Raw genomic sequence first — 72089 nt, forward strand, 5'->3', positions numbered from 1 at the left:
CTGCCATTCCCTACCTTGTTTCTGCCTCTTCTCCTGGTCACAGAAGTATGAAAATAATGATCAGAAACCAATGACAAAATCTGGGTGGAACATTCCTTTTAGGGTTGCCAATGGTGGGATTTGCAAACCTGCCTGGCTTGTTCTACAATTGATTGATTGATCTAAGGGACTGCTGGTGCAAGGTCAATCCATGTCTTACTGAGTTTCTGCCTGTAGGCAGTTCTCATTGCTTCATTCAGTTCTTATGTCTATATATTCTCCTGTCATACTAAATAGGAACGGGTTTTGCTTCATCCCAAGGGTTTATCTCCCTTTGTCTAGTACTCTCTTTCTCCTATGCTTTGTATTTCAATTTAAATTACTCACTGTTTATTTGCACTCTCAACTTCGTGTTGTCGAAGGATTTCATGGCCAGAATCACTGGGTTGTTGTGAGTTTTCAAGACTTTATGGTCATGTTCTAGAAGCATGATTCTGAAACATGGCCATATAGCCCGGAAACTCACAACAATCCACTCTCAACTTTGTTTAATCTTAACTATGATTGGTTCAAAACAAATGTGCTACATGAACTACAATTGGTTTGGGTTGCTGTGAGTTTTCTGGGCTGTTCCAGAAGCAGTCTCTCTTGACATCTATGGGAAGCATCCTCAGAGGTTGTGAGGTCTGTTGGAAACAATATCTGTGGAATGTCTAGGGTGGGAGAAAGCACTCTTGTCTGCTTGAGGCAAGTGTCAATGTTGCAACTGGCCACCTTGATTAGCACTGAATGGTCTTGCAGTTTCAAAGCTTGGCTGGTTGCCATCTAGGGGAATCCTTTGTTGGGAGGTGTTAGCTGGCCCTGATTGATTCTTGTCCTGATTTTAGAGGGTTTTTGTAAAAAAAACTGGTAGCCAGATATTGTTCATTTTCATGGTTCCCTCCTTTCTGTTGAAATTGGTTTGCGTCAGACAAGCCAAAGTTAAGCTTAATCGTAAGTCTGGTAGGTTTTGAAACCATCACCATGTTAAGCTCCATGAAAAAACAAAAGTAAAACCAATTATTTCTTATAACTATGATGAAGGAAGGCAAGAGAAAATGGACACATTCCCAAACATGGTATATCATGGTGTCTGAAGCAGAACTAGCTCGGCTAGCTGGGGGATGCTGGGAGCTACAATCTAACTTTCCTAACTTCTGGAATGAACATAGCGTGCATATGCCAAGGAATACTTGGAAAAGCAGAAACCACGTGCCTTGCCTGAGGGAATTATATCACAAGGAGGAAGAAGTATTCATAACTGGTGTTAGCGCTGCTAGCCAGGTATGCCACAGATGCATAATCTTATTTAGCAACCTTTGATGACTGAGTCCTTAATTACATATTAAACTTTATTTGTGCAGGCATAAAACTTTGACAGTAATGCTTGAGGAGTAGTGTAAGAACACAGAAAAAGCAAAGCAAGTGGTTTTCTGAATCCAGGAGCCTGTGCTTCTCAGAGCATCTTTAATTTTGCTGAAGGGTAAGTTTTCAGTCCTTTAACTGCAGATATTAGAGTGTTTGCATGTTCCTCATTGGCTTAATCATGCTGATTCAAAAGATAGAGGTGTCTAAGATTTTCAGAAGCAGTGTACTTGGTTTTAATCCTTCCCTCTTAATTAATAATGTATTGACTGGATCAAATAAATGCAACATAATAAAAATATAAATCTATACGCATGCAATAATATGATTGCTTCATGCAGAATTTTATTTTGTTTAGTGCCCAAACATCTATAACATTTCCCCCCATAATAATATCTTTTAGGCAGTCCTTAGAGTTTGGGGAATATGGAGTCAACTGCTTCAGTTTAAGGATTTGCAAAACAATTTCCTTTGAAGGAAAGGAGGCAGCGAGTGAACTGCCTGATAGATTACTTGTAAAATAAGGGTAAAATGTCATTAGTTCTTTGGAGGCTTTCTTTGGAGGCTTTTAAACAGAGGCTGGATGGCCATCTGTCAGGGGTGCTTTGAATGCAATTTTCCTGCTTCTTGGCAGGGGGTTGGACTGGATGGCCCATGAGGTCTCTTTCAACTCTGTGATTCTATGACTCTAGTTCACAAGTAGAATAGTCCTGTGGAATCACTGGAACTTACAGAAGTGGGACTATTGGATTTAATGCAATAATAATATTGTTTTCCAAAAAGCCCTCCAAAACTAGCTTTTGCTAAACTGCATTCCCCAAATGCATAGGACTAAAACTCCTACAGTCATCACCCTGTATGTCAAAGGATGATGGAAGTTCCAGTCCAATACAGCAGCTTCACTACAGGGTGCAAGGAGTGAGAATTGCACAAGGTGACACCGTCAGAAGGATGACGCCAAAACAACTGCCTATGTTATGCAGTGCTCCAGGGGACATATATTAATATTTTAAATAAAAATATTATTGTAGTTAGATATACCGTAGAGTCTCGCTTATCCAACCTTCGCTCAGCCAACATTCTGTATTATCCAACGCAGTCTACTTCCCGCCCGGATCCACAGCTGTTTCAATACATTGCGATGTTTTGGTACTAAATTCATAAATACAGTAATTACTATATAATGTTACCATGTATTGAACTGCTTTTTGTGTCGATTGTGGTGCTTAATTTGTAAAATCATAACATAATTTGACGTTTAATAGGCTTTCCCTTAATCCCTCCTTATTATCCAACATTTTTGCTTATCCAATGTTCTGCCGGCCTGTTTCTATTGGATAAGCGAGACTCTACTGTAGTTGCTTTTTTCACCTATGAGCCCAGGTTGCATGTACTAAATCAATATACCTACAGAGCTAATTTGCTTTTTGAATCTTCTAATGTGCATGCATTTCAATCAGAGGTGTCATTATCACCCAGTTACAATGATATTTTGTATCATGTGCTTTCATCTGAATGCACTATTGTTTTTGTTGCTACTGGGGGTTTTTTTATAGCGCAGATTTTGTCAAATGTTCTGATATTTTAGCTGCAGTTTTGTGGTCTGGTCAGGTATGGGAGGAGTTTCATGGGGTGACACCACGAGTTGCCACACAGGGTGACCCTAACCCTGACAACACCATTAGAGGACAGTTGTAATGTGAAGATTGTTCTCTGAATTGCCGAAAGGAATAGATGGACATAATAATAATAATAATAATAATAATAATAATAATAATTCATGGTGGCTAAATGAGATTTTGTGTGTGAGTAGCTTTTTTTTCTCCATGTCAGAAGCGACTTGAGAAACTGCAAGTCACTTCTGGTGTGAGACAATTGGCCATCTGCAAGGACATTGTCCAGAGGATGGCCAAATGTTTTTCCATTTTGTGGGAAGCTTCTCTCATACCCCTGCATGAGAAGCTGGAGCTGACAGATGGGGGCTCACCCCACTCCCCAGAGTCAAACCACTGACCTTTTGGTCAGCAGTCCTGCCAGCACAAGAGTTTAACCCATTGCGACACCAGGGGCTTCTTGTGTGTAGCTGACTGTAACAGGCATCTTTGCAGTGGAGGTGGTGGAAGAGTTATGGGCGCCCCAAACTGATTGGTGGTGGTGGGGTGACAAGCACCAGTAAGTCATATGATCATTTCCACCAGGATTTTTTTAAAAAAATGATTATTATTGTTAGAAGGAACATGTATGCAGATACTTACAGATCAGTATACTAGTAAATCAGTATTAACACAACTTCATATAACAGGATGGCTAAAAACACCTTAGATCCGTGGTTCTCAACATGGAGATTTAGGCCAAATTTCCCACACAGAAGCCCCATGCTTTGAAGGGACTCGCTGGTGCAAGCCTCCCTCCAGCCTTGCATGCTCTCCCTTGCCAGCACATGTGCACCACTCTGCCATGCACCAAGCACGCCTGCTCTCCCCTCTCCACTTGGAGTCTCAGAAACAGCCCTCCCCTTGGTTAGAGGCCAGCTGAGAGGACAGCCAATCACAGTGGAGGAGGGCTTTTGCTGGGAGGATTTGCTGTCTGTTTCCAAAAAGGAAGAGAAGGGCAGGCGGAGAGATCTTCAGCCTTCTCTGCCAAAGGGGTTCCTAAGGCCATCAAAAACATGTTTTCTGATTGTCTTTGGCGACCCCTCAGGAACCCTCTCGCAACCCCCCTAGGGGTCCCGATTTCCAGGTTGAGAAACACTGCGCTAACAGGTCTAAGTGGATTGGGAAAATACGGTGTGAATCAGGACTTTGTCCTGATGTGTTGTAAAGCCCAGGGTTACATACTGAATATGACACAAAGGAGTCAATCTGTATGCATCCCATTGGTGCTGCATCACTGAATTGACCCTATTTGTTTTATTAGCACAATTGTAGTGATGAAAATCTCTTGTGACATTTCCTTCAAGTCATATTTGCCTTGTGGTTTTGAAAAGTTCTTTTTGACAACAGTTCTTCTATTTCCATTATTACTAGGTAATAACAAACACTATTGGGCTTCCATAGACTTTGGGGTGAGGGAGTGGCTAGTGCCAAGCAAGCATTTGCAAACAGAATAAGAGAAGGAAGTAACAATAATAATATAAGTAGCAGTCCAAAGAAAGGAATATTATTGCCAGTGTAGGAAGGACAGGAGGATTCGACTATACCTGTAAGGTTTGAAGTCCTTTCCCCATCTTTACATTTAGCTATTATTTTCTCACTCTCTTTTTTTCACTATCAAAAGTTAGAATTTTTTTTCCATGTCAGGAGCGACTTTAGAAACTGCAAGTCACTTCTGGTGTGAGAGAATTGGCTGTCTGCAAGGATGTTGCCCAGGGGGTGCCCAGATGTTTTTAATGTTTTACCATGCTTGTGGGAGTCCCAGCATGAGGAGCTGGAGCTGACAGAGGGAGCTCATCCACGCTCTCCCCGGATACAAACCTCCGACCTGTCAGTCTTCAGTCCTGCCGGAAAAAGGGTTTAACCCATTGATCCACCAGGGGCTCCTAAAAAGTTACATGAGTCTGAGTTCTTCGGCAAGATACACTAATTAATATAGGAAAGGAACACTCAATTGTTTTACATAGAAATTGGTGACCATTAGAAAAAAATTACACTTTCAATTATTCATTCGCTGAACAGTCTCAAGCAAGGCAGTTTCAACACACTCTGGGCTGACTGAGCAGAAGGAGAGATGGAAATTATTTGAGCAATCTAGCGAAGAAGGAAATTCCTTTGCATTAATTCTCACATGAGAGCCTGAAAATGAATTTGGATTCCTGTGAGTCGGGCTCATTTGGCTTCTTTCATTGCCGCTTGTTCAGGATTTGAAGCATGAGGTTTTCAGTAGCGTTCTCCTCTTTCCCTTTTCTCTGGTATTTCAAGGAAGTTGCTGAAGGAACGTCGGAGTGGAGATGACCCCCTCGGACAAAGACTCAAATGGACTGGACAACCCGACTTTTGTAGTAAGTTTCTGCCTCTGTTTCTTAAATGTTAAAACAAATAAACTTAAAGAAAAGTAGGTAAGAGGGTGACAGAAATGGGCAGAATGATCAATTTTGAATTATAAGTTCAATCAGGTTAGTTTTAAAAATCCAAATGCAATCTTTTCCTATTCACTTCTTTTAAGTTTGAAAAATAAGAAAGATGATCCTATGGACTACTTGTATGTTTTGCTAGTGATAGCATTGCCTTCAGATAGTCAGATATTATAAAAATTTTGGAGACACATCACCTCACAAAAACAGAGTTCATTTGCTATCATTTTGTTCTACTTGAGAGAGAGAGCAACTGAAAGGACTCTTGCTGCTTTATTCCCAGTTCGGTGTATGAAAGTCTATATAACAGAGACATATTGTTTGCATTTTAAGGAAATTTAAGGCTTTTAGATAGTTTGTTGTAGGTTTTTTGGCCTCTATGGCCATGCACTAGAAGCATTCTCTCCTGACATTTTGCCTGCATCTATGGCAGGCATCCTCGGAGGCTGTGAGGACCTCACAACCTCTGAGGATACCTGCCATAGATGCAGGCGAAACGTCAGGAGAGAATGCTTCTGGAACATGGCCATACAACATGAAAAACCTACAAGAACCCAGTGATTCTGGCTGTGAAAGCCTTCGACAATACTTTTCGATGGTCTTTCAATGTGTATATTGCTCTTTCTTTATTGCAGCTCTCATTTTAGATTAAACTACCAAATTTTTGGAAGCCCCCAGTAGCGCAGTGAGTCAAACCGCTGAGCTGCTGAACTTGCTGACCAAAAGGTCAGCAATTTGAATCCGGGGAGCATTGTGAGCTCCCGCTGTTAGGCTCAGCTTCTGCCAACCTAGCAGTTCTAAAACATGTAAATGTGAGTAGATCAATAGTTACCACTTTGGCGGGAAGGTAATGGTGCTCTATGCTAGCCACATGACCCTGGAGGTATCTATGGACAATGCCGGCTCTTCGGCTTGGAAATTGAGATGAGCACCACCCCCTAGACTCAAACACGACAAGACTTAATGTCAAGGAGAAACTTTATCTTTACTTACCAAATTTTCCTGCACACACCCAAACTGAAACACAGGAAATGTTGATATCTAATTTTCCCTGAACTTTGTAATCAACTTTAGCATTATCCTGCCTAGAGTTCCATCCATTCATTCATTCTCTCATGTCAGATACTGTATTAAAGACTGCTTCCCACAACACATACTCTTTTTTTCTTACCCACAGCAGAAGCTCAGCATCTCATAAACTGTTGGGAATCGCCTCCTTAGATTTTTGTTCCCCAAAGATTCTTTGTACTTGTGTACACATTTTGGTATTCCCCAAAAATTGCTTATATCCAAGGTCAACCAGGAGTGAATCATAGAATCGAGTTGGAAGAGATCTCGCGGGCCATCCAGTCCAACCCCCTTCCAAGAAGTAGGAAAATCACACTCAAAGCACCCCAAACAGATGGTCATCCAGCCTCTGCTTAAAAGCCTCCAAAGAAGGAACCTCCATCACAGTCCAGGGCAGAGAGTTCCACTGCTGAACAGCTCTCACAGTCAGGAAGTTCTTCCTAATGTTCAGGTGGAGTCTCCTTTCCTGTAGTTTGTAGCAATTGTTCTGCATCCCAGTCTCTGGGGCAGCAGAAAACAAGCCTGCTGCCTCCTCCCTATGAGTTCCCCTCACATATTTATACATTGCTATCATGCCTCTTCTCAGCCTTTTTTTCATGCTAAACATGCCCAGCTCTTTAAATTGCTCCTCATAGGGCTTGTTCTCCATACCCTTGAACATTTTAGTCAGCCTTCTCTGGACACATTCCAGCTTGTCAGTGTACGGAGCTAGTAGAAATATTTGGTTTCTTATGCTTGGTTTTGTTTCATTATTTGTGTAGGTATGTATATGTATGTGTGTGTGTGTGTGCATATATCTATGTCTCCATTGCAAAATCAGTGGATTTCAAAGAAAACAGTAATGATGCATAACATTCTGTCAGTTATTGGCCACCCTGGGCTCTAAATCAACCAAAGACCTACTCATTAAATATTACAAAGAGAATTATATTTTAATGTGCAACTGGTTCTCCCACGTTTGTGGGTTTGGCTTTTGCAGATTTAATTATGTATGGATTTGATTGAAATGTTATCTCTAAGAATTTCTCTAGGTCCTCATGTGTGATTCAACTTCCGGTGGAAGTTCTGGTCATGCTGAAGGAACTAAACCAGGCATGGTCCAACTTGGGCCCTCCAGGTGTTTTGGACTTTAACTCCCACAATTCCTGACAGCCTCAGGCCCTTTCCTTTTCCCCCTCAGCTAACCATGCCTGAACTAGACAGTCCCAGAGAGGTGTTCTTTCCACTTAAAGAAATAGTGGGAGTCTTTTACTTGGGGTTTTCTCCAACTTTTTCACGGGACATGCATCCCCACCCCACAAATATAGTAAAGACTTTCGGTATATATTTCAGATTTCAATATTAATGTCAAAAATACGTAGTATGATTTTACATAGGATTTGTGCTACATTAGAACAGTCAAGACAAATATCACTTAAGTAAAATAAACATTAAATATTAAATAACCAGAAAAATAAAATAAGGTGTAAACACTAAACTAATCTGGGAATCTGCTATTGCAACACATCCAATGAAGTGGTTTAAAACCAGTATAAAAAAAAGATTAGGACTAAGTACGTTCCAGTCTACTTGGAATACACGAAGCTTCCTATGGTTCTTAACAAAATATATAATTCGCCTTTCGTGGATATGGAATTCTGAATAGTGAGTTGTGAACCTGTGGGGCATTTCCAAAGAAAGACTTCACTCTGTCCTTGTTAAGGCATATGAAACATTTCTGTACTGCATCCTAAACCTTCTGTCAATGGCCCTTCTGATCTGTCTTTGTAGATATATCAGAAGACTGCCGTTCTGGTTATGTAGCCATTAGTGTTCCGCATGAAAGGGCCTTCCACACAGTCTCAAAATATCAAGGCAGAAAATCCTACATTATCTGAGTGACTCAGATAACCCACTTCAAAGCAGATATTGTGGGATTTTCTGCCTTGATATTCTGGGATATAGAGTTGTGTGGGAAGGGCCCTTGACCTGCTGCCTATTTTAATAGCCGCCCCTTCTTTTCTCAGACTTTCGGGTGCCGGCTTTCAACTTTCTCCTTCCTCCCTCAAGACAGTCCTTGTAACTTGAGAAATGTAAACTGAATTCTTAAGCAATGGAGAAATCAGCTCCAACTGGTTATCCTTTTCCTACTCAGGATGCACATCTAATAATAGCACAATGCATGTGGTGTATCATGCTGAAGAGAGAGGAAAACACAGCGCAAATGGAATTATTCATGGCATGTTACTATCTCTTTCTGAAAAAAAAAAGAACAGCAGTTACTATCACTTTTTTCAAAAAAAAGAGAAAAATAAACAAGACTTAGAAACAAACTTAGAGCCTTTCCACACAGCCATATATCTCAGAATATCAAGGCATAAAATCCCACATTATTTGCTTTGAACTGGGTTATCTGAGTCCACACTCAGATAATGTGGGATTTTTTGCCATGATATCCTGGGATATAGGGCTGTGTGGAAGGACCCTTAGAAACTGTGATGAAGAAGTTTGGAGGTCAAACCAATCCCCCTTTCCCTTCCCAATCCTTCCCTTTGTTTCTCACCCATACCCTTTGCAACAGTTAAAAAAAATTTAATTTTTATTTTTAGACGTTCCTTGTCCTACCATAGGTAAAGGCAAAGGTTTTCCCTGACATTAAGTCTAATCATAACCTATTCTGGGGTGTTTTGCTCATCTCCATTTCTAAGCTGAAGAGTTGGCATTGTCCATAGACACCTCCAAGGTCATGTGGCCAACATGATTGCATGGAGCGCCGTTACATTCCCGCTGGAGCAGTAACTATTGATCTATTCACATTTGTAGAAAGTTGGCAGAAGCTGGGGGTAACAGCAGGATCTCATCCCACTCCCCGGATTCAAACGGTCAACCTTTTGGTCAGCAAATTCAGTAGCTCAGTGGTTTAACCTGCTGCACCACCAGGTGGCCGTGGTAATAGGTTTTTAAATTTATATATACATACATACATACATATATATATAGTTCCTTATCCTACCATATAAACCCTTTCCTACCCCACTTTCGCCCATTTTTTGAATTTGTAATATAACTAATAATAATAATAATAATAATAATAATAATAATAAAGAATAGAAGTGATGGATAAGTTGCCTATCTTTAACTTTATCTAACTGCTGGATCAAATGAACTAAACTGCTTAACGTGAATGTGCTATGAGAGTATGGGTTAAAAGGGGGGCATCAATAACCCCTCTAATGAGTTATTAACGAATGCATGCATTTATTCAGTGAGAGCCCCCCCCCCCCCCCAAAAAAAAAACCTCAGCCTTTCTGGGAAAAGAAGCAAAAAAAAAAGCTTTGTGGAGCATAACATGGCAAACTTTTCCTCATGTCCTCAGAGAGTGGTTAGAGGCCTTTACTGATGAAATGATATATTCTCCCTTTCTTGTTCTGCAGACTGATGAAGGAGACCATTATTGTAGCTTCAATGAAGGTGATGCTACAGTTCCGGATAGTGAAGAAAGGCAAAAAGGCTATGGCAAAGAGAGCAACAGACTTGCTTACATTGTTACAGATATCCCACCATGGTATCTCTGCATCTTCTTGGGAATTCAGGTGAGCCTGGAAAAAAATCATCCTGCCAGAGTTGTTTTGGAAAGTGCGTGTTGTGTTACTGGGCACACAAAAATATGTCTCAGATGAAATAATTCATATTACATTAAAATCAACCAATATGTGAGTCATATACATTGAGTAAAACTACTTTCATTGAATATAAAAGTTACAATGGCATCAATTATTCTGTCAATATTGGATTGGATTTCTTGGGAACCTCAGGGCAGTTATGTCCCATATTCTTTGATAGCATTTCTTAGGACTCATCTAGACTGGGCAGTTCAGCCCAATATACATGTGTCCCTGAGCAGCTCCAGATCCAGTAGTTTGTCCTGAATTGGAGCTGTTGTTCACACAGAGCGCTTTGAGATAGTACTAAATCATGGGTTCTAAACAGGGGCAAAAAATCTTGGGACTTCAGAAGAGGTCCACATACAGACCTGTTGGTCCTGGGATTTCTGCCTCCATTATCCAGACTTGATGCTTTGTTGTGAGATTTAGAGGCTCCCAAGATGACCATTGCAAGACTTATACTGGAAACTTTGGCCAGATAGATAGATAGATAGATAGATAGATAGATAGATAGATATATCACACACACTCAAGATGCGGATATCTGGATATGCAGAGAATCACTGCAGTGAATCACTGCAAAAGTTCCATTTTCATCTTGGCCAGAGAAACTGTGCCCTCCAGACATTTCATGAAGTATCTGCCACACAAACAAAGTCAGTGGGGTAGGACCATTTCTACCCAAGTCGGCACTGCACAATCAAACAGGAGCACACAATTTCAAGCCAGGAAAAGAATTTTGTCAATATTGACATTTTTTAGAACCTGGCTGCCTGTCCAGACAGATTCAGTTGTGAACTTGTGGCATCAAACAACAGGGTGCCATTCCTGGTTTATACATGGCTGTTCCTGATTGCACGTCTTGTGAAAAGATTTACAACATTCATTAGGGGGGCACAACTTTGTCCTGGCCAGAGAATGTGCCCTCCACATATTTCATTAAGTTCTTGGCACACAAACCAAGTTTTCATGTTCTGCTCAACTGTCACTTCCTTTTTAGAAAGCGACCAATCGGGAACAAACATCTAAAACCCGAGAACAAATGCAGATAAAAAATCTCATGATTTTTGATTGCAGGGACATACAGTCATTCGAAGATGCCGATATTCAGCTCAAAACCACAATATTCCCGCACCTGGAAATCTTACATTTTTTGCCTTTTGTAGCGATTGCTTCCGCATTACAGGAAATGGCCCCTGGCCACCCTCCTGTTTGCTGTGGAAGCTCCTGGGATAAAGATACCCACAGCCAGGAAACGCAGCAGCTCAGCTGGGGTGTCACATAGCTTGCTTTCTGTGTGTTGCCATCATTGCTACTCCAAACTGGCCATTGAGTTCACAAACTGGCCATCACAAATGCTTCTACTGACATCAGAATGGGGTACATGTACAACAGGCTCTCCTTCTTTCTTCCTGGCCATGCAGGCACCCTGTTCCAACATCAGCAGAGGCACCCGTATGACCCAGAAGAAGGAGAGGAGATCACCTGGTTGCAAAGTCACCTCTACTGATGTTGGATCAGAAAGAAGGAGGGGAGATTGCTCTGCTTCTTTTTGTTACTTGTGTGGGTGCCCCATTCTGGTGTCATCAGGGGTGCCCACAATGGCCAGGAGCTCAAAAAGAGAACCTATCCTCAGCCACTCACGGAAAGAGTAATGGTGCCATTGTCCCATTTAGTCAGGGCCAAATTGGACTCATAGATGCCCTGGAGTTTCCAGAAAACTCTGAAGTATCTCCCATCTTAAAACTCTGGGAAGTAGTTAAAACACCAGAAGTAGTTGTGTGTTGTGAAGACAGACAACCTTCTATTTGCGGTGAGTCTGGAGTTTGGGGATAATACAGACCAAGTCCCAAATCACCAAGTGAACTTCTTTTTTGAAAAGGACATGTTGTCAACTCCACCTGGGTTGATAAAATGATAAAGTGAATTATCGAACAAAATAGAGAAATGCAGCTCCATTTATTGGTAAGGGCTTTCATGGCCAGAATCACTGGGTTGTTGTACATTTTCCAGGCTGTATGGTTATATTCCAGAAGCATTCTCTCCTGATATTTCACCCACATCTATGGCAGGCATCCTCAGAGGTTGTGAAATCTGTTGGAAACTAGGAAAATGGGGTTTATATATCTGTGGAATGTCCAGGGTTGGAGAACGAACTCTTGTCTGTTTGAGGTAGGTGTGAGTGTTTCAATTGGCTACCTTGATTAGCATTTAATAGCCCAGCCATGGAAATCCACAAACGTGGACAATTTCAACAGAAAAGAAGAAACCATGAACATTAACAAAATCTGTCTACCAGTGTTTTAAAAAAAACCTTCTAAAATCATAACAGTAAATAAAGAACGACACTCAAAAACAGGTGAATTCCAGACAAGAAACAATTAGGGCCAGCTAATCACCTTCCAACAATGGATTCCCCCAGGCAGTAAGAAGCCAGACCTTGAAATGGCTAGGCCATTAAATGCTAATCAAGGTGGCCAATTGAAACATTCATACCTACTTCCAACAGACAAGAGTTCTTTCTCCCACCCTGGATCTTCCACAGATATAAAAACCCAATTTTCCTAGTTTTCAACAGACTTCACAACCTCTGAGGATGCCTGCCATAGATGCGGGTGAAACATCAGGAGAGAATGCTTCTGGAACATGGCCATGAATAAATATTACTGGAAAATAGTTGCACAGATCTCTCTTTCAGTAAGTAGGAAAAATTGAAAGAGCCATGTTCTTATTTCCCTCAACCACCAGAGACTTGTATCTTACCAGTCTCTTCCTGTTTAAATTGGAAACAATACAGAATAAGTCAGGTCATATAGATTTATTTGCTATTTTGTGTTATATGGAACAACTTTGGCAACTGTAAATATAATTTGATATATATATATATATATATATATATATATATATATATATATGTAGTAGCTTTGTTTGGAGGCAATGCGCCACAATTATGTTACCTGTAATGTTGGGGGGAAAGGACACAATGGCATTTTTTAAAATACTGATTATTAATATCTTCATTAGTATGCGTATTGGCGTGTTTGTCTAATGAGTAACATGTACTTGTTACTTTTGTCTCATTATCTTTTGTAGGTTAAAACACTAAATTACTTGGGAGGCATTTTTAGGGGTCCCACTTCCCCAAGTATAGCCATTTTCTTACCATTTAAATGCAGCAAGTTACAGTTTAAAAGACAAAAACCCATCATTGATGTTAATCAATTACCTTTGGGGCAGTTTGCACTGAGTTACAGTAGTTTTATTAAAAAATAACTTTCCAACTCGATGGAGTGTTCAGAGATAGTAGTTATCCAGGAGCTGTTCATATTGACTCAACCCAAAGCCTTTTTCTCTAATTGCCTTTCTCTTTCTCTGGTTTTAGCACTACCTGACTGCCCTTGGAGGTCTTGTGTCCATCCCTCTGATCCTCTCCAGAGCCCTTTGCCTGGAGCATGACGCCATCACCCAGAGTCACCTCATCAGCACCTTCTTTTTCGTCTCAGGGATCTGCACCCTCATTCAAGTTCTTTTTGGAGTCAGGTAGAGATGTTCTTCTGGAAACATGGCACTACATTTACCAATTATTGTGTTTACAAATGACTGAGATAGACATGGTTTTGCATGTTAGTAATGAGATCAGAAGGGATATCTTCAGTTATTTTAAATAAATAGATTGAGTTCATAAGAAATAGAGGCTGAGATGACGTTTCCTTTCTGCCCACGAGTCAAGAAGAGTAGCTCACTATCACTTGTGACAGTTGAGTAGTCTTATTAGATTTCCTTGAAAATCAGCAAACCAATATGAATTTGGAATTCAGATTTTTCCTCTCTAAAGCAAAAGTCATTTGGTATATAAAGGAGTACATGTATTTTGATTCTTCCCCTCATTTTCTTCACACAACTTCAAATCTTATCTGTCTTCCATATACACCTTTCCTCTTCCCATCTAATCCTCATACGTTTCCTAATTTTCAGTGGCTGACTTTTATTTTTTAAAAAGACAGAAATGACAAATGTAGTGTGTCCTATGGGACTGGCACCCAAGTTTCACCTCCCTACATCTGACAAAATATGTCCTATCTAGAGTTGCACTTGCAAATTCCTTTAGGAATTTTCTAGGTGCCCCACCCTGATTGTGGTAACTTCTGGCAGAGGATGTTACCACAATAGGGGTTGCTATTATCCATGATTTCCTGATTTCACTGTGAGTTCAGCAATGCATCCCCCACAGATGTGGTCCACACTCTTGTTACGTCTTGTATAGACTACTGCAACAGGCTCTATGTGGGGTTGCCTTTGAAGACTGTTTGGAGGCTCCCAGTCATCTAAGAACGGCAGCCAGATTGCTCACCAGAGTGGCATATGGGGAGCATACAACCCCCAGTTACGCCAGCTCCACTGGCTGCCAGTCTGCTACTGAGCAAAATTCAAAGTGCTGGCTTTAACCTATAAAGCTATAAATGGTTCCAGCCCAGCTTACCTGTCTGAATGCATCTCCCCCTATGAACCATCTTGGAGGTTAAGATCTTTCGAGGCCCTGCTCTTGGTCCCGCCTCTTTCGCAGGTGCGGTTGGTGAGGATGAGAGACAGGGCCTTCTCAGTGGTGGCGCCTTGGTTATAGAATTCTCTCTCCAGTGAAATCAGATCAGTGCCCTCCCTCTTGACCTTCAGAACAAAAGTGAAGACATGGCTATGGAATCAAGCCTTTGGTCAGTAAAGTTATTACTATTATTATTATTATTATTAAAACCCCGCTATCATCTCCCCAAAGGGGACTCGGGGCAGCTAACATGAGGCCAAGCCCACAATTACAGTACAACAAAATAAAATAAAATACAAACAGCAAATAATAACATCAAAATAAAATACAGAAAATATCAGAAAATGAAATAAACAGATGCAAAATAATGTGATGAAGAAATAAAATAAAGGGATGGTGGGCGGTCCAAATGCACAGAATAAGACTGATAAAACCCTGGGTGAGATAAGTAAATGGAGAAGTATATGTCTGCAGGGGAGCTCAGAAGGGGCAACCAATGGGATTGAGTCTTCATTAAAGACAAGGAAATGTGTGTCATGAGGACAGAACTATAGTTGGGACAGATATAATATGGGGATATGTGTTCACTCGTCAGTAGTAATAATGATACTTTATTTATACCCCGCCCTCTCTCCCCAGGATTAACTTCCTTTTCTGGAAGTTATTACCTGTTATGTCACCAACCTGCGGTAATATTCAGGGCATTTTGTATAATCTTGGCAATGCATATGAAGTAAGAGTTTGTAAGCGGTTTAGTCATATAGTGGAAGGGTTCTGCTCCAGTCCCTTCTCTCAATTGTGGCATGTACATATTCCCACAGAAACAAAAAAGCAGAAAACAGACATTTTGATTAAAATAGGATGCTACAACCTATTTAAAATTTGAATTTTTATTACTCTGCAGACATATATTCTGTGCTCAGTAACGTTAAACAGTAAGTTATGAACTAGGTTTTTCCAAAGTATCTACATCAGCTTTGGAGGTGGAATACAGACTCACTTTGGGAAAGAAGTGAGGGGAGAGTTCTTAAATTTAACTCCTCATAGTTCTATTCAAGGAAGACTCCAGCAAAACATGAAGAGAGAGTTGCCAGATGTACAAGCTGGTTTTAGAAAAGGCAGAGGAACAAGATACCAAATTGCCAATATCTGCTGGATAATGGAGAAAGGCAGGGAGTTTCAGAAAAACATCTATTTTTGTTTTATTGATTATTCTAAAGCTTTTGACTGTGTGAATCATAATAAATTGTGGCAAGTTCTTGGTGGGATGGGCATACCAAATCACCTTGTCTGTTTCCTGAGGAACCTGTATAACGACCAAGTAGCAACAATAAGAACTGACCACGGAACAACAGACTGGATCAAGATTGGGAAAGGCGTATGGCAGGGTTGTATATTCTCACCCTACCTAGTCAGCTTGTATGCAGAACACATCATGAGATATGCAGGACTTGATGAATCCAAGGCTGGAGTTAAAATTGCTGGAAGAAACATTAACAACCTTGGATATGCTGATGATACCACTTTGATGGCTGAAGATGAGGAGGAGTTGAGGAGCCTTCTAATCAAGGTGAAAGAAGAAAGTGCAAAAGCTGGGTTGCAGTTAATCATTAAAAAAACCAAGATTATGGCAACCAGACTGATTGATAACTGGCAAATAGAGGGAGAAAATGTGGAGGCAATGACAGACTTTGTATTTCTAGCAGTGAAGATTACTGCAGATGCAGATTGCAGCCAGGAAATCAGAAGATGCTTCCTCCTTGGGAGGAGAGCAATGACCGATCTCGATAAAATAGTGAAGAGTAGAGACATCACATGGGCACAAAAATCTGCATAATTAAAGCAATGGTATTCCCGTAGTAACCTATGGATGTGAGAGCTGGACCATAAGGAAGGCTGAGCAAAGGAAGATAGATGCTTTTGGACTATGGTGTGGGAGGAAAATTCTGAGAGTGCCTTGGACCGCGAGAAGATCAATCCAGTTCATACTCCAGGAAATAATGCCTGCTGGCTCACTGGAGGGAAGGATATTAGAGGCAAAGATGAAGTACTTTGGCCACATCATGAGAAGATAGGAAAGCTTAGAGAAGACAATGATGCTGGGAAGATGGAAGGAAAAAGGAAGAGGGGCCAACCATGGGCAAGATGGATGGATGGTATCCTTGAAGTGACTGATATGACCTTGAAGGAGTTGGAGGTGGCCACGGCAGACAGGGAACTCTGGCATGGGCTGGTCCATGAGGCCCCAAAGAGTTGGAAGTGATTGAACGAATAAACAACAATAGTTCTCATCCTATCCCATTTGCACCACATCCCTTTTTAAGAAAAAATGTAGAGGGGTATAATCATCACTACCACTGCCATCATCATTATCAAGATCGTATATTTTTTTATGATGTATTTCTGTAGTAGAACCATGCTCAAAGCTACTTACAGCAACATTGGAAAAGCTGCAGCATAAAATACAGCAACATTCATGGATCTCCAATGTCTCATTGACTTTATTCCCTAGAAAGATATGAAAACAACAGCAAAATTATTTAGTTTAATCTAGGGCTGATGCAGAAATCCACTGATTAACATTTCCTGTGCTACGTCATAGGAAAGGAACAATATCAAATCTTAATCTTTTGCTGAATCATTAACTGGAGGAGGGGAGCAATAATGTATTTCTGTTCAAGAAAGTCTTTGTTGTTTTTATGTGCTGTCAAACTGGATTTGCCTTATGAAAGATTATATGAATGAGAGACCTCCAGGAACTTGTCACCAACAGCCACATTAAGTCCTTGAAAACTCTAAGGACCCTTCCACACAACTGAATAAAATCCCACATTTTCTGCTTTAAAGTGGAATATATGGCAGTGTGGACTCAGATAACCCAGTTCAAAGCAAATATTGTGGGATTTTCTGCTTTGATATTCTGGGTTATATGGCTGTGTGGAAGGACCCTACGTTGAGCTTCCTTGTCTCAATCAAACCACGTGTAGTGTGATCTACCTCTTTTCTTATTGATTCTCATTTTCCCCAGTGTTATTATCTTTTCTAATGAGCTACATTGCCTCATGATATGTACAAAGTAGAAGTCCCAGACCTTAGGGCTTAGTTTGGAGACTCAGGGCCAAGACTTTTATTCTGAAGACACACTCTACTGGATCAAACCATTGCTCCACCTAAGCATTTCCAATTCTAGCAAAATTATTTCCAAGGATGGAACCTGGAAATTTCTGCATGCAAAGCATGTACCCCACCTCTCAATTATTGAACATTATTATAAAAACCAATTTATATTCTGGTACTGTTGGGGAAAGCACATATATAATGGGCTAACTGTGAATTATTATTATTATTATTATTATTATTATTATCTTTATTTGTACCCCGCTAGCATCTCCCGTAGGACTCGATGCGGCTCACATAGGCATGACACAGACTACCAGTACCAGTTCAGACTACTTTGGCCAAATGAAAAGTAGTTTCACGGTCCAAATCTGACAACGCGTGGAAAAATTACTTTCTTGGATTACAACGATGGCCTTCATAGAGTGCCATTATATTCTTATGAAGGAAGGAAGCATGAGTTGTGTTGTTTTAGACGTTTTTGTTCTTTCATGGTTGCCTTCTGGAAAGGAAGCAAAACAAACGAATACTAAAAAAGATAGTGTTTGTTTTCTTCCTAACCAAACTCTCAGAAAGAGCACAGATTCTCTTTGTTCAGAGTCAAGGGAGGTCGTTATTTATTAAAAAGTTCATCCTTTCTGGCAGCTTTTCACCTCTACAATGACCCTTTTGATTCTGATGTGGGCTCCTGAACTGCAGCCCAGAACTTCTCAGCTTAATCGCCTCAGATATGCTCAGCTTTAGATGGGTGGAATGTACCTGCATTTTGGGGATCTCAAGGCAATTGTGCAGGAGAGACTACAGTCTTTTGAAAGGTCCTCACAACCTCTGAGGATGCCTGCCATAGATGCAGGCAAAATGTCAGGAGAGAATACTTCTAGAACATGGCCATACAGCCCAAAAAACCTACAACAGCCCACTTCAAACCAGACACTGTGAATTTTCTGCCTTGATATTCTGGGTTATATGGCTGTGTGGAAGGGCCCTTTGAAAACACCCATTCTTAAACATCTGTTTAGTCAGAAGTAAACATGTGCTTTGGGGTTTATGAATTTTTTCATTGGCAGTTCTAATTAGTCTAGACAATGGAAAACTAGATGAGCTAATAAAATGTTGACAGAGAGGAAAACTTAGAATTAGGATTCAGAAATGCTAAGCAACATAGGCAAGATTGGTAAATAGGGTTGCCAAAGAGCAAACTGGAGAGGGCTCATATACCTTTGATGGTGGTGAATAAGAGGGGATTTTATCAGGTGTTGCTTGACTTGTTACCTGGTGGCATGACAAGCAACGTCTGCTAAAATTTTTGCTTTTCCATAACCATTAAAGGGACAGGATTCCTCTCCAGTTTTCTGTCTGGACAACTCTATTGGTAAAAAATGATACTTGAGCTGAGCCATTCCTTTGTATAGTTGTTTTATGGCATTGGTTCCCAAGCTTTGGTCCTCCAGCTGTTTAGGACCTCAGCTTCCACCATTCCTAACAGCTGGAAAGCTGACTGAGATTTCTGGGACTTGAAGTCCAAAATACCTGGAGGACAACAATATTTTTATTTTTATTATTTTTATTGTTGTTAAAGAAAAATCATTAATAAAAATGTATATATATATATATATATATATATATATATATATATATATATATAAATATCTGGAGGACCAAAGGTTGGGAACCACTGTTTTATGGGTTAATTTTTATTTCACATCCAGTTCACACTGGTTCTTTCTTGTCAAATTGTGAAAGGCATAACTCACATCCCTACAACACAAAGGGCAGGGGAAACGGTTCCTTTGGCTAGTATTGTTTTAGTCTGCTGATGTGTGTCAACTGAACAAAACAGCACTATATTTCAGTGCAATGAAAAATGAGAGACAGATATTTTCCTCCACACCCAAAGCACTTTTATGATGTAAAGATTGATTTGTGGAAGATGCTAATAGATGTGAATAAATGCCTAGGGCAAAAATGTGTCTCTTACTGTTTCTAATAAATCTGTGAGTACCAAGTTTACAAAATTACAACGCCTTCTCTGAAGTACATCCAGTGCAAAAACATTTGTTTATATGTGTTGCCAAGGTTTATTGTGGTACTGATCTTGCGAGAAGGTCTGTATGTGTATTTATCTTGTGAAGGTGAACTGAAATTAGTACTGTATTCCTGAATGGCCCTTGCAGTCCTTTTCAGTTCTACGATGCTTTGATTTTTGTGGTGTCTTTTTAAAATGACATTCAGAAATGAAGAAACATAATTGCTAAATAGTTACCTCCGGTTTCCTTTCACCTTAATATGGATTGTTTCAGTAGAGTATTAAGGCAATTCTTATGTCTGGGAATCATAGACCAAAATTAGTGGTGTACAGCAGGTGTGGGAAGAGTGCTGCAAAGTGGGTTGCTGTGAGTTTTCCGTATGGTCATGTTCTAGAAGCAAACAAAAAAGAGAAAACAATGAAAATGAACAAAATCTGACTACCAGTATTTAAAAAACTATAAAATCAGGACCGTGAATAAAGAACAACCCTTAAAATGCAGGGGAATTTGAGAGAAACAATCAGGGACAGCTAACACCTCCCAACAAAGGATCACCCAGGCAGGAAATAGCCAGACTTTGAAGCTGCAAGGCCATTTGATGCTAATCAAGGTGGCCAATTGCAACATTCACATTTGCCTTGAACAGACAAGAGTTCTCTCTCCCACCATGGATCTTCCACAGATATATAAACCCCACTTGCCTAGTTTCCCACAGACCTTACAACCTCTGAGGATGCCTGCCATAGATGTGGGTGAAACATCAGGAGAGAATGGTTCTGGGATATAACCATACAGCCCAGGAAACTCACAGCAACCCAGTGATTCTGGTCATGAAAGCCTTCAGCAACATAGTGCTTTAAAGTTTTTTGCCACCTACAGAATTTATATGGCATATGGAGAGCCTGGAAATATAAATTCAATCATGGTTATTTGCAGGTCTATTTTCCAGCACATGTATGTGTGAAAAAAATGAACACATATATAAGTCTTCAATAAAATGAGCTGCATAACTACACCCCCCCCCCCCACACACACACACATACACTTTTCTCCTGTGCGTGCTTGGTCTTCAGTGTTTCCGTTGGGAAGGTAATGAAATCTAATGCCAATATTTTTCAGAAGGAAGAAACAAGAGCCAAAGGAATGTTTTACAGGGCACGCAAAAATAAAGAGTAACATTGTCTTCTCAGAAGTTCTTGGACGACATATTTTTGTTTGTTGTTGTCAAAGTTGGAGTCCCTCAATCTTCTGAAGCCCACTGTTTCCTTTCTGGTATAATATATCATTCTTGGCCACTGTGAAACCTCTTTTTCTCACCTCCTCTTTCCCCTTTCCTTATTCAGTTAGTTACCATTGGATTACCTTAAGTAAGGTCATAAGAAATTGATTTGTGTGTGTGTGTGTCAGAAGCTTCTGGTGTGAGAGAATTGGCTGTCTGCAAGGACATTGCCCAGAACATGCCCAGATGTTTTACCATCCTGTGGGAGGCTTCTCTCATGTCCCTGCATGGGAAGCTGGAGCTGACAGACAGGAGCTCACCCTGTCTTGCCGATTCAAACTTCCAACCTTCAGCAATTCAGCCAGCACTAGAAATGGATGAAGAAGAGTGATGTCAGTTATAGTCAACGCAGTTGGAGGGCTCTACTTTTAACTATTACTTGGTGTTAAAGATAGATCAATGACTTCAAAGATTAAGGTTGCTGTTATGTTTGCGTTAATGTGTGATCTGTCTTGTTCAAGAAAACCTACTGTTGAACCATATAATTTCTTACTCCTCACCATTCTGCTCTCAACACAGGCTGCCTATCCTACAAGGAGGAACATTTGCCTTTGTAACCCCTACACTGGCCATGCTCAGTCTCCCTCAATGGCAGTGCCCTGCTTGGACCCAAAATGCTACCCTGGTCGATGCTGCTTCTCCAGTATTTATTGACGTCTGGCAAAAACGAATGCGAGAGGTATGCACTGTGTGTTTGTAGTAAGGTCTTTTCTTTTGGAATTTAAAAGTCAAACATCCCAAGCTTAGACACATTGCTTCCTTGCTGGCTTGGGGTTTGTGAGAGCTGCTGTCCACAGTAGTATGTGTTCAAAATATCACGTGTGTTCAAAATGTCACTTTTGCTTTTCCAAAAGATATGGCAAATACCATGTTTGCTTTGATTAGCCATAGAATCATAAAATTATAGAGTTGGAAGAGACCTCATGGGCCATCCAGTCCAACCCCTTGCCAAAAAGCAGGAAAATTGCATTCAAAGCACCGCTGACAGATGGCCATCCAGCCTCTGTTTAAAAGCCTCCAAAGAAGGAGCCTCTACCACACTCTGGGGCAGAAAGTTCCACTGCTGAACGGCTCTCACAGTCAGGAAGTTCTTCCTCATGTTCAGGTGGAATCTCCTTTCCTGTAGTTTGAAGCCATTGTTCCGTGTCCTAGTCGCCAGGGAAGCAGGAAACAAGTTTGCTCCCTCCTCCCTATGAGTTCCCCTCACATATTTATACATGGCTCTCATCATGTCTCCTTCTCAGCCTTCTCCTATGCAGGCTAAACATGCCCAGCTCTTTAAGCCGCTCCTCATAAGTCTTGTTCTCCAGACGCTTGATCCCTCTGGACACATTCCAGCTTGTCAACAACTCTCTCATTAATCGCAGTTCCCAGAATTGGACACAGTGTGATTCCAGGTGTGGTCTGACCAAGGCAAAATAGAGCGGTAGCATGACTTTCCTAGATGTACACACTTGACTCCTATTTATGCAGGCCAAAATCACATTGGCTTTTTAGCAGCCTCATTATGTTGTTGGCTCATGTTCAACTTGTTGACCACGGGGACGCCAAGATCTTTTTCACACAAACTGCTGTTGAGCCATGCATCCCCCATCCTATATCTTTGCATTTCATTTTTTTCTGCATAAGTGGAGTATCTTGCATTTGTCCCTGTTGAGAACATAAAAGTTACATTTACCCAGCTTGACTACATATGTGATACAGACCTGGCACTTCTGCTGCTATGGTGGTGGTGATGATGATGGTGATGATTTGTACCCTGCTTTTCTCTCTGGATTGAGACCAAAAGCACCTGAGAACATTAAAACCTACAAAATATAAATATTAAAATAGAATTAAGCATAGAATTATTAAAACAAGTCAGTTAAAATCATAATAAAATACAAAAGTAAAAACTGAACTTAATGCAATATCCCCTTTTGAGTATTTTCTGTATCCGCTTGCCGAAAACAAGGCACTGTGGGAAATTGGCCAGTCTCCCTAAAAAAGGATAAGCTTTGATCCTTGAAAGTACACTGTAATTACATTAACTCTCTTCTGTCCATTGGTTTCTACGGGATATATACCCGACTTGCAACTTAAGGTGCATCTGTATCAGGCATGGGCAAACTTTGGCCCTCCAGGTGTTTTGGACTTCAATTCCCACAATTCCGGCTGTTAGGAATTGTGGGAGTTGAAGTCCAAAACACCTGGAGGGCCAAAGTTTGCCCATGCCTGATCTATACTGTAGAATTAATATACTTTAACACTGCTTTAACAGCCATAGCTCAATGCTATAGAATCTAGGGATTTGTAGTTTGGTGAGGCACGAGCACGCTTTAGGAGAGAGGGCTAAGAACCTGATAAAATTCCAACTCTCATGATTCCACTGAGCCATGGAAATTCAAGTAGTGTCAAGGGATTTAGATTAAAACCCACTGTCACCTTTTCTATACTTGTCGTTTCAGGTGCAGGGAGCAATAATGATTGCCTCTTGTTTCCAAATTTTCGTCGGCTTCTCTGGTCTCCTTGGATTTTTGATGCGCTTCATTGGCCCGTTGACCATTGCTCCAACTATCTCCTTGGTGGCCCTGCCTCTCTTTGAATCAGCAGGAAGAGAGGCAGGTGAGCATTGGGGCATCGCAGCCGTGTAAGTTTGCCCTCCTTATATTGATAAGGATGTAATGTTTCAGTTCACAAGGATCTATAGCCCTTCACCTCTTGGTGGTGCTTGTATAATTTTCAGGTGTGGTGCCTTAAAGTAAAATGTATGCTGTGATAAATATTATTTGATTAAGAATATTCATAAACACTGCTGAGTGTAAAATCAACCACATAAAATGTAAATTGTGTACAGTTACCTTAGCATATGGATTATTAGTGGATGTAATAATAATAATAACAAATAATAATAATAATACACAATACTCCTGACTTCACTATCGTGTTAAAAAACAAAATATGGATTGTTGATGTTGCAGTCCCAGGTGACAGCAGGATTGAAGAGAAACAACTGGAAAAGCTGACACAATATGAGGATTTAAAGATCAAACTGCAAAGACTCTGGCACAAGCCAGTCAAGGTGGTCCCAGTGATGACTGGCACACTGGGTGCAGTGCCTAAAGACCTTGGCCTGCACTTAAACACAATTAGCACTGACAAAATTACCATCTGTCAGCCGTAGAAAGCCACCTTACTGGGATCTGCACGCATTATTCGCCAATACATCACACAGTCCTAGACACTTGGGAAGTGTCCGACGTGTGATCCAATACAACAGCCAGCAGAGTATCTGCTGTGGACTCACCTTGTTGTGTTTCAAATAATAATAATACACTTTATTTATATTCTGCCCTTCTCCCTAGGGGGAATTCAAAGCGGATTACAGCATTTACATACATAGGCAAACATTCAGTGCCTTTACCATCATATACAATGAAATACGGAAACACAAATAAAGGCAGAGACTTCTTTCATTTCCGGCTTCTGGAGGCTGTACTCATTTCTGGCTCTGCGGAGGTGCTTTCCTCCATTTTCAAGCCAAGGAGCCTGCGTTGCCATCTCCTGATTGTGAGGCCAGCAAGATTGGTTGGAACGTCTCTTTGCCTTTTCCCACCAAAGTGGTACCTATTTATCTACTCACAAACTGCTAGGTTGGCAGGAACTGGAGCTAACAGACAGGCACTCACCCTGTCTCACAGATCAAACTGCCAACTTTGGGGTCAGCAGTTCAGCAGCACAAGGGCTTAACCATTGCACCATTCAAACCACTACATCACATGCCAGCCGATGTGATGTAGTGGTTTGAGTACTGAATCTATGGTTCAACCCAGGCTGCCAAATCTCAGCAGTTTGACACCACATCACCTGTTATGGCTTAATAATAATAGTAACAACAACAACAACAACAACAACAACAACAATAACTTCTTTCTTACAACTTGCCTCCATCTCGGGGCAGCTTACACGGGGACCAACCCCAATATAAACAAAGGTTACAAAATAACACAATTAAAAACATATCACAGTCGGCTATATTAAAAACAATAAAATATAAAACATCATAAAACATAAACCACACAACAAACAATAGCCGAAAAAAGTGAGCATGTGCAGATTTGAGACTAGTAGGGCAGAACAAGAGCTTGTACATACGCAAACTATGGAATTCTGGAATTTGTAGTTTTGAAAGGTATTTATTCATCTCTGCCAGAGAGTTCTGGTGCTACAACAAACTACAAATCCTAAGATTCCATAGGATGGAACAATAGCAGTCAAAGTGTGTCACATTGATGTAATATGCAGTGTGATTGGGAGGTACAGCTCATGAGACCAAGGACTGAATATCTGCTCAGCCACGGAAAGCAACTGAATGACCCGGGACAAGCTGCACTCTCTCAACCTCAGAGGAAGGCGAATTCCCTCTTAATAAATCTTGCCAAGAAAACCCTAACAGAGGGATGCCTTAGGGTCACCATGACTTGAAGGCACACAACAAGTGTCTACATTTATTTAAAAAAAAGACAGCTCTTTGGCAAATATGAAATAAGTAAAATGATTAAAAACACTCCCAGCATAATGCAAAAATTTTGATTTGGCTAAAAGTTAAGCAAATATAAGTGGTGGACACGGTACCAGAGTGTTTGTGTCTTGTTTAGTTTTTTTAGGAGCCCCCAGTGGCACAATGAGTTAAACCCTTGTGCCGGCAAGACTGCTGCCTGAAAGGTCAGCAGTTCGAATCTGGGGAGCAAGGTGAGCTCCCATCTGCCAGCTCCAGCTTCCCATGCTACGACATGAGAGAAGCCTCCCACAGGATGGTAAAACATCTGGGCATCCCCTGGGGCAATGTCCTTGCAGACGGCCAATTCTCTCACACCAGAAGCAACTTGCAGTTCCTCAAGTCGCTCCTGACACAAAAAATGCCTATATTTTAATAAATTCTTCAAGGCATTAGATATGTTAAATTTCTTTTCTCCACCTCCCGGAGTTTTAAAAATTGGCTTTTTCATCAATTGCCAAACAATGAATTAAAACAACTGTGTGAGACAAAGCACACTTTTTGTTTTTATCCTGCTTTTCTGTCACAAGACGAACAAGAGAGGGTCACAAGATTAAAAAATAGTCAACACAAAAATAGTCAATTACAATAATCATGAAATGTCCACACAGAACACATACAACATCAGAAGCTCAGCACACAGTCCATTCATTTGCATTTCTACTATGGGGGGGGGGGGGGGGAAGCCAATTGTATTGCATTTCGTGGGATTTGGTTTCAGGTAATTGTTCAAAAGATTTTATCTTACAGGAAGTAATGTTTTCAGAAATATCACAATCCAGTGATGTTAAATAGTTGTATATAATTACAACTTCTAATGAGGTATGCGAGAGTTTGAGGTTTTCGAGGGAATTTGGGATAATTAGAGCCTCATTGAATAACCTGGATTTTTTACAATAATGTGGCAAAGTAGGTTTAATGAGGACATTGTGCTCTGATTTCTGAACAACTGTACAATGTAAGTAGCCAAGTAGCCAAGCTGGCCTCGATATTAGCATTAGTCCTTATGTAAGTGTTCGCTTGTGAATCAGGTTATCCAAGTCGACCTAAAACATTGTGCTTTTTCTTTCTCTCTCTCTCTCTCTTTGCCACTTTAGAGCTATTTTCCTCATAGTTCTGTTCTCTCAGTATTTGAAAAATGTGCCTGTTCCAATGCCTTCTTACAATAAAAGAAAGAAATTCCATTGCTCCAAGATCTACCTCTTCCAGATCTTCCCAGTAAGTTGCTTTCTTTGGAGTTGGTGTGAATAATTAAAGAGACCGTAGCAGGTGAACTAGACTAGAGGTATGGCTCCACTAGGTAGGTTACCTGAATCAGAGGCTACTATTCAGATGGCCTGGAACGGCATCTGCCCTACAAGGTGCTCACCTCCTCCATATCTCTGCCTATACCAGATGGTCCATCCAAGCACCAGAGACCTTTGCTAATGTCAGAACAGGGTAACCTGTGTGACCATATTGGGCTGAATTAGACATGGTGTCATTGTCCTTGGACCCCCTGGTGGAACAGTGGGTTAAACCCATTGCTGAACTTGCTGACCAAAAGCTGATCATTTGAATCCGGGAAGCAGGGTGAGCTCCCACTGTTAGGCCCAGCTTCTGCCAACCTAGCAGTTTGAAAACATGCAAATGTGAGTAGAATAATAGGTACCATTTCTGTGGGGAGGTAATGGTACTCCATGCAATCATACCAGCCACATGACCTTGGAGATGTCTACAGACAACATTGGCTACTTGGCTTAGAAATGGAGATGAGCACCACCTCTCAGAGTCGGGTACGATTAGACTTAATGTCAGGGGAAAACCTTTACCTACAAAGTTTTGGGCCATTGTAGGCAAATCCTAAAACCAAATGAAACTTAATTTTAATCAGTCCCCCAACAAATATTAATTAATTTGTTGGAGGCAATGTAATGTTATATTAGATTGCAGAATTTGGTGTATTTTGTTTTGCTTAATTTGATTAAACATACTGTGTCAAGACATAATGATGCATCCACATTGTACATGTGCAGCAGTTCCATTCCACAGTTACTTCTTCTGGAATCCTGGGATTTGTATTTTGATGTTGTATTTTTGAATTTTCCAGTGCTGCCTACTGAAGCACTCTTGCTGAGAATGCTGAGTGTCTCACAAAACTACAAATTCCAAGATCCCAAAGGATGCTGCTATGGCAGTTAAAGTTGTATCAAAGTATTATAACTGTGTAGTGCGGGTGCATCGTAAATATAAGAATTGTATTCAAGTCTCACCCTTTTGACCCAATCAACGTTAACCCCAGATGGTATGTTTCTTGTTTATATAATAGTCAAAACAGAGGCTGTGGCAGCATCACAACCCAAGTTACTAAGGACTGCAAGTTTAGGGTGCATTGAGAGATATGATTGTAGCAGACTCAGAGGGGTTACACCAGTTGCCTATTCTGGATACACCCTGTAGAATCATAGAATCAAAGAGTTGGAAGAGACCTCATGGGCCATCCAGTCCAACCCCCTGCCAAGAAGCAGGAATATTGCATTTAAATCACCCCTGACAGATGGTCATCCAGCCTCTGTTTAAAAGCTTCCGAAGAAGGAGCCTCCACCACACTGTGACCAGGAAGATGTCATTTGAAGCAACCTGATCTGTAATACTTCAAAAACACTTTGGTCAGGGCACCGAGAGGTTGCAAACGTGGGAGATATTTCTTATAGGGATGGGAGTAACTTTCAGATGTTATGATGACACTGGAACATCATGATTGTAGTTATATTGACAATGCAAAATATTATCCAACTTTTCCATGGGGTATACCTATGACACTATGACACCCATCCAACACCTATGGAAAGCCAACACACTCCCCCTCTCCTGCCCAACAATATATTTAGTGCACCTTATTGATATGATGGTTGCCTTGTTGGATTATACCAGGGGTCCTCAAACTAAGGCTCGGGGGCCGGAAACGGCCCTCCAAGGTCATTTACCCGGCCCTTGCTCAGGGTCAACCTAAGGCTGAAAGCACACAACAACAACAACAATTCTATCTCATCAGCCAAAAGCAGGGCCACACTTCCCATTGAAATACTAATAAGTTTATATTTGTTAAAATTGTTCTTCATTTTAATTATTGCATTGTTTTAAGTGTTGGTTTTTTTGCACTACAAATAAGACATGTGCAGTGCGCATAGGAATTCATTCATGAGTTTTTCAAATTATAATCCGGCCCTCCAACAGTTTGAGGGACTGTGTCCTGGCCCTCTGTTTAAAAAGTTTGTGGACCCCTGGATTATACAAAAGAATGGTTTACCTAGAGATGTGAATCTAGCTGCTAACAAATTTTCCTTGTCTTCCATAACCGACTAGGTACTCTTTGGCCTTATACTTACCTGGATTCTGTGTCTAATCCTGACCGTCTCCAATGCCTTTCCTTCGGACTCTACTGCTTATGGCTATTCTGCTCGTACTGACAGCAAAGGTGATGTCCTGTCCAGGGCACCTTGGTTTCGGTTTCCTTACCCAGGTACAACAACACTATAATGTCAATGGTGTTTTCTATCATGTTAGCATTGGTGAATTGCTTGATAGTTGATACCCTTCATCTGGGAATTTAAAACTTAACTTGCTTTTTAAAAGGCTTTCATTGTTAATAAACCTGATGACTGTCTATGTAAAGTTGTGAAAGGAGTATGTGTGTGTGTGTGTGTGTGTGTGTGTGTGTGTGTGTATACATATACATATATATATGACTTGTCATTTTGCAGGGCACCTCTTATACTCTTCATTGATTCATGTAATGAACTATAGAAACATATGTCTTACCATCTGAAAACAACTTTCCACTGGAGCCATTTTAATGTATTTTAAAAAATAACAAATTCCTCAAAGTGCTCTGGAATGTGTTATCAAACGCTTTCATGTCTAGAATCACTGGGTTGCTGTGAGTTTTCTGGGCTGTATGGCTATGTTCCAGAAGCATCCTCTCCTTGAGAACACAGAAATGCTGGACCACTCTCACAACCACCATGTCAGACTACACAGAGAAGCCATTGAAATCCATAAGCATGTGGACAATTTCAACAGAAAGGAAGAAACCATGAAAATGAACAAAATCTGGCTACCAGTATTAAAAAACTCAAAAATTACAACAGCAAAACAACAGAGAGTAAACAATCAGGCACATCAAATCACTCTCAACAAAATATTCCCCCCAGGCACTTCCAAGCCATTAAATGCTAATCAAGGTGGTCAGTTGAAACATTCACACCTAGCTCCAGCAGACAAAAGTCCTTTGTCCCACCCTGGTCATTCCACAGATATATAAACCCATTTTCCTACTTCCAACAGACCTCACTACCTCTGAGGATGCTTGCCATAGATGCAGGCAAAACATCAGGAGAAAATGCCTCTAGAACATGGCCATATAGCCTGGAAAAACCTACAACAACCCATCCTCTCCTGACGTTTCACCCTCATCTATGGCAGGCATTCTCAGAGGTTGTGAGGTCTGTTGGAAACTAGGCAAGTGAGGTTTATATATCTGTGGAATGTCTACCCTGGACATTCTAGCCTGGACATTCCACAGATATATGAACCTCGCTTGCCTAGTTGCCAACAGATCACTCAACCTCTGAGGATGCCTTCCATAGATGTGGGTGAAACGTCAGGAGATAATACTTCTGGAACATGGCCATACTGCCCGGAAAACTCACAGCAACCCAGTGCTCTGGAATGTCTCACCATCTGCTGACAGCTGAACTATGAAGCTATTAAGGTGGCCTCCTTATAGTTGCTGAAATCTGTAAAGCACTTCTAAATTAGCTGCCAAGTTTACCTTTTAACCATTCTGTGAACCTTCTTGTTGAAGCTCATAATAGGCAAAATCAAGTATGTAGGAGGTAATGTTGGAGTTGTCTCCAATGCTCTGTAACGCATTTAGATTCCTCTCTCAGATCCACAGTCTTAACACAGGTATTTGCTTTTCTCCCCTATTTGTCATACATACAGGTCAATGGGGAGTTCCCACGATTAGCTTGGCTGGAGTATTTGGGATCATAGCTGGCGTGATCTCCTCTATGGTGGAATCGGTGGGAGATTACTATGCCTGTGCTCGTTTGTCTGGTGCTCCACCTCCTCCCAAGCATGCCATCAACCGTGGAATTGGAGTGGAAGGGATTGGCTGCCTTCTGGCTGGGGCCTGGGGCACAGGAAATGGCACCACCTCTTACAGTGAAAATGTTGGTGCGTTGGGGATCACTCGGGTAAGTCTGATTACAGCATGAGAAACTTGAACACATCCATAGAAATCTGTTACCATTGTTTTTAAAATAGGGACAAATATTCTTAAGCCACTGAGCTGCTGAACTTGCTGACCGAAAGGTTGGCAGTTCAAATCCTGGGAGCAGGGTGAGCCTCCTTAAAATGAAACGGAATTCCTTGTTTAATGTTCTACTTATCATTTCAATTTATTGTTGTTGTTGGTGTTGTGTACCATCAAGTCAGCTTTGGTTTAGGGGAGACCTATGAGTGAAAGACCTTTAAGAGCTCCAGTCCCCAACAGACCGATCTAGATCTTACAAACCCAGAATTGTGGCTTTCTTGATTGAATGAATTCATCTGTACTAAGGTCTTCTTTTTTTCCTACTGCTTTCCATGGTTTCTGCAGTAACATGACTTGACATATTCAGTATCTATTACTGTACTTTAGAGAATTTAAGCTGATCAAGGCAATTCTCATAGCCTTATTGTAAATGTAAATATTGTCAGAACTGACAGAGATCTAAAAGTTGCCACCCTCCTTGTCATTTTTACATCTTGCATATCATTTTCTCTTTCTTCCAATATAGGTAGGGAGCAGAATGGTCATTGTGGCCGGTGCTTGTGTTATGCTTGTGACTGGCCTATTTGGGAAGATCGGGGCTATGTTTGCCAGCATCCCAACACCTATAATTGGAGGAATGTTCTTTGTGACATTCGGTATCATCACTGCTGTGGGGGTTTCCAATCTACAGGTAAGAGGTGTTGAAGTGCAGAGCCAAATACAGAGTCATGGGTGCTCCATATCTCCTAAGTGGCCATTACTTGTAGTGGGCAATGGTGTCCTGTTGTCATTGTAGAAGAAATATATAACTATCTAACTTGTTGGCTTTTAAATATTGAAAAGGAGGAGTGATAAATATAATTATTTGCTTGAGGGAGCAAAATGTTTTTGAATATCTCTGATAGATTGCTACCAAAACATTGAGAGATTACTTTTCCTGCTTCTTGGATGGAGCTCTGTAGCCAGCAGGGAGTAGCAGCAACAACGCAGAGGATGTGGCGACAGCCCAGTGGAGCTGATGTGGCCCACCTGGACATTGACTCAGGATTTAACATGTAATTCTCCGGGCAAGCTTTACACTGGAGTAAACTGCCCAATGGGAATGCAATCATAGACAGAGTAAATATAGTATATATTTAGTAAATATAGTATATATAGTAAATATAGTATCCATTATTTGTGCACACACACACAACAGGAATGGCTTCTAAGGGGTTTTTTTCCTCAAAAGATGGTAAAATCTTTACACAGTTGTAATTGGAGAGTGCTTGATATGTGAAGATTTTACAATCTTTTGAGAAAAAAAACTCAGAAGCCATTCCAATTTCTGGACTTCAAAGTTACTCTAGTAAGACATTTTATTTGACCAGATTATGTGAGAAGATACTGAATTAGGAAGAGTGAAAGTGTCTCTCACTAGTTGATGAGCACTGTTTGGGAGCACCGCAGAGCATCCAGTATATCCCCAAAGTTTCTGTAAGCATCATCTACTAGTAATATTTCATAGAATCATAAAGTTGGAAGGAACCACAAGGGTTATCCAACCCAATCCTTTCTATGTCGGAATTAACAAACAAAGCACCCAGATGGATGACTATCCACTCTCTGTTTAAACCAGTGGTTCCCAACCTGTGGTCCATGGACCACCAGTGCTCTGCAAAAACTCAAATATGGTCCGCAGCCTCACCTTTACTATACTGTTGCAACAAGAGCGACTGGTCTTGCAAAACCCTTTTATAGTGCTGAGGCTTAATAAATCTGGTTTTCTGTCAGATGGCGACTACTGGATGGCATATGTTATGTATCAGAAACTAAAGCTGATGTGGTCTATCCAATGCAATTTTCTGAATCAGCACCCCAAGTAGCCAAACCAAATCTAAAGTTGACCAAAAACTGATTCGTAACCCTTTGGAACTAATGTTGGAGAGTAGTCCCTGGTCAAAGTGGTCCCTGGTCAAAAAAGGTAGGGAACTACTGGCTTAAAGCTTCCAGAGAAGTAGACTTCCATTTCTACTGGTGGAAGGTCCTGAAATAGAGTGATTTCAAAAGCCAAGTGAGAGCATCCTTATATCCACTTGATTCAACACCTTTTGCTTCCCATGAAACCCAAGAATTGTGTCCTTTAACTATGTCAGACTCCATTTGGTTTCTTTGAAACCAGATGGAATGGTATGGAGGAAAAGCAACACTTGAAGCAGACTTTTGCTCTTGTACTTGCTCTGCCTGGCACAAACCAAACAGGCCTTTGGAAGTACTAAATATTCCCTTCCACTCTCACTTCTATTCAATTGCTCTGATGCATTGCAACATTGAACTCTATCAGTGTTGATGTTGACTTTAATGAGTGAACACTTGCAGTAACAATCAGGTTAGTACAAACCACTGACAGGAAAGCAACGGTCCACACAACTTTACAATTACAATAAGCACATAGTTTATTCTTAATCTTTAACAGATACAAAAGAATGATTAAAGCTATACTGCAGTGTGTAGATGATGAACAATTAGGCTTAAACATTAACTTCTACTATATAGAAGAATAGATAAATCAGCATAAGCTTAAATAGAACTTAAGCCAGTGAGATATCTTGGTATCTTTCTGACTAATAGGATAGATGACCTTTTCTCAAATAAGATTACAAGATGATTTTATGAGATCTTTATGGGGAGATACAAATCCTAATGGAGGTACAAAAGGTACAAAGCTTAATATAGCATTAACCATTCATGTTCCTGGTTTGGCTTGAAGGCAAAGGGGAATAGCAGTATTTCTTATCCAGTTATATTTTGATTATATTATGATTGCGAATGTGTGCGTTCAAGTCACCTGCCGACTTACAGCAACCCCAATAATTTCATAGGGTTTTCTTAGTTTAATGTAGTGGTTCACAACCTGTGGTCCATTGACCATCAGTGGTCCACAAGACCTAAATTATGGTCCGCAGCCATCATTACTACATCATTGCAACGAGAGTGAGTGGTCTTGCGAAACCCTATTATAGTGCCAAAGCTTATTAAATATAGTTTTCTGTGGGCGAGCAGATGGCGACTACTGGATGGCATATGTTCTGTATCAGAAACTAGAACTGATGTGGTCTATCCAATGCACTTTTCTGAATCAGCCAAAGTGCAAACCAAAATTAAAGTTGACCAAAAACCGATTTGTAACCCTTTTGGTACTAATGTTGGAGAGTGGTACCTGGTCAAAGTGGGCCTTGGTCAAAATTTTTGATCTGAAAATAATGTTACCTCTTTATTCAGTATGTAGACATGAACTCTTCAAGAAACTTGTTCATCTTCGGATTTTCAGTATTCACGGGTTTAACGCTTCCTTACTGGGTACAGAATAATTCACACATGCTGGAAACAGGTACATAAAAAGATTGTGACTTTTTAATGTATAATCTTTTATCTGAAGTAACGGTCAGAATAGAAATGAAATTTTTCAGAACTGACAATAATTAGAAATGTGACTTTACTTAAAAGAGAAGTGCAGTTTCAGGAATTAGTTTCTAATAGTAGTGGTTTCAGTTAAATGACATATACCCAAATGAGTCCATTTTAACAGATGCACAATGCAGCCTCCGTATCCATGGGAGATATATTCCTGCACTTACTGTGGAAACAGGAAACTGCATAATTGAAAATGTTATTGAAATGAATGACTTCTGCTGAAAGTTACGATAAAGTTGCATTGAAGGACCTAGAACATCCCCAGAGAGCTATCTTCTCTACGAATTAGTTAGGTACTCCAGAGTGAGCCTGTGATAACTTATGGCAGAAGCATACCACAGAATTACCTGGGTTATCTAGAAAATCCCCAGGAATCCCCCATTCCAACTGTCATACAAAATACATGATGAAGGGCACTCCCTCAGCCTATACTAAACTAACTAAACTGTTCCTCATAGAGGACTTGAGACTTGGGTAGTGTGGGGTTGAATTCCAACAGTAGGTACTCTGCATAGAATTGGAAACCCTGCCTTTTTAGGAGACAAAACTGTAAATGGGTCTGGAGGGTTAAAATGTTGCCTCTTCTACTAGTGATTCAAAATGTTGCCTCCTCTACTACTGATTTACCAAATTAGTGAATGGGACTAGATATTTGGTCTTGAGATGTTTGCTGATATTACTCAAAACACTCTCCTGTTTAATGAATAGAGTTGCCCATGCTGACTTCTGTGTAACTCATGGAGAAGGATGCATTTCCTATGCAATACACAGAATTTATTGAACTATTATGTTTAGGCGAAGACGAAAAGTAGCTAAGAATAAAGCGGAGACATCCATTAGTAGCCAAATCACACTGAGCCCAAATTGTACCTTCATCCTATCAGATACTGGGTGTTTAGCAGTAAGAGATGGAATCTCAGGGTTAATTGGATGAGTTGCAATACTGAGAATATGTAATGCTGGGAGTGACACTTCAACGTCAGGTGGGCACACATTTCATCCCCCATTCTAGGGAGATGTTTGCTCTTATGTGTGCCCTGTTGTTTTCCATTACTGTGCACCCAGTTGATAATCCTACTGCATCCATTTAACAGAGTGTTGAGTTTGATGGACCAGTAGTTTGACTAACCAGGGCAATTCCTAGTATCCTAGATTGCTTTTGTGTTTATTAAAACTTTGTGCATGGGAAATTATACAGTAAATTGGGTAGCGATCCTGGCATTGACAATCGCATCCATCAAAATGGTTGCAACGCAGTTTCATATGATTCACACTGAAGCTGGTTTAGTGTCAGATGAATGTCATAGCTTGAGGTTTTGGTTTTTAGGGGGCTGGGGGTATTTTTTTTTTTTGCTGGGGGCAACTGGGAGTTTGGGCTGTGGGAGAGAATTCTAACTTGTTCCAATGCTTGTCTGACAAATTGATTCTGTTTCTAGGAATTGTCCAGCTGGATCAAGTGCTCCGGGTGCTGCTAACTACGGGCATGTTTGTGGGGGGATTCCTAGGCTTCCTCCTTGACAACACTATTCCAGGTAGGAGTGACAGTCATTCTGTTTTCTTGGCTAGAGGCCTGTATTATTTTCTAATACTGTACTAGTACAAGTAAGACTGCATTTGTTTGCCAGTGCTTTAAGCATCAAAGCCTCTTTGGGTGTTTAAGGTCAAAACATCTGGGGACCCACAGGTTGAGAACCACTGGCCTAAATAGTTGGAGACCTCAATACTCTCCCTACATATTATGTGCAATTGATATTTGATATTTGGTACGGTCTTGGACCATGATTTCTGGATTATGTGATTTTAACGTTTATATTAATATGTTTTAAACTCATTTTATTAATATGTTTTTAAACTAATGTTTAAATGTTATGTTTTTAATGATCTAATCGATAGTTATGTGTTATTGTTGTTTTATGTTAGGTTTCATATGTTTTTGAGGCATAAAATTTTGCTATAAATATGTTGGAAACCGCTTTAAGTCATCATCCCCCCCCCCCCCCCCCGGTGAAAAATAATAATAAACCTTTATTTATACCCCACTACCATCTCCCGGAGGACTTGGTGCGGCTTACAAGAGGCAGAGCCCAAATACATCAATAAAAACAACACAGCAATACAGACAATAAGTAAACTCATAAACAAAGCAATAAACAGTAATAATAACACCACGACACGTTAAAAACCTATGGCAGGGCCAAATGTAATAATTAAAATTTTAAAAATTTAAAATACTGGGCATGACAAGGTGACATATAACTAGGATAGGTGTTTGGAGAGAGATGGAGCGAGCAATCCTAGATCATTAGTAAAGTGCGATTGGGGACATGTTGCTTAGGGTTCCTTATTCTGGGAAGACACATTGGAAAAGCAGTATACAAGTGAAGTAAATACATATATACATACATATATCCCTTTCCTGACCTGGGAATTTTGAGGGATGTCTTTCTCCGTGTCTTATCAGTGGCACCAATGCCTTGTGTGGATAAGTGGAAGACAGCCTTCCCTAATGTCATATCATGGTTCTAGAGGACCTTTCCCTCCGAAGGCCTGATTTGCATCAGTTTTGGCTTCATTTTGGTGCCAAGATGTTTTAAAAACCGGCCTCTTCACCAGAGCTTTCAGGACCTAGGATCAGACTTGTTCATTGTTTTTATATCCCTTTAAGAGGGTTTTTGGACATAGGATAGCATAACAAAACAAGCAGACAAGCAAACAAGAAAGTCACCAACCACAGGTATGCACATTTCCTGACTACAAAGTAAACACCTGTTGTGAGGGTGGTGCTATTCCTGCAAGAAAGATTCCTTCAGTTGGGCCCTGTCTACCCTGTTGGACCACTTCAATTATGACCCAGATTTATAGCAACCTCCATGCAGCCCAAGAAATGTTTCAGGGGCCCATCGATGCAGTACAAGAAATCAGTGGGGGTTTTGCTGAAGCAAAAGAGACTGTCTCTACCTTTGGTTGGGCTCAGGGAGTTTTCTGTCATGTATGCTGAGGATACAATTGCATTTGTATTGCCTTTGTCCCTTTTTGGCAGAATACCATAACCCAAATCTCTTGATTGCTTCATCAAGCCGATTAGCAAAATTCAGTGTCTCTGTTCGACATCATAGAATCATAGTGTTGGAAGAGACCTCGTGGGCCATCCAGTCCAACCCCCTGCCAAGAAGCAGGAAAATCGCGTTCAAAGCACCCCCCACAGATGGCCATCTAGCTTCTGCTTAAAAGACTCCAAAGAAAGAGCCGCCACCACACTCCAGGGCAGAGAGTTCTGCTGCTGAACAGTTCTCACATTCAGGAAGTCCTTCCTCATGTTCAGATGTAATATCCTTTCCTGTAGTTAGAAGCCATTGTTCCATGCTCCCTCCTTGCTATGACTTCCCCTCACATATTTATACATGGCCCCCATCATGTCTCCTCTCAGCCTTCTCTTCTGAAGGCTAAACATGTTCAACTCTTTAAGCTGCTCCTCATGTAACATCCTATCGAGTTACATTCATTCTAGGACACCTTGTGTTGTACAAATACTCAGAAAGAAAGAATGTAAAGAACGCATATTGATACTGTACATACTTGAGTATAAGCCTGGTTTTTCAGCCCTTTTCAGGGCTGAAATCCCTCCTTGGCTTATACTTGAGTGAGAGCTCTGGTGGGAAGCTGCCTTCTCAACAGGACCCTCGCCTCTCTGAATAGCAACCCAGCTCTCTCCTCTCTCTCGCATGCCTTCCTTCCTCTCCTCTCTCTCCTGGTGTCCCTGGCTCCAGAAGTGGGAGAAGAAGAGTCACATCACCACCGTCCTTCTCTTTTGCAAAGGCGTCACCTTCTCAGAAGTGGGGTCTCCCTGTTGATTCTGGAGCACCATGTATGGAGTGTTCACATGGAGTGTAGATGGTAGAAGGGGAGAAAGTAGGAAGGAATGGGAGAAGGAAGAAAGAAAAACAGAGGGAGGGAAGGGGTGAGAAAATGGAGAAAGGGAGGAAAGGAGGTGGGAGGGAAGTTAGGGGGGAAAGAAAGATGGGAAAGAAGGAATGGAAGAGAAAGAAAGAAAGGAAAAAGAAGATAAAGAAACCCCCCTTAACACTTTAGATTGGGGTCTTTCTCACTTTTCCAGCCCCACTTTCCATCCCAACCTTTCCCAGTTTCCAGCCCCCCTTTCATACCTCAGATGTTCCCCTTTCCTGCCCCAATCTGTCCTACTTTTCTAGCCACCCCTTTCCACCTCATTTCCCCACTTTTTCAACCACCCCTTCTCATTCCAACCTTTTCACTTTTCCATTCCTTCTTTCCCACCCCCTTCCCATGCCAGTCTTTCCCACTTTTCCTTATTTATATACACACAGCACTTTCCCCAAAATGTATAGTTAAAATAAACTATGATGATTATTGGAAGGATATGTAAGCAAATTTACATTGAAGAAGGTTAGAATAATGATATCATCAGAGTTAGACAGTCTTATCTTAAATTACAGTTTGTTTATTTATTTATTTATTTATTTATTTATTTATTTATTTATTTATTTGCAGTATTTATATTCCATCTTTCTTACCCCGCAGGGGGCTCAGGGCAGATTACAATGCACATATACATGGCAATTCAATGCCAATTACACATACAACATATATAGACAGACACAGAGGCAATTTAACATTCCAGTTTTTCTGGCTCCGTGAGCGTATGCTTGGTTCTGGCCACAGGGGGAGCTGCTGCTTCACCATCCATTTGTGACACCAGGTCCTTTGATGGAGTACTTCCTCATTCTTCTGCACACTGCTGGAAGGTTTTACAGCATTGTAAATTAGTTAAATTAGCCTCCCCACATAAAGCGGTAGCTAAATTTCCTACTTGATAGATGCAACTGTCTTTCGGGCTGCATAGGTCAACAGCACCTAGACTAGTAATGGTTGGAAGCTTACTCCAACCCAGGCTGGCTTTGAACTCATGAGCTCTTGGTCAGTAATGATTCAATGCAGCTGGCTATTAACTAGCTGTGTCACAGCCTGGTCCGGTTTTATGTAAATATTCAAAAACATTTAACCAACTGATGCCTCAATTAATGTAATTATATTGGTATCTATTTTTATTTTTGAAATTTACCAGTAGCTGCTGCATTTCCCACCCTCGGCTTATACTCAAGTCAATACATTTTCCCAGTTTTTTGTGCTAAAATTATATTTGGGTCGGTTTATACTACAGCATATACGGTAATTTTTCTCAATGTTACTATATCTGTATTTATTTATTTATTTATTTACAGTTCTTATATTCCGCCCTTCTCACCCCGCAGGGGTGTGTAATGGCTGGACACCCACTCCAGCCCGGGCTGGCTTCGAACTCATGACCTTTTGGTCAGAGTGATCTTAATGCAGCTGACACTCAGCCAGCTGCGCCACAATCCCGGTGCAAATTATGTTTTGTTATAGTCAATTGTTTATTGTGAATAACTGTTAAATTTCTCCCTTGGTCTAAAAGGGTATACATATATGTAAAGGGTATGCTTTTTATGGCACCGGAGGTAATGTTGCTTACCACAGGGATGAAATGCCTTTGTGAACTATACTATGACTTTCCTGATAAGCCTGTACTAACCAGTTTGTTTCTTCCCTTGGCAGGGAGTAAGGAGGAACGAGGAATTGATGCATGGAGAGAAAGTTGTGGAGAGCAATCAGATGAGACTGTGAATATGTCAAGTGTTTACGACTTACCCTTTGGATTTGGTTCCAAGTTCTGTGCTGCTAACTGGTTTCAGTATCTCCCAACGTGCCCCAAACGACCAGCAAGTCATAGTGCAAACGAACTCAACAACTATGCAGAAGATGCAAGCAAGAAGATCAGTTCAGAAAAGGACACAGAGATTAACATTGACACCAAGATATAAGGCTACACCAGCAAATAAACTTGGACATTCTCTCTTTGGCTAGCTTCCTCACTAAGACTATGGCTGTGGCCATGGAATGATTTACCACCCACAGCAAAAATGGGATCCTTGTTTCAGTTTCTTTTCAGAAAGAATACAGTATGAGTTTGGGGAATAGTCAGTCTTGCTGTGAGTGGGGAACCTCTGCATTGGGAATCTGCTACCCAGAATATATGATTGTCATTCATGGATTCATGAGGAACTGGACACAGTATCGAAAGGAGAAAGACACCTGGGCCATGTTTCATAAAATCCAGCCTTGTCTCACCCAGACTGAGGCTGTCCAGTTCTCCAGAATACTCTGTGTATTGTGCTGTTTTTCCATCTTTAAATCTACAGGTTTGTTGAGTCTCTGGAGGTTGCATGCCCCATGGTTTGTTTTATTTATCTGCTGCAATGAGCTTCAGAATTGGTCTGGGACTTCTGAATAAATCTGTTATTTAAAAATGGTCTCCCCAATTTTGTGAAAGTCAAAATATGAATTGTTACACATACCAAATGATATATATCTAAGGAGCCCCCGGTGGCACAGCAGGTTAAACCACTGAGCTGCTGAACTTGTCGACCAAAAGGTCAGCAGTTCGAATCCAGGAAGCAAGGTGGCCTCCTGATGTTGGCCCCAGCTTCTGCCAACCTAATAATAATAAGAAGAATAAGATGATTGTGTTAAAAAACCGAGTGTGGATTGTCGATGTTGCAATCCTAGGTGACAGCAGGATTGAAGAGAAACAACTGGAAAAGCTGACATATGAGGATTTAAAGATCGAACTGCAAAGACTCTGGCACAAACCAGTAAAGGTGGTCCCAGTGGTGATCAGCCTGCACTTAAAGACCTTGGCCTGCACTTAAACACAACTGACGCTGACAAAATTACCATCTGCCAGCTGCAGAAGGCCACCTTACTGGGATCTGCACGCATTATCCGCCGATACATCACACAGTCCTAGAATCTTGGGAAGTGTCCGACGTGTGATCCAATACAATAGCCAGCAGAGTGATCTTGCTTGCTGTGGACTCATCTTGTTGTGTTTCAAATAATAGTTGTTGTTGTTATTATTATTATTATTATCATTATTATTATTATTGTATCCTGCCACCATCTCCTCGAAGGGACTTGGGGCGGCTTACATGGGGACTAAGCCCAGTCAAACGGAGTTAAAATACACAATAAAATACATATGCAAAAACATAACATCCTTAAAAACATAATTCATTATACAACATCTAGTAGCCAAGTATAATTAACATTTCCTAGTTAAGGGGTGAGAGAATGCTTGTGCAATACAACTGCCCAAGCAGGGTGAATAGTAAAGTGTGAGAGGTTGTTGATAAGAAATGGCTTCCTGAGAAAATATGATTTTTGGTATGAACTGAAATTAGGCTTTATGGACCTTGAAGAGATCCAACTGTTATTCCATCCTTAATCTGACTGCTACTTCTAAATCACGCTTGATACTGACCTTTTGTTTATATTGCATTCTTTGATGCTTTAATAATGTAGGGTCCCACCCTAAGCATACCTTAATACATAAGAACTAAATAATTATACAGGTTGTCTTCCTTGTTATGCTTGACCATTTTTAATTACTCTGAATAAATGACAACCCAGCTCGGGCATATTTTAAGTATTTCCATGAGACTTTAATATGGAAAGCAATAATTAAAACAATGTAAACTCTTCCACTCAGCCACCAGTAATGATCTGAAAGCCTGCATTTAATAATTATTTGGCTGATTAAAGGGAAGACCGTGAAAGCTGCCTTCCTTAAATTCCTGACCTTTGAGGTATGGAGGTATTGCAAGTGGCTCAGAAATGTTTGTCATTAACTGCCATCAAGTCTACTTTGACTTATAGCAACTCCATGAATGAGATGTCTCCAGGTCACCTTTGCATCAATACCTTTGTTAAGGTCTTGCTGACAGACTAAGGCTTAGATTAGATTATCATTATAACCAAAGAACCAAGAAATAAATCATAAATTTTAAGGAGAGTAAGAAGTTATGCAGAAGATAGGGCTCCAGCTTCTGCCAACCTAGCAGTTCAAAAGCATGCAAATGTGAGATCAATAGATACCGCTTCTGTGGGAAGGTAAATGGCACTCCATGCAGTCATGCTGGCCACATGACCTTGGAGGTGTTTACGGACAATGCTGGATCTTTGGCTTAGAAATGGATATGAGCATCACCTCCCAGAGTTGGACATGAGTAGACTTAATGCCAAAAGGAAACCTTTACCCTTACCTGAGAGGTTACGCGTAACCTACTGCACAATGCTGTTTCCTGCTTATATAGTGCCTAACAGTGACTTGGAGGACTGTCTTTGAGGAGGATGGACTTTCCCTTTTTGGAAATGTTTAAGCAACGGTTCTTTAGGTGTACATTCCTGCACTTGCTAGGGGCCAGGTTACTAACAGAGGGATGGTCTGGGACATTCACAGGGATACCCACATGCTTGTTTATAAAGCCATTATCCTTCCAACTCTGTGGTATGCCTGCAAAACATGGACTGTCCACAAACATCACTCTCGACTTTTGGAAATACTCTATCAGTGTTGTATTTGAAAAATCCTGCAAATATCTTGCAAAGACAGGCGGACAACGTACGGGTAGAAGCAAAGAACACCAGCATTGAAGCAATGATTCTCCGCCATCAACTTTGTGGGACCGGCCATATTGTCTAAATGCCCAACCACCGTCTCCCAAAGCAGTTACTTTAATCTCAGCTCAGAGCCCCCGATGGCGCAGTGGGTTAAACCCCTGTGCCGGCAGGACTGAAGACCGACAGGTCGCAGGTTCGAATCCAGGGAGAGGCGGATGAGCTCCCTCTATCAGCTCCAGCTCCTCATGCGGGGACATGAGAGAAGCCTCCCACAAGGATGATAAAAACATCAATTCATCCGGGCGTCCCCTGGGCAACGTCCTTGCAGACGACCAATTCTCTCACACCAGAAGCGACTTGCAGTTTCTCAAGACGCTCCTGACATGACCAAAAAACTCTCAGCTCAAGAATGGAATATGGAATATCAGTGGACAGCAAAAGAGATTTAAAGATGGGCTTAAAGCAAACCCCAAAAATGTGGAATAAACACTGAGAACTAGAAAGCCCTGGTTCTCCAGCCATCTAACTGGAAGTCAGCTATTATCAACAATGCTGTGGATTTTGAAGAGGCACAAATAGAGAGTGAATGGGAAAAATGTGCCAAGAGGAAGGCACATCAAGCAAATCCTTGTCATAACTGCTTTCTATCTAGAAATATATGTCCTCACGACTACAAAAGACCATTTGGATCCAGAATAGGTATCCGGTCATTCGTGGATTCACTACCAAGATTCCATCTGTGCAAGATATTCATGTTCTGCCACCAATGATTGGTTGACCTTTTTTGATCTGTGTCATTAGTCTATTTGCACTGTTGTGCAAAAAAGAAAAACAAAAAAAGCCTGGTACATATGTCTCTCCTTCACTTCCTCCTAGATACTCCATTATTTATTTTTTCCATTCTCAATTCCACTTTATCTTCTTTTTTGTCTTTATTCTCCACCCACCTCATATCTCTTGACTAACACTGTTGCCTTCTATCTTTTTCATCCGTTTTCTCCTTCTCCACCTCAGCAAATCCTGCCTACACTTATCTCCCTAATTCTTTAGATGCTATATTCCTCAGTTTTTTTCACCTTCTCCCGTCACCGCACCCATAATTCTTGGGAAAGGTTTCCTCTCTTAATTCTCTCTTTATCTCTCCTACACTTTTTCCTCCATCTCTAATTAGACTCATCTTATTCCTTCCCTAATTAATTTCCCTTTCTCACCTTCTTTCTCCTTACCTCCCGCCCCTTTATCTCCTTTTATGCACCCACCCATCTCAACAGAATAACCACCTAGAAATCAACTTCTTTATGTTGTTATGGAGCCCTAGGTGGTGCAACGGGTTAAACCACTGAGCTGCTGAACTTGCTGACCAAAAGGTTGGTGGTTCAAATCCAGGGAGCGGGGTGAGCTCCCGCTGTTAACCCCAGCTTCTGACAGCCTAGCAGTTCAAAAACATGCAAATAGGTACCGCTCCGGCAGGAAGGTAATGGTGCTCCTTGCAGTCATGCCAGCCACAACTTTGGAGGTGTCTACAGACAACACCGGCTCTTCGGCTTGGAAATGGAGTTGAGTACCACCTCCCAGAGTCAGACACAACTAGACTTAATGTTAAAGGGAAATCTTTACCTTCACTTATGTTGTTAAAATCAGTTCTTTCAATGGGTTAGGAAAAGAGCTGGGGGATCTGTTAACAGCCGAGCATAGAAATATTTTTTTATTTGGATGACATATCTAGCTTTTAAAAACGTTCACCAGAATTCTATAGGAAAATTATGTATGTACTACATGGCAGGCTCCACAATGACATTGTTACATAGAGAATCCTGGCGTGACCCTTCAAACTCGACTTCTTCTCAAAATGTACAGCTTTACAGTTATTAGCACCAAACATGAGATGTATGATTTTAAAAGCTTTAAAAGTTTATAAATATCAAATTCCAATGCATGTAAAAAATACAAATAACTGAACTGGCAAAAAACTATGAAGTCAATATAAACAAAACTATTCCAAACATGATGCATCCAATAGAAATGGGTGCAAACATCTCCCTTGCCCTCCTATGGCATTCCTGGGTGAGGGAGTGAGAGACCATTGAGAAAAAATTACATTTTTCCTAATTAATAGACAGAGGTTCATTCACAAATCTTCATCATCAAATGTTTCTGTGCATCTCAGCATCACAGTTTCATAATCCAACTGGAAAACCTCTTCCTGCAAAACATAAATGGGATGGGGGGGTGGGGTGGATAAAACTTCTGTTACAACTCGTAAAGACAGGAAAATATATTTGGTATTATCAGGTTAATGAATAAACATTAAAATGAGTAACATGGTGTTGGTTGAATTTTTCAACCGCATATTAGGGAAAGACTGGGCCCTGTTTCTACCCATTGATTATAACTGTTTTTGGGTTGCTGCGAGTTTTCTGGCTGTATGGCCATGTTCCAAAAGCATTCTCTCCTGACGTTTCACCCACATCTATGGCAGGCATCCTCAGAGGTTGAGAATGCCTGCCATAGATGTGGACGAAACGTCAGGAGAGAACACTTCTGGAACATGGCCATACAGCCTGGAAAACTCATAGCAACCCAGTGATTCCAATTATGAAAGCCTTTGACAACACACATAACTGTTTCATTACTTCCTGCAAACTTGCTGCAGACTGGCTCCAGTCCATGGATCACCACTTTCAGAACTGCAAATTTTAAATGATTTTCAAATATAAATCTTTTTCCTTGGCATCTGGTGGAAAGGAGTAATAGAGTTGAATATCATCTGCGTATAGAAAGATATCAGGTATTGGAATTCCAGCTAAAGTATGCTCAACCTGTACTGGTTTAAGTACAGTACTAACATTCCTCCTTTGTACTGCTCACATGCCTAGCATAACAGACTTCCACATAGATCCTAACTTTTTCTCTAGGAATCAGACACAATAATTTAATGGATACTTCACCACATAGGGACAGAGATCTGGCTGACACCAAAACTATCCTACACTGTGTCCTTTATCTTTATTGAGGCGTCTTCTGCTGCGGCTACCTTAAAAGAAACCAGGTGCTGCTGGATTTCTTGAAAAATTAATCTGAAAACAAGTCTAGCTACTTCTGTTTCTCCCCAAAAACACTCAACTGGAAACCTGCTATTCCTGCCTAACTAAAATCTTTAGAATCTTTGTTTTGCTAGAATGGGTGAGTCGGATGGGGACAAGTGATCTTATTCATCTGCTTGCAGATTAGTCAGTCACATTATCACGTCATCTGGTTTATCTTTCAGTCATTGTCATATAAATCCATCCTATTGCTATTGATGTTGTTATTAATTCCATTTCTACTATGCTTTGTAGTCTCCAAAACTAGTACTTAAACCAGCTTACAAATTAAAATACAATACAGTTAAAGCTAAAATGGAATGAAACTATCAACAACACATGAAAACAACTGCAAATATGCAATTAAAGTGATAAAATCAGTTTTTTACAAAAGTACAATAAAAACAATCCAGCACCATATTCAAAGCCGATTGTTGTAAGTTTTTTCGGTCTATATGGCCATGTTCTAGAGGCATTGTCTCTTGATGTTTCGCCTGCATCTATGGCAAGCATCCTGAGGATGCTTGCCATAGATGCAGGCGAAACGTCAGGAGAGAATGCCTCTAGAACATGGCCATATAGCCCAAAAAAACCTACAACAACCCAGTGATTTCGGCCATGGAAGCCTTCGACAATCTTTAAAGCCCTTTCTCAAAGGTCCATCAGAATAAAAGAAAGCCTTGTCTGTCAAGAGAAGGACTGCAAGGAAATATTAATAACAGCACTAGTCAGATCTAAGCTGTATAAGGTTTTATATCTCCTAGCTAATACTACTTCAAGAAATGGCAGATGTAACAAAAAAATCTGTATCAGTGCAACAGAAGACCATTCTTCTGCAGCGGAAATGTAGACAAGATACAATTTGGTAGGTCTTCCAAACAGGATAGATGCATGTTATCCATTGCAAATGAAGGAAAAAAAGATGCAAAGGCTGCTTGGCTTAATGTAAGTTATTCCATGCTTGGAAAAAGTCTAGGTTTTTAAATCACATACCCACACATCTATCCCCAACACTAGCAAATATGGGTAGTAGGCAACCTTTGGTGGCGCAATGGGTTAAACCCTTGTGCCGACAAGACTGCTGACCGAAAGGTCGGTGGTTCAAATCCAGGGAGCGGGGTTTGTTTCACTTGCAGAAACCCTCTACCTCCTGATTTTCTGGGCAGGTAGTCTGTTGACATCACTACGTGGGTGTAATGAGTAGAGGATTGTCATCTGTTTTCTTGTTTTTCTGTCCAGATCATCCAGCTCTGCTTGTGTCCAGTTCACAATTCTAGCAGTGTATCTGATGACAGAGATGGCCCAGGTGTTGATAGCCTTGATTGTTGTTGTTATTATTATTATTATTATTATTATTATTATTATGTGCTTTTATACTTCAATCCATTCATGGTATTGCTGAGGCAAGTGGTTTCGTTAGACTATAATTCCAAAATCCCACCCCGCCAAATACCATGGCTATTGGCTAGTGTTTATGCTGCCGGGGGAATTCTGGAATCAATAGATTAAAAACATCTTAGCTCTGATTCATGGCAAATAGGATTCTTGGTCCTGGGACTAGAGAGCAGAGGGAAATTATCTCCTCCCAATGGCTTTTTATCCACCAGAGCTAGACAGGCCAGTTATATCCTGTTCTATACTGCTTTGAAATCTGCCTACACAATCCCTGCGGGAAGGAAGAAGGCAGGGAGGATCCACTGATAACAATTAGGACTATCAAGATTAAAAACAATGCACTTGAGCATGATAATCTACCAAGCAGCGTAACAGGTGTCACATCTGGCTAACCACCTTTTTATCCATGGGTGTACCATGGAAGGACTTCAAAAGATATTATTAACTACGTCAAGCTCAAACCACCGTGCTTAAAATATATAGAACTCTGGTTCCCATCCTGGGGATATTTAGTGGAGAGTACACATTACTAAGCCCATTGCTCCTTCTAAGCAAATGTAATTGAATCACGCTGACCATCTCATACAAAGTTGATTCATTGGGGAGAGGAATCAAATTTCCTTTATTATTTTGCAAGCAAAGTTGAGAAAATACTTTAAATCAAAGTAAAGGCGCCTATGCACCTTTTATTTATTAAGAAGTTGAGAGAAAATTGTCATCAATTGCCTTCAGCTTGCGGTGACCCTATGAAGGAGCAATCTATCTCATGTCATTTCAAGGTGAATTCTCAATTACAAGAACTAAAGATTAAGGCTTCCCCTGACATTAAGTCTAGTTTTCCGACTCTGGGGAGTGGTGCTCATCTCCATTTCTAAGCCGAAGAGCTGGCATTGTCCATAGACACCTTCTAGGTCATGTGGCTGGCATGACTGCATGGAACGCCATTACCTTCCCGCCACTCACATTTGCATGTTTTCGAACAGCTAGGTTGGCAGAAGCTGGGCCTAGAAAGAGAGCTCACCCCGCTCCCTGGATTCAAACCACCAAGCTTTTGGTCAACAAGTTCAGCAGCTCAGCGGTTTAACCTGCTGTGCCACCAGGAGGCCCCCTCTAATATTAGTCAGTATTAAATAATGAAAGGATGTGACAGATATGCTGTCAACACTCAATAACAGGCAAAGGCAACTTTGAATGTTTCCTGAATAGGGACAGGGGATTCACCTTTGCATCTCCTTTACAGTTTTCTTGTAGACAAAGAGGGAGAAACTTCTCTTCTTCTCTGGCCAACAAAAATAATTGTATGTGTGATAATAAGTCAGACATGACTAGACTTAATGTCAGGAAAACCTTTGCCTTTTATTAAAACAAGTAATCCACATTATCTGCTTTGAACTGGATTATATGAGTTACGCTGCCATATAATCCAGTTCAAAGCGGATAATCTGGATTTTACATGTCAGTGTTGTAGGGGCCTTGGTCATCAATACATCTTGTTAGAAAAAACAAAATCGAAAGGGAAAATTTCTAAATGATACCTATGGATTTGTTTTACGTAATTTAACAGGTTTTTAATGGTTTCATTGGTTTTAGCTATATATTTTAAATGGAATGTTTAATTCTGTTTTAATGTCTGGATGCTCTGGGTTTTAATTTACATATTGTATGATTTTTAGTGTTAGCTGCTTTGAGTCTCGTTTGGAAGAGAGGAAATGAGATATAAATACATATAATGATGATGACAACAGCAACATGCTAACGGAGTAGAAGCAAAGTTCCTGCCAAATACACAGCCCTTGAATATATCACAGTATGTACAGAAACTGACGAGAAATTGGAAATACAAACTAATGTATGTATATATTGGTAGTTTTACACTTATAGGTACAGGAGATATGTATATTTGTTGGGTAATCATTGTCTAAATATGTCTATGTTTATGTATTCATAAGTATTGTTGATATTCTTTGTGTGTGTGTTTTACTGTTAAAAGATTTAATTAAAATATTTTTAATCAAATAATAATAATAAACTTTATTTATATTCTGCTCTATCTCCCCAAAGGGATTCGGGGAGGATTCCAAACATAAAAGGCAAACATTCAATGTCTAAAAATAATAACAATACATCCGCATTACAACTCTATATAGGCACAAAACCCACTTGTGTGATTAACAGACACCACAAATAAATGGAACTCTTTAATTTCCAGAACATACCTGAGACTCTGAAACTAGCTTTGAAAAAGTATCCCTTTAACTTTTGGCCTTTATCACATGCATATAGAATTTCCTTGTTTTCAGATGCAGACATGACTCATGTCCAAGCTCCCACAGTTTCAGCAACCCAAGAAGTGGTCCTAACATGACTCAAAATGATATAAGTAGAGGTTACGTTGCATTATAAACAAGCCCTTTGTAAAGCCCTACCTGAGGTGGCTGTGTGCTGGCAAAAAACAGGCTTTTCAAGAAGCTGGTGATCTGCAGGTAGAGGCGATGGTTATCCTCCTGACTTTCTGAAGAGCAGCCTGTGAAAGCTGAGCTACAAATAGGAGATGAAACTACACTAAGTTCCTCATCCATCTGTGGGGAGGGAAGAGAGGGGCAGGACTACCCTCTATTTAAGAACGCTTATTGTTTCTTTGGACACAAACAATAAACTTAGGACTTTATCACAACAGCCTGTTGTCTCATCATAATTGCATTGTTTAAGCAGATTGCTTTCATTCAAACTATCTCTTTCACATCTTGGCACAACTGAACTATGATGGTATTTTGTTGATATGAATTCCTGTTTTGGCCTACATTGTGTTTTTCTTCTATTTTATTTTATCTCACGCTATTTTGTTGCAGTGACTGACCATGCTCCATTCACCAAGATAGCAGTGGAACAAAATTGTTGCACAAAGAAGACCTGAAGTGCAGCAATACTGCATTCCTTGACAGGTTTTCCCCCTCAGTGAAAAGAGATGATCCAATCACGATTCAAGCACAATGTGACTACAGGACAGCCATGATATTGTGCAGTAAGCACCATCAACAGGGACCTTTTTTGTCTTATCATAACTGCACTTTAGAAGCATCATGTGACAAAGTCCTTAGTGGCTGTGGGATGGACAAAAGAATAAGACTATGTAGGCTTTTTGCCTTAGATCAAAGATCCAAATCTCTCTTGCTTGGTGGATATAAATGAATAGGAGAACCATCCCGAGTCGCCTGCGGGTTGAGAGGGACGGTATATAAATATAATAAATAAAAAAAATACATTTAAAAATATAACCTTGTTTCTACTCTCGTGCAAGTCAAAGCATCCAAATATCTCCCTCCAAGCCCACATGCAGTCATTGTCAGTGAAACAAACTATGTTTATGTGCATCCTGTTGGGATTGATTCAACCACATCCTGCACAAGTTTATAGTCCTCATCAAGTAAACAGATAGGCAGATGAGTCAGTTGGCATGAAAAGCCCTTCTTTCATTGCCCTCTTTGTCTGCCTGTCTCTCTATTCTCTCCTCCTATTTGTGATTGTCAGACTATTTGTGATTGTCAGACTCAAGGACATGCCTTTCTATTCAAAGTGTCCAGACAACATCGCAAAGCCCCCCAATCCTCCATTTTGTTCTCATGTGAGCATGGAGAGAGACAAGATGTCTTCCAGAGAGATAAATAATTAGATCCTAACTTTCCTATATAAGCATGTAGTTATTTCAATAGTCTTTTGTAATTTTCAAAGTTTGACTCTGCTCCTGTAATAGCTGAAGATAATTCCTAACAGGCTCAGGCCCCTTTCCCCCCTCAGCCACGTAAGAATGTTAGAATGTTGAGGCTGGCCAATCAGAAACCATATGCAAATTAGTAGGTTGAGATAGCTCAGGCATGGGCCAACTTGGTCCCTCCGGATGTTTTGGACTTCAACTCCCACCATTCCTAACAGCCTCAGGCCCCTTCCTTTTCCCCCTCAGCCGCTTAAGCGGGGAAAAGGAAGGGGCCTGAGGCTGTTAGGAATGGTGGGAGTTGGAGTCCAAAACACCCGGAGGGACCAAGTTGGCCCATTCCTGGTTTATAGACACAGGTTGATTTATTTTGAAAGGGAACCCCACTGCATGTCCTAGTATGCAATAAAAAGTATAATGAAGCAGAGAACATCTCTCAAGTGGCATTTTCCTTCCTGTTCTATGATGTGACCATGACTAACATACCACTGATGTCCTGTTAATGCAGGCGTACGAACCGAGTGATCCTACAAATGTTGCTAAACTACAACTCTTGACGACTACACTATGTAACACGATTTTTGTTCCTGGGTTATAAATTGCCACTTCCTAATTGGTTCTATCATTTTTTAAAAATGAAAAATGTTTATTAAACTGCAAAAACTTTGTTTTGCGGGACATCTTGCAGCACATTTTGCTATAGTTTTTTAAATTAATATCTCATAGAGTCTCAACCAATTCAACATAGTTTGTGGCAATCACACAAACCCATTTTTTTAGTATGACAACTACTTTCAAAGTAAGTACGACATAATTAAACAGAAAAAAAAAACAGTTTCATACCAGGATTTTTTTTTCAAATTTTGTTACATAGTGTGATCTATGCTAGATAGGACTATTGAGAGGTGCAAGTCAGCACTTGGAAAGCCACACACATCCCACCTCTGTGTTAAAAGAGAAGAAATCAATGGATTAGTGAATGTTTCAGTCTCCAATTAATGACTAAATTGGTCTATCACATCAACTAATGTTTTGGGCACTAGCACAATATGATTCCATGTCCTAAAATGCATATTGCCTTTAGGAGGTAATATGGCAGTTCATGTGTTTGAGGCCAATACCTTTGACTGGATATTTCTTGAGTTTTGTTTCTGTCAAGGAAGCTGGTGGCCACATCAAATGCATCTTCAAAGAGGATCTAAAAGAGAAAGCATTTTGGAAACAGTGTTTCATTTAAATACTATGTCAGAAACATTAAAAACAAACTAGGTGTTTTAAATTACAAAAATGTGAGTCAAGCACTGAAAGAGTTAGTAGGCCGAAGCCTGTTAGAGTCACTGGGCCAAAGCTAGTGTCGTCCTGAGGAGTGTGAGGTAAACCTCTGTGTGAGAAACGCCTGGTTTAAGAAGCTTTGGTGAAAGAAGCCTCGGGTTAAAGGTCTCATGTCACCGCTTTGAGTCGCCTGAGGGCTGAGAAAAGCGGTATGTAAATAAAGTAAATAAATAAATGTGTAAAGCTCCAGTATAAAGGCCGCTGTGTGTAAAAAGCTATTATGTGAAGCTCCTCTTTTGGTGTGAGAGGAGACTCTGTGAGAGCGAAGTTGTTTATCTACAACGTGGAAGCAACCAAGGAAGCATAAAGGACTTTATTTGTGTTGTGGAAACCTTGTTATTGTAAATCAGGGGTCCTCAAACTAAGGCCTGGGGGCCGGATACAGCCCTCCAAGGTCATTTACCTGGCCCTCGCTCAGGGTCAACCTAAGTCTGAAACGACTTGAAAGCACACAACAACAACAACAACAACAACAATCCTATCTCATCAGCCAAAAGCAGCCCCACACTTCCCACTGAAATACTAATAAGTTTACATTTGCTAAAATTGTTCTTAATTTTAATTATTGTAATATTTTAAATGGGTTTTTTTGCACTACAAATAAGTTATGTGCAGTGTGCATAGGAATTCATTCATGGTTTTTTTTCTCTTCAAATTATAATCCGGCCCTCCAATAGTCTGAGGGACTATGACCTGGCCCTTTGTTTAAAAAGTTTGAGGACCCCTGTTGTAAATAGTGCAACTATATTATTTTACTGCAAAGAAAAGCTTCCCATGGAAGAGATAACATTGATCTGTGTATTTTTGTTCTTTTTATCACTTTGGGCTACTGGTGCAGGTGATATCAGCTGTTGCTGATAAGTTACTTATGAGGAGAGTATTTTATTAATAAGCCCACTCATCCAACATACTATGCTTTGCACAGCTTGAGATACTCTTGTGCCCAGCACTATATAACCAATTAAAATAAGAATATTCCTTATATATGCCTACATTCATTACACCAGATTCCTAAAAAGGGAGGGACAACACTTGGATAACAAGGGTGAAACTGGCCACCGTAAATAATAGTTATATACGAAACCTTTTTTTTTAAAAAAAAAATCTAGCTGTTCTATCTTAGTGGGAAGACGACTTATTATTAACTATGTTCAGTTCTTACCTACTGGCTTTACAAGCTGTTGACATGATTAATTTTTTTAAAGGAGGGATGGAAGCCTGCCAGTTTCACTGGGAGCTTCACATTTCAAGTGCTTGTAAACTTTGAATCTAGGTCAGTTATTCATAAAAATGGCCACAATGAAAGACAGCAACCATGCCAGAGCTTTCTAGTAACGCATCTACTATATTCTTTGCATCCAAAGTGTAATTCAGTTGAGCACCCAAGCATATAACTGGGTTTATGTACATTTATTTAAATTTTCTATACCATAAGGAATATACGAGCCACAGCAGTGCACATTGAGCTTCTGTTTAGCTTAGTTATAATACCTTCTATTCATCCACTTTCATCTCTGCGCCCTTTTCGCCTTGCAATATCATTGAATAGTTAGTGAGGTATCATCAATTTTTTCCATTACATTCGTTATTCCATCCACTGACATGATTTCATTGAATACTGTCGACTGCTAAGCCCACAGAAACAGCAGGCATTGCCACTTAATTAAGAAGCTAATTAATTTGCCAAAGCTTGTGTTTTCCAGTGTGAAGGGAACAACTTTCTCATCAATTATATATCTGTGGAATGTCCAGGGTGGGAGAAAGAATTCTTGTCTGCCTGTGGTAATTGTGAATATTGCACTTGGCCAGCTTGATTAGCACTCAATAGCCTTGCACTTTCAAAGCCTGGCTGCTTCCTGCCTGGGGGAATCCTGTGATTAGCTGGCCCTGATAGTTTCTTGTCTGGATTTGCCCTGTTTTTGAGTGTTGTTCTTTCTTTACTGTCCTGATTTTAGAGAATGCAGAAATTCTGAACCACTCTAACAACCACCATGTCAGACTACATGGAGAAGCCACTGGATAATTGCAACAGAAAGGAGGAAACCATGAAAATGAACAGAATCTGGTCCCCACAGTATTGAAAAACCCTATAATCAAAACAGTAAATAAAGAGAAACAATCAAAAACAGGGGAAATCCAGGCAAGAAACAATCAGGGCCAGCTAACACCTCCCAACAAAGGTTCCCTCAGGCAGCAACCAGAATTGGTACTCTCACCTCTTCTGGCGTTGATCCTACTGACACATTGGCTTCCTGGCTATTCATTCCGCTGTCCCTTGCGCTGCTGCTCTGAGTCCAGGCAGGTTCCTGGGAGGCTGTCTTCTGCCTCTGACTACAGTACTGCAAGGCACTGTCCCTCCTTTCCTCAGGGAGGTCCTGCCACAGGTGGGAGACAGCTGTGGAGACCACGGGGAGCGTCATCTCTTCAGGGCTCACGACACCATTATCTACCAGCAGGTCTACTGTCTTTTCGTAAAAATACAAGTATCTAGGCAGGAAAGAGAACGCTCAGAATGTGGTTCGGACAATACCCAACAATGCACACAACAAGCAGGATGTGTGTAACCTAGCAGCTATATAGAAAATACAATCCATACGGCATTGCTTTATATAAGATTAGACTATTTCATACCTTTCAATTCTCAGATTTGGAGAGACAGTCTCCATTAATCCTCTGTCATCCCACTTTTACAGGTGCATTTAAAATGTCCCAATTTCTTCCTGCTTTCCCCCTTACTTCACTTGCTGAAAAAGAAGGCCCTATCTACAGAGCCATACAATGAAGTTTGAACTGCATTATATGGTCAATATAGATGAATATATGTTTTGTATTTTGTCTGATATAACAGATTGTGTTTTTTAAAATTTAATTTTAGTTGTTAAGTCATAATTTGTTTTTATATGTTGGGTTGCCAAATTTCATTATTATGGGTGAATTATTGTTTGAGTGTTATTATGGGTGAATTATTGTTGTGTTTGGGAACTGAATATTTGCCTTTATGTCTGGAATCTGCCCTGAGTTCCTCCAGGAAGATAGGGTGGAATATAAAAAAAGTATTATTATTATTATTATTATTATTATTGTTGTTGTTGTTATTGTTAATATAATGCAATTGAGCCCCCGGTGACGCAGTGGGTTAAAGCACTGAGCTTGTTGACTGAAAGGTCGCAGGTTCGATTCTGGGGAGCGCTGTGATCTTCTGCTGTCAGCCCCAGCTTCTGCCAACCTAGCAGTTCAAAAACATGCAAATGTGAGTAGATCAATAGATACTGCTCCGGAGGGAAGGTAACGGCGCTCCATGCAGTCATGCTGGCCACATAACCTTGGAGGTGTCTATGGACAACGCCGGCACTTTGGCTTAGAAATGGAGATGAGCACCACACCCCAGAATTGGACACGACTGGACTTAATGTCAGGGGACAACCTTTACCCTAATGCAATTGAACTGCATTGAACTGGATGATATGAGTCTACACTGCTATATAATCCAGTTCAATGCAGTTAACCTGCATTCTGAAACTGCATTATATGGCAGTGTAGGGCCTGAGCTTGAAGGGCAAAGCCTGTTAAAGTTAGTGGGCCAACGCTAGTGTCATCCTGAGGAGTGTGAAGTAAACCTCTGTGTGAGAGAAGCCTGGTGTGAGAAAGCTCCAGTGTGAAGGTGGCTGCGTGTAAAGTTGCTATGTATTTGTTTGTTTGTGTTATAGAAACTTTATTTTTGTAAGCAGTGCAACCATATTATTTTGCTGTACAGAAAAGCCTCTTATGGAAGAGATAACATTGGTCTGTGTGTTTTTTTTCTTTTTATCACTTTGGGCAACTGGTGCTGGGTCACGTTGCTGCTAATAACTATTCTGCTATACATTTATGAGGAGGGTCTTTTGTTATTAAGCCCACTTGCCCAACAATGTCTTGTAAAGGGACTGAAGGGGGAATGTTTGATTATGGAACTAGTCCAAAAGGTGAACAGTGCCCTTGTGTCACAAGCCTGTATAATAGAAGCCACAAACAATTTGTGCTGCTACAAAATGCCTGGCCAGACTTGCTCTCTGAGTATCACTGAAGGTGGGAAAGGGAGGGGGCAGAAACCAGAAAGAAATTATGTAAGTCCTGTTTAGAGTACATGTATTCTTCCTTTACTAGCTAAACCACTACACCATAAATTAGGAAATGGAATCAGAAGCATTATTAGAAAAGGAAGCTTGCGCCACCATCTGGCCAAACTACACTCAGCTTTTATACAAAAAATAAATAAATAGAGGTAGCTGTTTTAGCCACAAGAAACAATACTAAATCTATATTAATTTATTATGTGTGCACATTTGCAAGATCTTCAGATAAGTTAATCTAGCAAGATATTTTATACAACAGCAGATATTTGGTGAAAATACATAATTCTCAATTACCTGCACATTTCATAAAAGTGGTGTTTTTCTGTATTTTAAATTGCTTTAATGGTTTAATTCTTGATTTTAATACTTCCAAATTTTAATACTATTTTAATGTTAGTATGTTTTAGGTTTTGATATACATATTATTATGGTTTTTATTGTTAACTGCTTTGAGTCTCCTTTGGCAGAGAAAAGTGGGGTGTAAATATATAACTTCACAATAAAAGAGAAAATATGTATGTGTATGTGGCTGGGGAGTCCACTTACACAGACAGGCTCCCATTTCCACAAATTATTATAACTCCCACTACCCCAACAGCCCCCCTCCAATGACATTACAGGTTATATCGTGCCAATGTCCTCCCTAAACACCATAGTGCCCACCACCCAAGTAAAGGCTTTCATACAGGGACAATTTCATCCTAGATTTTGTTTTTTCTCCACCACAAACATCCCCGTATTTCTTGCTCTCTCCATTGGTGTGGAATTTGCATGACTTCGCCCACTGCCTCTCCCTTAACCTTTTCCTATTATTTTCTATGGCACACAGCAAACAGAGGAATCGATCAGCAACTGAACATACTAGAGAGATTTGGGGAGAATTCACCATGCGGATTCAAATAACCAACCTTCTGGTCAGCAGGTTCTGCATCTTAGTGGTTTAACCTGCTGCACCACCACGGCCCCTATTTCAAAGGTATATAACAAGCCAAATATTGGCAGAGGTTGGAAATGTTATTTTTGGGGGGGGGGGGGGGGGCTACAACGCCACAACTCCTGGAATCCCTGAGGCCGATCAAAGAGAATTGTGGGCTCTGCAGTCTAAAACAATCATTCTTTTTTCCCCAAGCTCTAGCTACTTCCTTGTTGCTTGTCTCACCAAGGATTTATTCCCCAGCTCTTTTGAGGCTTATTTTATAAGAACATTCCACAGCACTCAAGCTGCAAAGCTCTATTGACTGGAACATTTGAATGATGCTAATAAGTATTAGAAAATATTTTCTACTCCTTGTGGATAGCAACCCGCTAAAAGCTGCAAATTGGGTTGGGTAAATGGAACAAATTCCCTGGAACTTTTTAATAGTACCTACTCATCTCAGTATCTCCAAAGTTCTAAAACTAAGGTAAAGGCAACTGTGGCTGGATTTACACTGTTGTATAATCCATTTTAAAGCAGATAATATGGATTTTATATGACTCAAGATTGTCAGAAATATTAAATATTAACTAGGTATTTTTGATTCCAAAGTGTGAGTCAAACACTGAAAGAGTTATTCGGCTGAAGCCTGTTAGAGTCAGTGGGCTAAAGCTAGTGCCGTTCTGAGGAAAGTGAGTAGGCCAAAGCCTGTTAGAGTTAGTACCAGGCTCTGGCCCACTTTATCTGTCTGAACGTGTCTCTCCCTATGAACCATCAAGGACTTCAAGATCATCTGCGGAGGCCCTGCTCTCGGTCCCGCCACCATCGCAGTCTCGTTTGGTGGGGACGAGAGACAGGTTCCTCTCCGTGGTGGCCCCTCGGCTGTGGAACTCCCTCCCTAAAGAGGTTAGATTTGCCCCCACTCTCCTGAGTTTTTGCAAGACACTTAAACCTTGGCTGTGGGAGCGGGCATTCACTGAATAGATGGTTTTTGTTGGTGAAGATGAGATTTTATGGACCACATTTTTGGACTGATTTTGAGGACGTTATAAATCTGGTGAACTGTTTTAATTGCATATTTATTATCATTTTATGTAATTGTGTATTTTATTAGTGTTTTTATATTGTTGGAAGTCGCCCTGAGTCTCTCTCCAGAGGCCAAAAATAGGTCAAGATACCAATGTTCTAAATAAATAAATCAGTAGGCCAAAGCTAGTGTCATCCCAAGGAGTGTGAGGTAAACCTCTGTGTGAGAGAAGCCTCGTGTGAGAAAACTTCAGTGTGAAGGCTGCTGCGTATAAAACTACTATGTATTTGTTTATTTGTGTTATGTAAACCTTCTTATTGTCAATAGTGCAACCATATTATTTTACTACAAAGAAAAGCCTCGTATGAAAGAGATAACATTGGGTTGTGTGTTTGTGTTAATTTTATCACTTTGGGCTACTGGTGCTGGGTCATGCTGCTGCTGCTAAGTTACTCTGCAGTATATTTACGAGGAGGGTATTTTGTTATTAAGCCCACTCACCCAACACAAAATAGTATTGTGGAACCCAAAGTTGCCTGAAAGGCTCCAGTGTCTAACCAGGAGATGTGCTTCTGTGTTTTGAACAACTGTGTTGCATGAAAAATAATCATATATATAGCTTCATCCATTTTTAGACCACTGTAAATAACTGAAGTTGTACCACTGAACTTTTTCAATCTTGCAGCCAGCAGGAAGCAAGGCTTTCTTTCTAATTTTTTTAAAGTGAAATTAAAATTACTGAGTGGGCTTAATGGGATATAGAATATAAAAGGGAGAAACATCTGGAGATAATCAAATATATATAGTACAGGTATGACGTTTCCCCAAACAGTTACATTGCAATATTCTTTACGCTCCTGCCCCCTATCCGTGAACCCACCACTTATGATCTTGGATACTACTCACTGTGAGTCCCATATCTAAAAAAATCTACCCTTATCCTTTAGTAAATTCCTTTTGAGGCTACTTTAAAATCCACATTTGTCTTCCTTTCCAAGTATTCAAATGAGGAAGCAAGACTTTCTTGGGGAAGGTTCAACCAAACAGAAATAATTTCACCTTATATCTCCTCTTTGCTCAGCCACGGAAACCAAATGGGTGAAAAAGTCACACTTTTTCAGCCTTACTAGAAAACAATGGCAAACTTTGTTGTGATAAATGTTGCCAAGAAAATTGTCAGGGTTGCTATTAAGTCAGAGTTTATTTGAAAGCATATAATAATAATACTTTACCTGATGGAGGTGGGAATCAAAATGCTGTTTCACATACCGTTCAAACTCCATGAGGTCAGGAGAAGAGGTAACTGGTGACTGGGTAAGTCTTAGATTTATTTCTCCTTCTGCTGAGTTTTTCTCCTTTTCCTGGATCACATACCACACCGTGGTGTTACTTGAAGTGGGCTCTAGACTAGAAAGCAGAAGGAGAAATTAAGATGAAAGTTTCCTCATTTGCGATGAGTTCATAATTGGGGACTAACTGACTTTATTTTCAGCCATTCTTTTATAACCTGGCTTTATTTGAGGTCATCCTTTATAATCTGACTTCATTTTGAGCCAAATAGTTCTTCATCAGCAGAAAGAGGCAAAGATAAAAGGGCCTTGGGAATGGGACTGATAACTGTGCTAAATGGCCTGTTTTTTTAGACTTATTTATTCGTTCAATCGTTTCCGACTCTTTGTGACCTCATGGATCAGCCCACGCCAGAGCTCCCTGTTGGCCGTCACCACCCCCAGCTCCTTCAAGGTCAAGCCAGTCACTTCAAGGATACCATCCATCCATCTTGCCCTTGGTCGGCCCCTCTTCCTTTTTCCTTCTGTTTCCCCAGCATCATTATCTTCTCCAAGTTTTCATTACTTTCTCCATGATGTGGCCAAAGTACTTCATCTTTGCCTCTAATATCCTTCCCTCCAGTGTACCAGCGGGCATTATTTCCTGGAGTATGGGCTGGTTTGATCTTCTCGCAGTCCAAGGCACTCCCAGAATTTTCCTTCAATATCACAGTTCAAAAGTGTCTATCCTCCTTCACTCAGCCTTCCTTATGGTCCAGCTCTCACATCCATAGATTACTACATGGAATACTATGCGGCCTTCATTACCTGGCCCTTGAGCACTCTAACTGGAGGTCAGCTGTGACTAGCAGTGCTGCAGAATTCAAAGAGGCATGAATGGAGGGCGAAAAGGAGAAACATGCCAAGAGCAAGGCATGTCAAGCCAACCCTGGAACCCGCCTTCCACCTGGAAACCGATGTCCTCACTGCGGGAGAACATGTGGATCAAGAATAGGGCACCACAACCACCTACAGACTCACCCGCCGAGACACTACACTTGGAGGACCATCATCCTCGAGCTATGAGGGATCGCCTAACTAACTATATTTATATACTGCCTTTTTCCTCTAAAAGAGACTCAAAACAGTGAACTGGAGTAAAAAAAAACTATACAATATACAATTAAAACCTAAAGACTATAAAGCTAAAGAGATTTAAACCTAGTGATATTAAAAATAAATAATTAAAACCAAGTTAAAATACATAAAATTTACAGATTGATAACCCACAATCCCACAATTCATCCTGCTGGTGTTTATTCGGCACTTTGAGATGCTTAAAATGGATGATTCAATCATGTTTGGGTTTCCAATGTCTTACCTGTGATTGCTGAAGTACGTCTTGACATATTCCTCCTTTACTTCTTCCATGTTTGATGGGTTCCCATCCTCCAGATTTAAGACCTCTATTGCCAGTAAAAAGAACCATGATCACAAATTGACACATTATGAGGCTTGCTCCTCATCGGGCTTACCTCAATAAAGTGAAGTGGGTATGGACAGAGTTGTGGAAAGAGAATAATAATAATAATAATAATAATTATTATTATTATTATTATTATTATTATTATTATTATAATGCCAATGGGATTTTGGCCTGCATGAATAGGAGTCTAGTGTCTAGATCCAAGGAAGTCAGGCTACCTCTCTATTCTGCCTTGGTCAGACCACACCAGAAATACTGTGTCCAGTTCTGGGCACCACAATTTAACGGAAATGTTTTGAAGAGCCAGTGTTTGTCGAGAGTGGATAATACAAGGCGAGAATTAGTGTCAAAAGAATAAATATTTTGCATCAGAGCCTAAATTCCTCTCTGCTTCCTCATGGTGGTGCCTTCCAGATATTGTGAACTTCAACTCCCAGCAGCCTCAGCTAATATGGTCAATGGTTAGGAAATCAAGAAGTTGTAATCCAAAGGATCTGGAGGAAAGCAGACTGACACAGAGCCAAGGGAACAAAACAGAAAAAACGATATTGCACACCCACATAAGTCTTCTGAAAGAAACTGATAGAAAGGCTAAGCTGACTGCAGTTCATGAAAATAGCTTAGACCTTGACATTTGGGAGTTGTAGTTTCTGAGATGTATAGTTCACCTACAATCAAAGAGCATTCTGAACTGCACAAAGAATAGAATTTGGTCAAACTTCCCACACAGAACCCCCATGACCAACAGAAAATATTGTGTTTTCGGATGTGTCTTTGGCGACCCCTTGGCCAGAGTAACAGGAACATTGGCCACAGGGAGTGACTTTAGAGAAGAACTAGCAATCAGGAGGCTAGGTGCTTAACTTTTTCCTTATGTGATCTCTTCTGTAAACAACTTTTGCAATAATAACAATAAACGTTTTTTTTGTATACCGCTCTATCTCCCCGAGGGGACTCAGAACTGTTTTCATCATAGGTAAAGCATTACAAGTACCGACACAAAAAACATACAAAATAATCATTATAAAACATAGACATTATGCTATATAACAATAATTCATAATTTAAAATTAAAAGCTAGTTCAGTACTAATTTCCATTGGGTAAGTTTGGCTTCCAATGGTCAGAATTCCAGAGAGGGCCTTGACAACTACGAGAGGGCTGGGCTAGTATAACGAAGTAGACTAAAGCCCGGGGAATGGGTAAAGTGTAAGCATGGTCCTGCCTGATGGTCAGAGTGGAATCTGGAGCTATTTGTTTCCAAGGCCTGCTGCACAGCTATAAGAGGACTGGGCCAACAGGGACACACAGAGACAGGGAAGTGGATAAAGTGCAAAACAGGGCCCTAACTCGTGGCCAGGGTAGTGCCTGTGGCTATTCATTTCAGTTTTGTAAACAGGGATTTTCCTACAGCGGAGCTTTTACCTTATGTCCAAGGGAAAGCAGCTTGATCTGGTGCAGCAAAACAATAAAAATTGGCATGAAAGGGATTAAGAGTCCCACCTTCCACCTTTCTACTCCTGGAAATGCTACTGTTGGTCCATAGTGGTTCTCAACCTGGGGTCCCCAGATGTTTTGGCCTTCAACTCCCAGAAATCCTAACAGCTGGTAAACTGGCTGGGATTTCTGGGAGTTGTAGGCCAAAACACCTGGGGACTCACATGTTGAGAATCACTGCTGAGTTTAGGGCAATGTGTTTGCTGAAATACTGTCTCATTTTACTTTAAGATACTGTACATATATTCCAGCTTGACACTGATTCCATCTTAGCCTGGACATCTGCTTAATTTTTACCAGATACAAAGGAAGAACAGGAAAACATGTTTGAGCTACCATTGTGCACACTGTACCTTTCATCCTCAGCAAGTTATCCAAGGTTTGCTCCAGTTCCTGGATATAATTCTTAGCTTTACATAAAATCTGGCACTAAGTAAGAAAACAGAAAACAGAGCTAATCTATGCATGTTCTCTGCTGATTACCATTTCAATACAGTTTATATTTCCTGGCCAATCTTGTATTTTAGCTGCATCAGACTAGGAAAAGAACAGGAAGAAATCAACAAAGCGGAGATAAAGTAAATGACATTTTTGTCTAGTCAAGAAAAAAGACTGCTTTATATTCTGGTTCAAAAATTACTTTGACTTTCCCATTGTTCTTTCTACACTAACAAACAAAAATGGATTTATGTACTGTAATCATATGCCTCATACAAGTTTCGGAACAGTCATGTGACAGTACAGAGGGATAAAATTTCCATCTTGTGCCATCTATTATGAACACGGCCAACCTATCACATGCAAGCAGCATCCAAGTTCAACTTTTTGCATGCTGATCAGAAAAAGTAGAAGTACTCTTTAAAAAGCAATCTCAGGCAAGAACTCACTCTTATGAATAGAGTACTATATGACAGCTACAGGCAGCATATATCTACACTACAAGTTTATATTGGTTTAAATGTCACAAAGCTATGAATTACAGCTATCTCAAGCTGGCTGAAACTGCTGGAAAATAAGTAAATATCACAAATTCTATTTGCCGACAACTTACACTATGTAACACGATTTTTGTTCCTGGATTATACATGTCATTTTCTAATAAACATGGAAAAGGTTTATTAAACTGCAAAAACTTTGTTTTTGTGGGACATCCTTCAGCACATTTTGCTAGTTTTTCTATGAATTTCTCATAGAGTCTCAATCAATTCAACATAGTTTGTGGCAGACAAAAAAACCCCGAAGTTTCTAGATTATAACAACTACTTTCAAAGGAAGTACTGAACAATTAAACAGGAAATAGCATGTTTAAATCAGGAATATTTTTTTTTCAAATATTGTTACGTAGTATGATCCTCCATACAATTACCCTTTGGGCCTGTTTTTGAAGCCCAAGTTTGGTAAGTAGCACCTGCAAGCAGTAAATATAATAGAGGTAATCTTAGTCCTTACAAAGCAACTAAAACTTACTGCATTACTTAATGAATTAGCCTTTGACTTGCCATAGGTCCAAATTATACCTTCTGCACACAAATTACAAATTTCCGGCAACTTAACAGGACCATCACCCCCATTATTGCACATTTACTGGTTGAGTGACAGTGACGCTTTGCCATCTCCCACAGTTCGATCCTTCCAGAAGTTTTTTAATAAGTTTTTGCAGTTTCAGCAAAGTTTAGTAGAAAACATTTTAATCTATTTTTAATTACTGGAAGGGGTTGTCAGAACAATTCTGCCCCCCAACATCACATTTGTGCTGGCATAGAAGCCGCTGGGAATCGTTGCACCAGGTATGTTATGAAATGGTGGTGCAATTAGGTGGTACTGAAGGATTTTGTGTATCAATAGGAGGGAGATAGCAGACCAGCAAGAGGTTGCACTCAGCGCCGTATGACAGCAACTATCCCCATAGGTGATAGCTCAATTTCTATGCCAGTTTGTGCAATAAGTTTTTTATTACATATAATAATAATAATAATAATAATAATAATAATAACAATAATATATATTTATTTATATCCCACTTTTCTCCCTCAAGGGACCCAAAGCAGCTTACAACATATTAAAATCATGAAAACAACAATCCAAATACGTTAATAATAATAAGTAATAATAAGTTTAATAAGTAAAAACATCATAAAATAACACTTTAAAACAACAATAATATACATATACTTAAGTATACATAACAAAACACTCAGCTACTGAATTCCCCCATTTCATTGCTATTTCAGCATTATCAAGTAGTAGCAGCTGCTATGAGTGGTAAGTGTCTGTTCTCCCACCTGTTAGGACACACTGTCCCTCAAATAATCTCAGATGCAAACAGTCAGAAACAAGATGCAACACATTTTTTTCTAGTGCGAGAGATCACTCATGGGAAGGTTGGAAATATCAGTCTGCTGCATCCTGATTTGATAGGAGAACAGACTCAGGCCCTTTCTACACTGTCATATAATCCAGATTATCAAAGCAGATAATCCACATTATCTGCTTTGAACTGGATTATATGAGTCTACACTGCCATATAATCCAGTTCAAAGCAAATAATCTGGATTTTATATGGCAGTGTAGAAGGGGTCTCAGGTGACGTCAAGTCAGGATTGGGATACATTTTACGATCCCTACATATTCCTTATACAACTGAATATATAGGGGTCGGGAATATGAATCGGCAACTATGCGTTTTTAACCATGATCATGAATTCCAGCCATATTCAAAATCTTCAGGCAAAGCTAGAACAAGTCATAAATGAGACATCCATAAATCTGACAGGCAATGTTCCCTGCCAATTTTATTCCAAAAGATACATTTGTACTGAGATAAACAGCTCAGTATAATTACATATGAGAAAATTTAAGGCCCATAAATCATTATAAGTGGAATATGTAAATGTTTTAGGAAGTCTAGCTCTGTTTCGCATCTTGGGCAGAATTATTTCTATACCTCTGATGCAGAATTGTCTTGCGGGGAAAATATTCTTTCTCGTAAGTTGTTGAAAAGCCCTGCCAAGGTAGTTCTCAGACGTGGCTGAGATGAGCGCTTTTTCCGCACCTGAGGCGCTGGTTTCTGCAGGTATGTACGCTTCCTAGGAGTCACTCTGGCATAGGGGGTCTTGCAACTGGTAGTTGTCTCCATCAAATACTGTAAAACAATGATATTTCATGATTGCAAAAAATAAGTCAGTGCAACAAAACAGAGGCAACACTTAAAGCTACAGGATACTCATTGCTCTTCACCTTATTAATTACATTTGCCAAAACACATTTTGATGCCTCAAATGTTAGACCTGTTTCTGGGTATAGCTGACCTGCTGATTCCAAAAATTGTGCCAGTTTCCCCGTTTCAGCTCTAGTTTTTGAAATTGAGAACTTACACCATATACCAGTCTTTATCTGCTTGTTCATAGAAAACCATGAAAAAGGCCCAGGCTTTAGCACAGTAGGTTAACCTGCTGGAACACCTCAGCAAGTGAGAGTCCAAAAGTGGCAGGCTCAATTAATGAGGTTCTGGGTTTGAGAGAGAGACTTCCTCCTGGGCACACAGAAAACTGGGCGACTTGGAAGGCGCTGAACAGACTGCGCTCTGGCACCACGAGATGAAGAGCAAACCTTAAGAAATGGGGCTACAAAGTGGAATCCACGATATGTGAGTGTGGAGAAGAGCAAACTACAGGCCACCTGCTGCAATGCAACCTGAGCCCTGCCACATACACAGTGGAGGACCTTCTTGCAGCAACACCAGAGGCACTCCAAGTGGCCAGATACTGGTCAAAGGACATTTAGTCAACTACCAAGCTTGTTAACTTTGTGTTCTGTTTGTTTGTTTGTTAAAAAATGCAATGCAACTATTTGGTCTGCTCCTGACACGATAAATAAATAAAATAGTAGGTTAACCACCAGATGGAATAAATCTTGCTAATCAGAAGGTTGGCAGTTCAAAGCCCGGGTCAGAGAGAGCTTCTGGTCTTCAGCCCAGCTCCTGCCAAACTAGCAGATCGAAAACAGCAATTGTGAGTAAATAGGTATTGCTTTAAAAACAGGGAGGGATTTAGGCACCCATAAGGAAATGCCAGAAAATGGGGGTGATTCGAGCAAAAGAAGGAAAGCAGGGAAGATGGTGCGACAGCACACACACCCATCCCCGTGCCCAGAACCGAGCACAGCATCCGAGACGCCAAAGATGGGGGGGGGGATCCTATATATACCTCTATCTATGTACAGTTGCATGTCTTGTCTTTGTATAATAGCACTGAATGTTTGCCGTATATGTATCCTGCATTGAACTGCATCATATGGCAGTGTAGACTCATATAATCCAGTTAAATGTAGCTAAACTGCATTATATGGCAGTATAGATGGGGGCAAAGTCCCTAAGGTGCTACATGTTTCCTTAGCATAACAATTCATGTGATTGGGGGAATGACATAGGCAAGAGAAGTAAAACACAATTGTGGGCAACTTTCCTAAACAACCTAATTTTGACTGGATTGTGGATGGGGAGGCTCAATATATTTTTGATTTGTGACCAATACTTGTTTCTTGGTGCCGAAATATGGTCTGCGGCCTCACCATTACTACATTGTTGCATCAAGAGCAACCGGTCTCGCAAAAACCTCTTATACGGCCAAGGTTTATTAAATATGGTTTTCTGTGGGTGAGCAGATGGTGACTACTGGATGGCATATGTTCTGTATCTGAAACTGGAGCAGATGTGGTCTATCCAATGCAATTTTCTGAATCAGCACCCCAAATAACCAAACCGAATCTAAAATTGTCCAAAAACTGGTTCATAACCCTTTTGGTACTAATGCTGGAGAGTGGTCCCTGGTCAAAAACAGATTGGGAACCACTGGCCTAGCCCAATGATAAAGCAGGTTTGTTCATACTGATAAGTAAGTTAGCACACCCTTTAACAGAACTGTATTCAAGTGCTGTTTCTGTACCCATTGTTATGTACCGTCCTCTGAGTATATATGTGGTCCTATGCATATAACAAAGAATTCAGAGCCAACCATGGAGAGAGAAATGAGAAATACGCTCAGAAAATATGATACCACTTACGGTTTACTATCACTGAGGAAAACAGAGTAACTAAAAAATGTCTATGCAACAATTGTGTCTCAGGCTCAACATTAACTATGTACATATAAGACTAACATTAGAGACCCCATTAGACATATGTGTTATAGATATCATAGGAAAGTCTGGGTAAATTGGTCAGAGCTGTGCCAAATGTTGCATTAGAACAGGGGCCCAGGGCTGGCTATGGCCCTCCAAGGTCATTTACCTGGCCCTCGCTCAGGGTCAACCTAAGTCTGAAATGACTTGAAAGCACACCACCACAACAACCCTATCTCATCAAAAGCAGGCCCACACTTCCCACTGAAATACTACTAAGTTTAAGTAAGTTCAGCAGCTCAGTGGTTTAACCCACTGCACCACCGGGGGCTCCACTTCATGGCCAAGCAGGGATTCCACACCTCATCTTAAGTGTCATAGTTGAACACTCAAAACTACTATACTATGCCGGCTCTATACAAGATTAATTACTGTACTTCAGTCGTTCCCAACCTTTGTTTTTAACCAGGGACCGCTCTTCAACATTAGTACCAAAAGGATTACAAATCAGTTTTTGGTCAACTTTAGATTCGGTCTGGTTATCTGGGGTGCTGATTCACAAAACTGCATTGGATAGACCACATCAGCTCTAGTTTCTGATGCAGAACATATGCCATCCAGTAGTTGCCACCAGAAAGCCATACTTAATATTCTAGAGCTGATGCAGTAATCTTTTGTGTGTGGTCAACATATCCCCTCCCAGCATCCCTGTTGCTTGGCACTATAAGAGGGTTTCATGAGACCAGTCGCTCTCATTGCTGCGTGGTTTCGAGGCAACAGTGTAGTAATGGTGAGTCCGCAAACCATATTTTCATTCTTGCGGACTACTGGTGGTCCATGGACCATGGGTTGGGAACCACTGCTCTGCGTAACCAATTGACTGGCTTATGTGTTATCAGGTACATTTCAGAACCACGGATCTTCCCCTCCTTATGAAGTTATCAATTTCCCAGGATAAATTAGGCCCTGTCCTATTTGCATAAGTGTCAGTAATAGTATCTTCTATGGAATAATAAATGAAAATTATTGTGAGAATTTCAATCTCAGGGTGAGAAACATTATCTCTGTGTAACCCAAATTGGGGGGGGGGGGACAAATTCTGAAATCTACATAGACATAATTTGGGACACAAGTGTCTCATGGCTATCTTATGCACCTTTTTCCAATTTTGGAAAAATCTCCTTTATCTATTGGCTGTCAAGTTTGGAGAACGTTAGGGGGCGATATTCCCTCTCCCCCAGGAGTGTACATACTTTGTGTGCCATTTCTGAGAAACACAAATACCTCACTCAAAGTGTTCTTGTGGATTATTGCTAATATTTAATAAGCCTCTTTTGCTAGACATTTGTCAATTTCAGAGAGTATTTGGGAGACTATTTCCTCTCCTTCAGTATACATACTCCATGTGTCATCTGAGGGCCCTTCCTGACGGGACCTATATCCCAGGCTCTGATCCTAGGTTTTCTGCTTTAAACTGGATTATATGAGTCCACACTGCCAGATTTTATTTATTTCGTATCAGAAGCATTGCATAAATTAGTATAAAACTGATAAAAAAATAGAAGGGGCGCAGGCGACTAAGTATCTTTTGACCAAAAATGGGCAACAGCAATGGCGTTGTCTTTAGCCTCCAACAATTCTTCCTCTGTACATGAAGCAGGGCATAGTGGACATGGATACAGATGCAGAGTTGTCTGCTCTGCTCCACAGTCACACAAGGTGTGCCAGATAATATGGCAGATAAACCTGGCATATAGGGCCTGTTTAGAGGCCCTTCCAAACAGCCCTATATCCCAGAATATAAAGGCAGAAAATCCCACAATAACTGCTTTGAACTGGATTATCTGAGTCCACACTGCCATATAATCCAGTTCAAAGCAGATGTGGGATTTTCTTCCTTGATATTCTGGGATATAGGGCTGTGTAGAAGGCAGACAGGCCCTCTATCCCAGGATCTGAACCCAGGCTGTTTATTCCAGATAATATGGCAGTGTGGACTCATATAATCCTGTTTAAAGAAGAAAACCTGGGATCAGATTCTGGGATATTGGGCCTCTCTGGAAGGGTCCTGAGAAGGGCCTGATTGAAAGAAATGACTGAAATGGAAACTAATTGAATTTACTTCTGAGTAAACATATATGTAATAGCGGAGTTTTAAACTACATTTTAGGAAAGTCTGCTGCCAAGCACAGACTTTGCCTTAAAACGTAAGGTCAATATCCTGTCATATCCTTGTGAAGTCTGACTTGGCCATGGTGGCCCATGCCTTAGTTACCTCTAGATTGGACTACTGCAATGCACTCTACATGGGGCTTTCCTTGAAGACGGCCCGAAAACTCCAACTGATCCAACACTCGGCAGTCAGATTACTAACTGGGGCGAATTACAGGGAGCTACATTGGCTGCCGTTCATTTTCTGGTCCCAATTCAAGGTGCAGGTTTTCACCTATAGAGCCCTAAACGGTTTGGGACCCGCCTACCTTCATGATCGCATCTCCTACCACAAACCCTTCGATCCTCATAGACAAGCCCTCACCCTAGCAGCCTTTAAAAAAGATCTAAAGACTTAGCTTTTCCAATGTGCCTTTGGAGTTACCATATACCTGCCTTGTTGTTTCCCCCAGTCTTCCACATATTGCACTTCCCCCCACCTTTTGAAAGTCTAGTTCCACTGTTCAGTCCCCTATAAGCTCCTCCCCCACAAATGCACCTTTCACTGCTATCTCATCCAGAGTTTTATCATTTTATGTCATACATTTGGCCTGCCCACTGTGTTTGATTTTCCATTTTGTTATTTTGCACTGTTTATTTTATTTGATTGGCTTATTCTTTATTGTGATGTTATTTTTGTTGTTTATATTTTATGTTGCTGTAATGTATTGCTGGGCTTGGCCTCATGTAAACCGCTCCAAGACCCCTTTGGGGAGATGGTGGCGGGGTATAAATAAAATGTATTATATTATTATTATTATTATATCCAAGAGTAAGAGAAAACATTGCCAGAGAAATTATATTATTTCATTCAATAGGCCAATGGTCTCTTGTTTTGGGATAACACAACTTCCCTTGACAATTATTATTGCCTTAACTTTATCATCTTCTCAAGCCTCTTTTCACAATTATTTGCAAAGTGAATTTGTCTCCTGACTTCCAAAGATAGAACTGAAAAACTAGAAACCTGATAATCCTGAGAATACATACATAATATTGCAATGTTCCTCTACATACAAATTCTCCAACCCTCCTCTCCTCTATAGTTGAATCCCACCGCCTTTCCCCCTTAGCCCTATCCCTTTAGGGGCATTTCTTGCTTGTTCCTTTCCTTCTTTCCTTCTCCCTCCAACTCTGGGAACAAGACGCCACGCGCCTCCGGGATATGCCTCGCGGGAGCTGTTAATTAAATGCACCTGTCGCCTATTGCGTCACTCCGGCTCACCTGCCTCCAAACTAGGCAAACAAACAACCCCCTCCCTTCCAGCTTCCTCTGTTTTCCCGCTCTCTCTTGCCCTAGCACTAGCTTGCCGGCTAGTGGCAGAGAACCAATCAGAAGGCTGGAGGCGTCAGTCGGCAGCCAATAGGAAAGCACCGGAGTCCAGCGAGCGCTTCTGCAGGGGGCGTGGCCACGAGACTGGCAACAAAAAAAGCGGGAAAGGGCGAAAAAACAGCAGAGAAAGTTGGCTACGTCTACGCTATATAATTAATGCCGTTTTGAAACCTCTTTAACTGCCACGGCCACATGCTGTGGAATCCTGGGGTTTGCATTTTTATCTTTCTCAGCCTAAGGCCCTTCCACACAGCACTATAATCCAGAATACCAAGGCAGGAAATCCCACATCTGCTTTGAATTGGAATATATGGTAGTATGGACAGTAGATATTGTGGGACTTTCTACCTTGATATTCTCGTAGGGCTGTGTGGAAGGGCCCAAAGAGAGCTGGTGACTCACCAGTTTCCAACCCCATGATTACATGGCCATGGCAATTAATGTAGTGCCAAAGTGCATTAATTCTACAATGTAGATGCACTAGACTAGAGGCCCTCCCACACAGCCCTATATTCCAGAATATCAAGGCAAAACATCCCACATTGTCTGTTTGTGGACTCAGATAACGCAGTTCAAAGCAGATATTGTAGGATTTTCCGCCTTGATATTCTGGGATATAGGGCTGTGTGGAAGGGGCCCATAAGAAACAGGGATAAAGCAAGGCTGGTAC

General features: G+C 40.6%; 2 protein-coding genes across 3 annotated transcripts; one reads left to right on the top strand and one right to left on the bottom strand.

Annotated features, from left to right (window-relative positions):
- Positions 1-1392: 1392 nt before the first annotated feature.
- LOC132776046 (solute carrier family 23 member 1-like) lies at positions 1393-41043 on the top strand. 2 transcript variants are annotated; one of them, XM_060777224.2, is made up of 13 exons: positions 1393-1501; positions 5301-5380; positions 9934-10092; positions 13547-13704; positions 21647-21806; positions 23575-23756; positions 26762-26882; positions 29010-29166; positions 30651-30904; positions 31490-31654; positions 34225-34333; positions 35853-35948; positions 40030-41043. In XM_060777224.2, exons 2-13 carry the CDS (start codon positions 5330-5332, stop codon positions 40293-40295), a joined length of 1878 nt encoding a protein of 625 aa, XP_060633207.2. In that variant the 5' UTR covers positions 1393-1501; positions 5301-5329; the 3' UTR covers positions 40296-41043. The 2 variants fall into 2 exon arrangements, with proteins under 2 accessions (XP_060633207.2, XP_060633206.2); XM_060777223.2 differs by lacking the exon at positions 1393-1501 and having other exon boundaries at positions 4920-5380; positions 40030-41042.
- A 3582-nt stretch (positions 41044-44625) lies between these two features.
- On the bottom strand, positions 44626-65893 carry STRA8 (stimulated by retinoic acid 8). Its single transcript, XM_060776128.2, has 8 exons — positions 65702-65893; positions 63111-63186; positions 61157-61241; positions 59777-59914; positions 54669-54939; positions 52242-52318; positions 49838-49949; positions 44626-45136 (listed from the first exon to the last, which is right to left on the bottom strand). The coding sequence occupies exons 1-8, from the start codon at positions 65891-65893 to the stop codon at positions 45062-45064; spliced, it is 1026 nt and encodes a 341-aa protein (XP_060632111.2). The 3' UTR covers positions 44626-45061.
- Between the last annotated feature and the right edge of the window lie 6196 nt (positions 65894-72089).

This window comes from Anolis sagrei, chromosome 5, assembly GCF_037176765.1.
Source record: "Anolis sagrei isolate rAnoSag1 chromosome 5, rAnoSag1.mat, whole genome shotgun sequence".
NCBI classification, from domain to species: Eukaryota; Metazoa; Chordata; class Lepidosauria; order Squamata; family Dactyloidae; genus Anolis; species Anolis sagrei.

Bases quoted from the DNA above. Each gene is read 5' to 3' on its own strand.
- STRA8 (XM_060776128.2), bottom strand. From the start codon at position 65,893: ATGGAGACAACTACCAGTTGCAAGACCCCCTATGCCAGAGTGACTCCT. The intron at 61,242-63,110 runs GTACAGTGTGCA...TACTGGCAATAG, and splicing joins TAACTTGCTGAGGATGAAAG to AGGTCTTAAATCTGGAGGAT. The intron at 52,319-54,668 runs GTGAGAGTACCA...TTTCTCTTTTAG, and splicing joins TAGGATCAACGCCAGAAGAG to ATCCTCTTTGAAGATGCATT.
- LOC132776046 (XM_060777224.2), top strand. From the start codon at position 5,330: ATGACCCCCTCGGACAAAGACTCAAATGGACTGGACAACCCGACTTTT. The intron at 5,381-9,933 runs GTAAGTTTCTGC...CTTGTTCTGCAG, and splicing joins TGGACAACCCGACTTTTGTA to ACTGATGAAGGAGACCATTA. The intron at 31,655-34,224 runs GTAAGAGGTGTT...CTCTTTATTCAG, and splicing joins TGGGGGTTTCCAATCTACAG to TATGTAGACATGAACTCTTC.